Raw genomic sequence first — 72089 nt, forward strand, 5'->3', positions numbered from 1 at the left:
TTGAACAGCTAGTTGGGGGTAAGGTGGAAGGACAGTTCAAGGTGGACGTGCTGTTCCAGGAGTTTTGACTCAAAAGGGAGCACTGATATGTGGTGGTAGCTAGGCAGAGAGGAAGGATTAAGGGATTTTTTTTTGAGGGTGGGTGTGATGGATGCATGTTTGAAGGGCAAAGGAAAGATAGAGGCTCATATCAGTTTTTTGTCAGATTAGTGTGCCATGGTTGCCTATTGGTACATCGAGTCAATATGTATGTTAAAGGAGCATCCAAGACAAATGTGGTATCATAGAAGGTATAAGCCATTGAAGTGGCTGTCACTAGGAGAGACCACTTCCAGCTTCTCTGCAATCCACTCTCTGTCATTAGGTACAGAGCTTCCTTAGTAACAAGGACGCACAAACATTTCCATGGCAACAGGTTGCAGACTGACAGTCTGAAGACTGACATCTTCAGACACTATGATAACGATCTTTGCAGTCTCTGCCTCTCCTGTGGTTATAGTCTATTGTTATGTATCCGTGTACGCACATATTTTAGTGGTTTACTAATGAAGAGAGAGAGAGGGCGAGTATACAAACTCACCTCTGCTACACACAGCCATACACACTTAGCTTTGCTACATGCAACTATACACAATCAGCTCTACTACATGCAAGTATGTCTCCTCCCTTTCCGATTCACCCCATTGCTTCTTGTCTTTCCTTGTGCAGATGAGAATAGGGCTGATCTCTCTGTACTGTGACAACCCTTCAGATATTTGTAGACAGATATTAAGTCTCCTCTCAGCCTTCACTTCTGCAAGCTAAACATTCCCAGATCCTTTAACCGTTCCTCATAGGACATGATTTGCAGACTGCATACCATCTTAGTAACTCTTCTCTGAACTTGCTCCAGTTTTTCTGTTTTTTTTTTTTGTTTTTTTTTAGTGGGGTGCCCAGAACTGGACATAGTGTTCCAGAGGAGGTCTGACTAAGGAAGAGTAGAGACTCTATGCTTCCCTTAATACACCCCAGAATTGTGTTTGCCTTTTTGGCTGCTGCATCATAACCTTACTTTCTCAACCATTTCCTCCCTGTTGGTAAGAATTAGGCCCAAGATAGCAGATCTTCTTGTTTTCTCTTCTCTCTGCCTTTTGGAAGATAAAGTTGTCAACAAGACCAGATAAGAATTTGTTGCTACTTTTACTTGAGAGAGATTCCCAACAAATGTCTGGATAGGTAAAATCTCCCATGATCACTATGTTGTGCTTTTTTTGAGAGCTTGGCCATCTGATGCAGAAAGAGTTCCTCCATATCTCCTGCTCATCCAGGTGGCCTATAGCAAATGCCTACAATGGTGTCCTTTCTGTTGTTCTCTCCTTGTATTCTTACGCAAACAGTTTCTACAGAACTCCCAGCTCTGAAGCTTGAATCTCTGTGGAGATGTATGCTATCCTAACATATAACGCAATACCTCCTGTGCTCCTAGTTCCTTAGTTCCTTCACCTTCTTTCTGAGGTCTTCAAAGTCTCTGCAGATAGTTGCAAGGTCCTTTTTTGCAGTGCCATTTGTCGCTACATGTATCAGCATGAATGACTAGTGGTTTGCAGAATTGAAGAGCCTTCCAAGCCTATCAGGCACATCTTTGATTTGTGTACACGGAAGACAGCACACCTCTTATGAGGTGTCAGGTCTGCAGACAGCGGCCTCTGCTCCCCTCAATAGGGAATCCCTTACAACCAGCACTCTACTTTCTTCTTCACAACAGCACTTCTTTTTCACCATCCAAAAGGACACTGTGCGCTTACTACACAGTTCTCTGTGGGTAGAGTCATTTCTTGCTGTACCTCTTTCTCCTTCTGCTCAGGAACCAGTACGAGGTCCACTGGCATGAGAACCCCATATCGGTTTGGGTCACATGCTTCCATTCCTCGGCTTCTGCAGGTACACTGGACATTTGTTTTCTTTCAACATTTTGCTCTGTGAAGGAAATCCTCATCTTCCCTAATGAGTTACAATGTAGCCATTCTCTCCTGAAGTATCTGCACCTTTTCTTCCTGTAGGCCTTAGTCACAGGGCATTTTTTCCCGCGATTTGCAGATCGCATGACGGATGCGCATCCGCAAATCGCGTGACCGGGGCCAAAAAAATCGCCCGAAAAAACTGCTCCTAGCCGCGTTTCATTAGAAACGGGCCGGAGCTGTCCAGTGCATTGAATTCAATGGAGCCGGCAATACAGCCGGCTCCATTGAAAGCAATGCGCTGCGGGCGAGCGCGGGATGAATTTTCGGGAAGGGCTTAAATATATAAGCCCTTACCTGAAATTCATCCAGAAATGTGTAAAAATAAAAAAATATATATATACTCACCTGGTCCTGGCAGACGGAGTTCAGCTGCGGCCGCCGGCAGTTCTCCTGAACTGCTCTGAGTAGTATTCAGCAGCCGGGGCTTTAAAATCCCCGCCTGCTAAATGAGCTGCCTCTGATTGGTCACAGCCTCACCAATCAGAGGCAGCTCTCACTCACACCCATTCATGAATTCATGAATGGGTGAGTGAGTGCTGCCTCTGATTGGTGAGGCTGTGACCAATCAGGGGCAGCTCTCAGCTGAATGAGCTGCCTCTGATTGGTCACAGCCTCACCAATCAGAGGCAGCTCTCACTCACACCCATTCATACCCATGCCTGACCTTATCACATCTTGTATCCAAGCTAGAGGCAGTACAACAGGGTACTAGAGCCTCCATAAAAACGCATCGCAAGTTGGTGCTTTGCAATTTTGTGCGATGTGGTTTTTAATATTAGAAGTCCCATTGACAATCGCTTGAAAAAAATGCAGCGATGGGGGGCGTGGCCTGACCGAGGACCGAGACTGACGCAGAGGCTTGAGCTCCGCTCCGGACTAACCCTCCAAAGCTATAAAAATTAGCACCAGCGGGACCTCTTACCTAGCGAAAGCCCTCACTGACTCCCTGCCCCGCAGCAATGACCAGATGCAAGCTGGCAAAACCTTCCCCACAGCGAGTTGCCGGCTTCTTTTCAGCTCGCAGCAGCAGAAGAGATCCGACTGCCGCGCTCTCTTCCTCCTCTGCAGCTCCATCCAGCACTACCTCTGGGACTCCAAGGAGACAGAGAATGCTGCCAGACAGCCCAGGAGCCGCTCTGAGAGATGCCTGCTCTTCTTCAGCGCCAGAAGGGGTGAGTGATGCAGCGGCATCCATTACACACAGTAGCCCCCACTCTCCCAAAATGGCATCTAACCTCATGTCAGACACAGAGGACAGACATTCTCCCACAGCCAGCCCAGATAAGAGAAGACCTAGGCTGGAGGTCGCAGCTCACACACTACTATCCCCATCAGGCAGTGCAGAGCTTTTTGACATGTTCCCATCCTCAAATCAGCCCGCCTCGGAGCCTTTATTAAAGAAATGCTGCTGGCATTGAGAAATTCCCTGCGGGAAGACTAACTCACTCTCCTTATCGATTAACTCCTCACTATCCGAAGTAGAAGAAAGAACCACACATATTGAGCACAAGATGGAGGAACTAACTAACTCCCATAATACGAAGACGAATTGGCTTAAATAAAAACCAAGATGGCCGACTTAGAGGACCGTAACAGACGGAACAATGTCAAATTTAGAGGCATCCCAGAAAAAATCAATGAAAAAGCTGCTCCCATCCTCCCCTAGTCAGGAACTTATTATTGATATAGCTCACCATCTACAAAAAACAAAATTCCTTCCTGATAATGTCCCGTGTGATGTCATAGTGAGGATTCATTTTTTTCACATCAAAGAGGCCCTCATGTTTGCCTCTTGCAAGGTGACTGATCTCCTGCCACGATTCGCAAACATTCAGTTGTTTGTTGACCTATCCTCCTCTACAATCCAAGCCAAGAAAGCATATTCGCACATAACGGCCTCACTCAGGAAAGAAAAAATCCCATACAAATGGGCTTATCCAACAAAATTAATATTATGCAAAGAGGGAACTGTATTTATCTTCAACAAACCAGAAGAGGGGGAAAAGACTCTCTTGACCTGGGGTATTTCTATCTCAGGAATCCTACAAGATAAAGCCGCCATCAAACCCCCCCTGGAGTACCTCGTGAGAACTCGCAGTCCCTCCCTCCCTCCCCGCTGATCCATTACTATGCTCTTCAACTAGATTGGAGGTTTTCCTAATGTCAGGCGAACTTTTTCCCCCCCAGAAATATGCAGGTATTTGATCCTGCCAGAAGAGACTCGTTCTTGTCACTTCATTCTAAATCCTTTTGGTCACTCAGATTTGAGCCGACGACAACCCCCTCATGTGATCATAATGTTTGGCGTTTTTGGCCTGTTGTTTTAGTTCCATGTGTATGCATCCCCCTCCCTTCCCCCTGCTCTCCCAAAAGTGGCAAAAATGCTAGGGTTCCTCACTTTTCCTCATCGCAACCCTATTATGTCGATCAAAATATGTTCGCTAAATACTAAAGGGCTAAATTCTCCCTACAAAAGGTCAGCAGTATGGAAAGATGCAATTCAAAATAAAGTAGATATTCTGTGCCTTCAAGAAACGCATTTTGCAAATTCCTCTCAACCTCAGTTTTCCTACAAGAAATCCTCAAATATCTTCCTGTCCTGCTCCCAAAGGAAAAAAGCGGGGGTTATAATCACAATTAAAGATACTATAAACTTCGTCCTTACTGAACAAGCAATTGACACACAAGGAAGATTTATAATCTTAGTTGGTCTCTTTAACAACATCCAAGTAACCCTAGTAAACATATACGCACCAAACTCATCACAAATTACCTTCTTAAATAAGACTCTCAGAAAAATTTGCGGAGATTTTAATATTATTCCCGACAAACAACTGGACTCTACCAGCTCTTCTAACAGGATTTCCCCAATTCTAGCCCCATGGCTCCATAGGGAAGTGCTTTATGACACATTTAGATTTCTCAATGCAACCTCTAGGGAATATACATACTACTCTCCCAGACACAGATCCTTCTCCAGAATCGACCTCTTTCTGGTCGACAGATGGACACTTCCTGGCATATCACACGCCGTAATTGGTGACACGACTTGGTCGGACCACTCTCCGATATTCCTCACTCTAAAAATTGCGAATTTTACTTTAGCACCTAGAAATTGGAAAATCAACACCTCTCTTATGAAAATTCCTCAAAACAACTCACTGATAAAAAAAATCTCTAACCGAGTACTTTTCAATGAATGCAAATGCAGACACTAATATATCTTCTCCACTTGGTGCACGCATAAAGCGTATATACGAGGCATTATAATTAAAATCAACTCACACCACAAGAAGGAAAAACAGCTTCTCATAACTAACACTCTCTCGCAAATATCTAATGTAGAACAAAACATACAAACCTCCCCCTCAATAGCACTCCATAAAGAATTGATGAATCTCTGGCTCACTCTTTCTCGAACGCTAATCGAAGAATATGACTAATCAATTAATTATTCTAAAATGAACTACTATACTTCATTTAATAAACCCTCAAGTCTGATGGCTAAACTAGCGAAAAAGCGTCAGGTGTCAGCTAAAATCCCCTTTCTCATCAAACAAGATGGCTCTGAAACAAAAATATCTCACCCCCAAGATGTAGCGGATGAGTTTAGCCATTTTTACTCTAAACTCTATAATCTAAAAAACGAGCCCTCCACTCCTCAACCCGATATCCACCAAATTAACGCCTTCCTAGGAAAAGTCAATCTCCCAACCATCACAACAACCTAAAATATAAAATACCCCCACTACATCCACGGAAGTCCTAAAAATAATTAAAACATTAAAAGCACACAAGGCTCCAGGTCCAGATGGCTTCTCCAATGAATATTACAAAGATTTTGCTCTGGACCTGGCCCCTTATCTATCAGAAACATTCAACAAAGCCATCTCCTGTGGGAAACTACCAGAGGAAATGCTCAAGGCCACTATAGTCACCATCCCTAAACAAGGTAAAAAATTACACTCTCCAGCAAATTTTAGACCCATCTATTCTAAGTTGTTAGCTGAACGATTATTAAATGTGCTCCCACAAATAATACACAGTGATCAGGTGGGTTTCACTAAAGGCAGACAGGCGTCCGATGGCATCAGGAGAGTCCTTAATCTCATGACAGTGGCGGAGGCGAACCGTATTCCATCCCTACTTCTGGCTTTAGATGCAGGAAAAGCCTTTGACAGGCTTCACTGGGAGTTTGCCTTCGCCACTATGGAAAAATTTGAGGCCATACGGGTGCTATATAGCTCTCCTTCCGCTGGAGTCCTGGTGGATGGTGTCTTCTCCAAAACGTTTCATATAACGAATGGAACACGCCAAGGGTGTCTCTTGTCCCCATTATTGTTCATATTGGTTATGGATCCATTCGCTGAATCTATCAGAGTAAATCCAAATATTAAGGGGATTCATGCAGGCCTCAGGCAACATAAAATAAGTCTATTTGCCGATGATGTTCTGCTTCTCTTAACAGACCCCATAAAGTCATTAAGAGAGGTGCTCGAGACAATTCAACAATTTAGCAAAGCCTCATATTATAGCTTAAACATAGATAAAAGACAGATCTTGGGAATCAATATAGACAAATCCCTAAAAACCGACATACTAAGAGAATTTCCCTTCCAATGGCAGGATAAATCTATTCCATACCTGGGAATTAAATTGTGCTTCCCAATTAGAGATATAATACCCGCCAACTTTTCCCCTTTATTGGGGGAGCTTCAGGAGGAGCTAAAAGCCCTTGCGGTTAAAGAACCCTCTTGGCTTGGTCGAGTAGTTCTTTATAAAATGCTAATTCTCCCCAAGATTCTCTATCTCTTCCGCACCCTCATCCTGCCGATGCCTAGATTAGAGATCTTAAAATTCCAAAAGCAACTTTCGTTCTTCATATGGAAGGGGGGTGGGGGGGGGGGGAGATCGAGAGTAGCTACCCCTATATTATATCTTAATAGAAAACAGAAAGGCTTGGGAGTTCCACATTTATGGTCGTATCACCAGGCAATTCATATTAGCCAAACCAGACAATGGGTGTGAACAACTACAGGTCCTGGATGGCTTTAAATTGAGACTCATCTGATGGATAACAAACCAGCGAGATCCCTCTTCCTGGCCTCTTTGTTTAGCTCTCTCATTCCCTCACTCCCACCAGTCCAGAATCTACACCTAATGTCAATACCTATGCGGGCCTCTCTGCACTCATGGTCATACCTCAATCAAAAGATCAGAGATCACCCAGGGAAAGCTGTTGATAAAATCCCATTAACAACACTGGAATTTTTGATCCCAGATTTACGACTCAGCACATGGGAAGAAAAAGGAATTGTAAACCTGGGGGATTTACTTCAAAGTGATGATCTTCTTCCCTTCCCGACTTTATTAAAACAATTTAATATCCCACCAGAGGACGTGTTTAAATATCTCCTAATCCGCTCCTTATTACAGGTTACTCAGTTCTGGAAGGTAAAAGTTCCATATGAGCTGATAAAGATACTCAACGTTTTTACCCCACTGTCTCGATCCCTTGTGAGAATATGCTACGATGCTCTCTCTGGAGATATGAGAGATACCAAAAGAGCCCACCTTCTCAACTGGGAGAGAGATATGAGAAAGAAACACACACACACTCAATGGCTGTCGGCATTTGAATGGGCCAACAAAGCAACGCTTAAAGCCAATATCCTGGAAGTCCATATCAAAGTCTTGACCAGATGGTACTACACTCCGTCAACGCTGGCCAGAGCCTTCCCCGATTTGGGAGATCGATGCTGGAGACAATGTGGTCACATGGGCAACATCAGCCATATAATCTGGAGCTGCCCTAAATTATCTGGGTTTTGGGATGGAATCTTTCAGTTGCTAAGAAACATCATAGGGCTAGATATTCCTAACGAGAAAGTTGGTTTGCGGCCAAACTTTTGATATCGTGAAAATGGAAGACCATCACGTCCCCCACTATCCCAGAATTGATCCAGACAATGCCTGACCACAATTTATACGAAAAACGTTATGCCCAAAGAAATGATTGCTTTAGAAAGTACTTGAATGAATGGAACCCATGGATACGCCTTTACCCCAATTAGCCACTTATCCCCCCCTCCCTTTCCTTCCTCCTGCTAACCCCTGTCCGTATTTTGCAAAAACATGTTTTATGTTAATGTTTTATCATACATAAATGCAAACATATGCATATTTAAATGAAATACTTTCGAAGCATACAAAATGTTTCTATATGTTACGAAACTACCGTTATTGTAATATTGTACAAAATTAGAGGATTTGTCCCCTCCACAGTTCTTCTCTGATATGCATGATATTGATTATATTTCTTACTTATTGCATATTTTACAAAGATAAAACCAATAAAGAACAAACTATTTTTTAAAAAAATGCAGCGAAATCGCGTGAAAAAAAAAAAAGGGCAAGAAAAACGCAAGTGTGGAGGAGCCCTTGCTCTAATCAAGCAGACGTCTGTTCATGAAGCAATGCCACCCCTGCAATGCTTCTACGCTCATAAAATGTTAGAATTTGCTTTAGTAATGTTTGTAATGTTAAACAAATATTACGGAGGGTCAGGCCAGAGTCCAGCGGGGGGGGGGGGGGGCACTCATTACCGCCTCCAGCTGTTGGACAATGCTATATATTTCACCCTTTCCATGGAGATGGTACTGTGACCCACAGCCAGGGCAGCGATGGCCTCCAGAAGCTGCGGACTAGCGGGGACCGTTGTCATATTACTACTGGTCATCCAAGGTAAGCCGCTGACTCTTAGCTTCTTAAAGTGATTTTCAGATAAAAATATTGATAACAATTTGGGGCACTACTAGCCCCAGCACTCCTTGTAGAGTACATCACGCATGTCGGGCAGCACTTATACACCAGTGAAACTACTTGTTTTCAGTGAATGGTACGTTTCTGTGATTCCATAACTGAAAGAACTATAAGTAGCATCATGCCCGCTGTGGTTGTCATCATACATGGAAGGTAATGAAACTGCAGCTTCGGGTAGCGTGTGGTTAAAGGGGTTGTCCCGCGGCAGCAAGTGGGTCTATACACTTCTGTATGGCCATATTAATGCACTTTGTAATGTACATTGTGCATTAATTATGAGCCATACAGAAGTTATAAGAAGTTTTTCACTTACCTGCTCCGTTGCTAGCGTCCTCGTTCCCATGGAGCCGACTAATTTTCGCCGTCTAATGGCCAAATTAGCCGCGCTTGCGCAGTCCGGGTCTTCTTCTGTTCTCAATGGGGCTCCGTGTAGCTCCGTGTAGCTCCGCCCCGTCACGTGCCGATTCCAGCCAATCTGGAGGCTGGAATCGGCAATGGACCGCACAGAAGCCCTGCGGTCCACAGAGATAGAGGATCCCGGCGGCCATCTTCACCGGTAAGTATAGAAGTCACCGGAGCGCGGGGATTCAGGTAAGCGCTGTGCTGTTTTTTTTTTTAAGTCCCTGCATCAGGGTTGTCTCGCGCCGAATGGGGGGAGGGGGGGGGGGGTTGAAAAAAAAAAACCCGTTTCGGCGCGGGACAACCCCTTTAACACCTCCGGCATGATGTTTATATACTGTGCTGTGATCTCGTCATGTGATGCGGGGATTGTTATATCTGCTTGTAGGGCTGTAGATAATATATTTAGCTATGATGTAACACATGTGAGACGTCCCCACAATGCTGGTGACTGCTTTGTCATGTGACCCCGTAACTCATGTTCAAGTGTCTGTAATTATTTCATTGCGTTTTAACCCTTAGTGACCACCTATACATATTTTCACTTCCCGGGTGTCTGGGCTTTAATCTAGACGCCAGCCCTGTAGACTAAAGCCCCGGGTTTCGGGGGTGTGTGACGGCTTCCTGTTATCAGCTGCTGGAGGTAGCTAAGAGCCTGGAGCTGTCCCCGGGGGCTACGATGTGTGAGATCCCCCCTCCCCAGTCATGTGATCGCTGTTATCCAATGAATAATGACGATCGCATACAATTTAAGAAAAGTTTAATCTCTCCTCGTGGGTCCGACCGATGAGGAGAGGTGAAACAACTCACCTCTGGCCTCCGCGATGTCCAGTGGCGATCTGGTCCTGCAAGGACCTGCAGCCAGCTTCAGCGCATGCATGTCGCCAAAAAAATATCAGGCGCATAAACAGAATGCCCGGAGAGCCCTAATTAAAATAGCTAAGAGCAAGGAGATGTCATCGGGAGCTGCGGTATGCGGTCCGCAGTCATGTGATCGTAGTTATCTAATTGATAAGTTAAAAAATTATTGTTTCATCGTATCCATGAGGGGAGATGAAACTATTTACCTATGGTCCCCAGATCTGTCCCCCAATGGGATCTTTATCCACAGACTGTTCCCAGCTTCAACATATGCGCCCATCGGCAAAATGGTAGACGCATGCACCGAGGATGAGGATTGCCCGGGAAATCTCCATGCTGCTGGCTACGAAAAGTAACCGATAGCATGAAGATTTCACAGGAAACTTGGTTCATGGTCACATGGTTACCGTCATCCAATGTATACGGACAAGCACATGAAAGTTAAAAAAAGTTAAAGTCCCTTTGGCGATGTCCCCTGATGGAATCTTTATCCATGGACCTTTCCCCAGCTTCTGCGCATGTGTCCATCGGCAAAATCACAGACACAAGAGCAGAAGCTGAGGAAGGAAATTTAAAATCTCCTTGCTAATGGCTACTAAAGGAAGCCAAGAGCCTGAAACAGTGACCGAGGGCTGCAGTGAGCGGTTCCCAGTCACATGATTGCCATTATCCAATGGTATAAAAAGGTAGTGATCTACCTTGGGTCGGTCTCACACAACTGAATAGGAATTGCCGATTTCACAAGAGTTTGATCTGTGGCAATATGTGGATCAGACACATATATCGGATTACATAATTCTGCCCACATTAGCGGGTCGGAATTACATAATCCACTTGCAGAAAAGAGAACGCAACAGGTTCTATTTTACTGCGGAAAAACGCAACTCAGAGCCCATTGTGCTCCATGGTCGCAGATATACCAGCAGCCCATACGTAAGTACATTGTGTACGAGCTGAAGAGAACCTGCGTCATCCCTAAGCGACGGCGCAGGAAATATAAACAAACAATTTAAAAAAGGTGTTCTTTCCATTACAAGCCTAGCCGTGTGTCCAGTTAACAGAATGGGGCTACAATGGCTACGTCTTCGTAACCCCGTTATTGATTGGAAGACCTCCGAATTGATACAGTGGGGGGCGGGTTGTGAAGATCATTTAACATCTATCCAACTTCACTCTTTCAGTTGTGAGGTTTCAGGTCTGCCAGAATACCTACAGGAGTTTGCGGATGTGTTTTCCAAATGACTCTCGGAGGTATTACCCCAACATAGGGAATGGGATTGCAAAATTGATCTCATTCCTGGGGTAAGATCCCCAAAGGGGATATCTTTAATGTTACGGTCCCCGTACGGGAAGCCATGAAGGAGTATATAACTGAGAGTTTGGCCAAGGGGCATATATGTCCTTCTGAGTCTCCTGCAGGGGCCGGCCTTTTCCTTTGTGGAAAAGAAGGATGTTGGTCTCTGACCTTGTATTGATTATCGTGCGTTAAACAAAATTACAGTAAAATCAATATTCCCTTCCCCTTATCCCCGAACTCCTCAATTAGGTTGTGGGAGTCAGATGGTTTTCCAAGCTCGATCTCAGGGAAGCTTATAACCCGATTAGAATTAGAGAAGGGGATGAATGGAAAACCGCATTTAATACTCCTTTCGGGCACCTTGAGTGTTTAGTAATGCCGTTTGGATTGTGCAATGCCCTGGCCGTCTTCCAGGGATTTATGAACTCGATTTTTTATGATATTCTGGGTAATTTTGTGGTGTTGTATTTAGACAATATTTTAGCTTTTTTTCCGCCGATTGAGAGACGCATCTAAGTCATTTATGTGGGGTTGTTACAGTATACTACCCTTGATACGCCCGGGTGCCCTAGATCTCACCCACAACCCCTGTCCCTGCCTGCTTGCCTCTACTCCATGCTAACCCAAGGTGGGCAACTGGGCGATGGTCCTTACTCTCACTAGGGACTGAAAAAGGGACGCTGGCGTAACTGGATGAAAAGGGTAGAATACCGACAGAATAGGCAGATGTAAATAACCAACACAAACAATACTAAGCAGAACTGAGGCAGATGGAAAAACCTGGCGGATAATAGCAAAGTATAGCAGATAAGATGACAGAAGGAGGAGACCAACAGAGGCAGACTAGCTAGCACACTGAGGGAAACCAGTAACTAGCAGTGATTGCAAGTCTTTGGCCGACCTTTAAACAAAAGCCTCCGGCCGACCTTTAAACAAGAGCCTCTGCCCAGGGGCAGAGAGATGGAGACAGCCAACTCCCAACAGAACATAATAAAAGGGAGCTCATGCATGGCAGCTGCACTCACAGGTGTGCGCGCTCACGGTGCCGTGGGCCACCAGCACCACGCCGCTGACGCCGGCCAGGCACCCGCGCCCCCGGCAGCCATACAACAAGCTGGGGAGACGTGCCCCGACCATAGGACCCCGCACACAGCCGCCCCAGGAGGACCAGCAACCGCCACATGGTAACAGTGGTGCCCCCACGACTCTGAGAGCATCAATTGTTTGCCAAGCTGGAGAAATGTAAGTTTGGAGTTCTTACCGTAAATTCATTAGGAATTTTTCAAATGTGGCTAAACCTTTGACTGACCTTACCAAGAAGGGGGCTGAGGTAAATGTCTAGTCTACTGAGGCTAAAAAAGCTTTTGCTCAACTCAAGAAGGCGTTTTCCACTGCCCCGGTACTTGTACAACCGAATTTCAACTGTCCATTTGTAGTGAAGGTGGATGCCTCTGAGTATGGGGTGGGTGCTGTCCTATCCCAGGGAACTGCCTCCCTCTCTAATCTGCAGCCCTGTGCCTTCTTCTCTAGGAAGTTTAGTCCAGCAGAACGAAATTATGATATTGGCAATAGAGAAATGCTGGCTATAAAGTGGGCATTTGAGGAGTTGAGGCATTTCCTGGAAGGGGCCAGACACCAAATTACTGTTCTCATGGATCATAAGAATTTGACTTATTTGGAGTCCGCCAAACACCTAAATGCCCGACAAGCCCGGTGGGCTTTATTTTTTCACGCTTTAATTTTATAGTCACATATGTTCCAGGGTATAAGAACGTTAAGGCTGCTGCTTTATCCTGTAGTTTTGGGGTGCCTGAACCTGAGAATTCTCAACCAGAGAACATTTTATCCCCTGGGGTAGTGGTGGCGGCACTGACATCGGGAATCTCCAGCCAGATCCTGGCGGCTCAATCGGAGGCACCGGATGCTCTTCCGGCGGGTAGATGGGTTGTACTCTGTGCTTTATATTTACTTGTCCTGGAGGACGTCCATGCATCAGTTTTGGCTGGTAATCCTGGCATCCGTGGTACGTTGGAGATGTGTAAGGAATTTTTGTTGGATCCGTTTCGGTATGTGCTCGAGGGAAGAATGTTAAGAGATGTCCTGAGGGACCCATTCTGCCACTACCGGTTAAGTCTAGATCTTGGTCGCAACTGTCAATGAATTTTGTCACTGATCTACCTGTCTCACAGGGACATACGGTCATATGGGTAGTGGTAGACCGGTTTTCTAAAATGGCACACTTTGTCCCGTTAAAGAAGCTACCGTTGGCCCCCCAATTAGCTTCCATTTTCATCAAGCAGGTTGTACAGTTACATGGCATTCCTGACAATGTGGTGTTGCACCGAGGGGTTCAGTTTGTTGCCCGGTTTTGGTGTGCATTTTGTAAGAACATCGGGGTTGGGTTGTCTTTATCCACTGCTTTCCACTCTGAATCTAATGGGCAGACAGAGAGCATGAACCAGGAACTGATTCAGCACCTCCGGCTGTATGTCAGCAATCGTCAGGAGCAGTGGGTTGATTTCTTGGCATTGGCCGAGTTTGCCATCAATAATCATTCCAATTCTGCTTCTGGTACTTCACCATTTTTCTGTAATATTGGCTATCATCCCCACTTTTCCTGTTCTGCTTCTCCGGTCTCTGATAATCCTTCTCAAAGGGTTATGCTGAGGAATAATGTGAAGAAGCGCACAGTCTCTGACTCATTTTCTATGGGGCAGCTGGTTTATTTGTTCTCCAAGAATTTGAATTTAATGGTTCCCGCATTAAAATTAGCTCCGTGATTTGTGGGACCTTTTCCAGTTACTAAGATTGTCAACCCAGTGGCTTATGAGTTGGCACTGCCGGATTCTTGGAAGATTCATAGAGTGTTTTATAAGTCTCTGTTATGTCCCTCGTGTATCCGAGCTTGGCCCTGGATCTATGAGTTACTTGCTGCATCTCAAGGTAAGTACTGCGTCTGTTTGCATTTCTAGTTTTGATTTTCTTGTGTCTTCCCTTTCCCACATAGGGTAAACTAGGTGCCAAGGCAGGCATGCAGTCAGGACCGTCCTTATCAGGACAATTCCCTGCTTTTAGACATGGTCCTTCTCTGTGTTTGGTTATATAGGGACAGTGTTTCCCATATTATGGTTTTATTCTTGTTTTGTCATTGTTCATTTGCATTTGTGATATATCTGCGAATGACAGATCCATTGCATCCAGGTTGGATGTGACAGTAGCCAGTTGGATGCTAGCCAGTTGGATGACGGGGAGTCCTCTGGAGCCCAAATGGTCTCCACCCCCACAACACAATTGTGGTATACTGATGAGTTCACATGGCAGTCTGGAGTCTACCGCATATTGTAGTCTATAGGCTCCGCCTATAGCAGAACTACAGTTAAAAATACAATATACTGCAATACGGAATCATTGCAGTTTATTGTCAAAACAATAACCTTAAAAAAAAAACTTTAAACATTTCATAAAATATAAACATATTAAAAAGTTCAAAGCAAATTATTAAATAAAATAAATATAATTGGTATTGCAGCTTTATCCTACATGATGAATGTTGTAAGAAAACAAAAGACATAATGCCAGAAAAGAGCTTTTTCAGGCGCTCCTTCTTTTTCTAAAATTTTTTTTAAAATAAGTTGTTTTTATTGGTACTATTTTTAGGTGCATAAAACTATTTGATTGCAAGTCACACCACAAAAAACGAGCCCTCACTGATGGAAAAATAAAAAATAAGGGTCTCAGAATATGGCAACAAAAGTATATATATATATATATATATATATATATATATATATATATATATATATATATGTTTTTTTATGTTTTTTTTGTTTTTTTTTAAGTAATCTATATATATAAAGCTGAAAGCCCTCACTGACTCACTGACTCACTGACTCACTCACTGACTCACTGACTGACTGACTGACTGACTTCCCGATATCGTAGAAACATGTATTTTGGCACGAGCATAGATTATCTCCAAAATAGGAAAAGAAATTGGGTCCCAACTGGACTATTCAATTCTAGCGCAAAAGAATTGGCGTCGAAATTTTACGTACATAATCTAAATCTCTCACTTCCCAATGTCATAGAAACTTAAAACTTGGCACGGGCATTGATTATGACATAAATAGGAAATGTTAGTAGGTCCCAACTTGATTATTCAATTCTATGCGCAAAAGAATAAGCGTCCAAATTTTACGTACGGAATGTAATTTTCTCACATAGAAACTTAAAATTTGGCACGAGCATTGATTATGTCATAAATAGGAAAAGCTAATGCGTCCCAACTCGATTATTCAATTCTTTGCGCAAAAGAATTAGCGTCAAAATTTTACGTACGGAATGTATTCTTCTCACGTTCCAATGTCATAGAAACGTGAAATTTGGCAAGAGCATTGATTATGTCATAAAGAGGAAAAGCTAATGGGTCCCAAATCAATTATTCAATTCTATGCGCAAAAGAATTAGCGTCAAAATTTTACGTACGGAATGTATTTTTCTCACTTTCCGGTGTCATAGAAACGTGAAATTTGGCAAGAGCATTGATTATGTCATAAAGAGGAAAAGCTAATGGGTCCCAACTCCATTATTCAATTCTATGCGCAAAAGAATTAGCGTCCAAATTTTACGTACGGAATGTAATTTTCTCACATAGAAACTTAAAATTTGGCACGGGCATTGATTATGTCATAAATAGGAAAAGCTAATGAGTCCCAACTCGATTATTCACTTTTATGCGCAAAAGAATCAGCGTCCAAATTTTACGTACGGAATGTAATTTTCTAACTTTCCGGTCTCATAGAAACGTGAAATTTGGCACGAGCATTGATTATGTCATAAATATGAAAAGCTAATGGGTCCAACCTCGATTATTCAATTCTATGCGCAAAAGAATCAGCGTCCAAATTTTGCGTACGGAATGTAATTTTCTAACTTTCCGGTCTCATAGAAACGTGAAATTTGGCACGAGCATTGATTATGTCATAAATAGGAAAAGCTAATGGGTCCCACCTTGATTGTTCAATTCTATGCGCAAAAGAATTAGCGTCCAAATTTTACTTATGGAATCTAATTCTCTCACTTCCTGATGTCATTTTAAATAAAGGAAACGTCGCATGGTTAACTCCACGTGGTGTTTTCTGGGTAACACAGAGAACTATGCAAAATGGTGAACATATGTTTTTCCTCAGTATCTCTAAAGTAACCACGACTTCATAAGATTTCCGTGTGAACACCAGATAAACACCAGTACCAAATTAACTTGGGCGAAGCCGGGTATATCAGCTAGTCTATATATATAAAGACGAAAGCCCTCACTGACTCACTCACTCACTGACTGACTCGCCAAAAGTTCTCCAACTTCCCGATGTCTTAGAAATATGAATTTTGGCAAAAGCATAAATTATCTCCTAAATAGGAAAAGTAATTGGGTCCCAACTCGATTATTCAATTCTAGCGCAAAAGAATTAGCGTCGAAATTTAACGTTTATAATCTAAATCTCTCACTTCCCAATGTCATAGAAACTTAAAATTTGGCACGGGCATTGATTATGTCATAAATAGGAAAAGTTATTAGGTCCCAACTTGATTATTCAATTCTATGCGCCAAAGAATTAGTGTCCAAATTTTACGTACGGAATCTAATTCTCTCACTTCCCGGTGTCATAAAAACGTGAAATTTGGCACGAGCATTGATTATGTCATAAATAGGAAAAGCTAATGGGTCTCGACTCGATTATTCAATTCTATGCGCAAAAGAATTAGCGTCCAAATTTTACGCACGGAATGTAATTTTCTCACTTACCAGTGTCATAGAAATGTGAAATTTGGCACGAGCATTGATTATGTCATAAATAGGAAAAGCTAATGGGTCCCAACTCGATTTTTTAATTCTATGCGCAAAAGAATTAGCGTCCAAATCTTACGTACGGAATCTAATTTTCTCACATAGAAACTTAAAATTTGGCATGGGCATTGAATATGTCATAAATAGGAAAATTTAATGGGTCCCTACTCGATTATTCAATTCTATGCACAAAAGAATTAGCGTCCAAATTTTATGTACGGAATCTAATTCTTTCACTTTCCGGTGTCATAGAAACTCAAAATTTGGCAGGAGCATTGATTATGTCATAAATAGGAAAAACTAATGGGTCCCAACTTGATTATTCAATTCTATGTGCAGAAGAATAAGCATCCAAATTTTACGTACGGAATGTAATTTTCTCACTTTCCGATGTCATAGAAACGTGAAATTTGGCACGAGCATTGATTATGTCATAAATAGGAAAAGCTAATGGGTCCCAAATTGATTATTCAATTCTATGCACAAAAGACTTAGCGTCCAAATTTTATGTACGGAATGTAATTTTCTCACTTTCCGGTGTCATAGAAACGTGAAATTTGGCACGAGCATTGATTATGTCATAAATAAGAAAAGCTAATGGGACCCAACTCGATTATTCAATTCTATGCGCAAAAGAATTGGCGTCGAAATTTTACGTGCGGAATGTAGTTTTCTCACTTTCTGGTGTCATAGAAACGGGAAATTTGGCACGAGCATTGATTATGTCATAAATAGGAAAAGCTAATGGGTCCCAACTCCATTATTCAATTCTATGCGCAAAAGAATTAGCGTCCAAATTTTACGTACATAATCTAAATCTCTCACTTCCCAATGTCATAGAAACATGAAATTTGGCACAAGCATTGATTGTGTCATAAATAGGAAAAGTTAATGGGTCCCAACTCGGTTATTCAATTCTAAGCGCAAAAGAATTAGTGTCAACATTTTATGTACGTAATCTAATTCTCTCACTTCCTGATGTCATTTTATATAAAGGAAACGTCGCATGGTTGCCTCCACGTGGGGTTTCCTGGGTAACGCAGAGAACTATGCAAAATGGTGAACATATGTTTTTCCTCAGTATCTCTAAAGTAACCACGACTTCATAAGATTTTCCATGTGAACACCAGATAAACACCAGTACCAAATTACTCGGGCGACGCCGGGTATATCAGCTAGTTATATAATAAGTTTAAAAAATGTAGTATCACCAAATTTGTACTGATTAGCTGAATAAAGATGATAGTCTATTTTTGCTGCACCATTCACACTGTAAAAATAAAACTAGGGAAAAAAAGCATTTTTTTTTAAATTTCACCCAACTTAAAAATATGTTAAAGTTTTTCAATACATTATGCAGCTTATTAAATAGCACTAAAAATACAGTTTGTTCCATGAAAAAAAAAACCCTCATGTGGCTTTGTCGACAGAAAAATTAAAAAGGTATGGCTTTGAAACAGCAGGGAGGAAAAAATGAAAAATGAAAATGGCAAAACTGTTGATCCTTAAGGGGTTAATAATTATTGTTATCATAAATGAAACTACAGTGCTGTATTTTCCACATGAAATATCTGACTACTGGGCTGCCCGGGCTTCTGCTTGTTCATCTCCAATCACTTGTATACCGAAAGGTTAAGGGGCTCAACGGTCAGAGAACGGGGTGTCTGGTGAGGTATGTTATATACTCCCATGGCACCTAGTTCTTGCCCTATTGGCCCCTGAAGTCTATGCAAGCCAGTAGTTTGACTCTTTTCTGGTCCCTCTGTGCGCAAGCACTCCATAAAGATTAGTGGCCAGAGAGGAGTCACGCTGCTGGCGCGCATTGATTATAGAAAATGCCTGCCCAGACACCATGTTCCCTGACTATTGAGCCCCATTACCTAGTTAATGGGGCGCAATGTTTATAACTGGTTCCCTTTAAGGTGGGACTTTGGGTAACTGGAGGTTCTGTAAACTTTACAACTGAGTTACAATCCACCAAAAAGACAGAGAATACAGAGTGCTTCATTTGTGGTTTAAAACACGAAGTCTGTGCTACTTCGCCAATCACATTCATTGTAGCAGGAAATGCAGATAGAAAAGTTTCTAGATTTTGGATATATATTTTATGGCCGCTAATTTCTCATCATTTTGGTCCACAGAATTTATAATGTATTTTGTTTTGTATTTGTCTCTTAGGAAACTATGGTAAAAGTTTCTTTGGACAGATGTTAAATGATGAAGGAGTGGAACTTCCTCCCAGCAGCATTGCACCGCCCCCTGAAGGTACAATATAACAGCCAGGGCAATGATATGCATGATCATTCAACAACTCCTATTGACTCCAATGTAGGGTAATAGGAGAATACAAGGAAATAATGTGGTATTGTAGAAGAACCTGCCTGCACCTATAGGTGGTAGCTGGAATGACTGAGTAGATCATGCTGACAGAGTCATCAAGAAAAATAGATAGACCAACTAGGCATTGGCTTAACTGGAAAAGCAAAATTTTGAATGGGACCCTGCCTTGAGCATGAACAGTAGCAGCCCTATGTAAAAGTTTAGGTAAAGACACACTTTCCTGTAGAGTCATGTTTAAAAACTTTTTAAAAAAAGTGTGCCCTTAGGAACCGTGTAACAAACAGTTATGTGCTGATATGTTTCCGCACAGCAGACCTCTCTAATATATATTACATGCTGTATATACAAGGTGTGGTGGAGTAATCTCTTTATTTAGGTGATACTCAAGGGGTATCAAAGCCTCATAAGCCAGATGTGCCTAATTGTCAGTGCATCGGAGAAGAACACAACAGGGAGCATATAAGTGTTGTTCCAAAGCTTTTCGGAAGAAGTAGCCCACTCACAGGAGTGTTTTATTGCAAAAAGTAGAACACATAAAGGTATAATAGTCCAATAACAGTGGACATGCCCCAATAGAAAAAGTAACACATCATTACAAAGTTACAGTCTAAAAGCCCATTTATGTGCAATGATTGTTGTTTGAATGAACACACGAACTAACGATTGAATTAACAGCCTTTTTGCTTTGAAATGCTGAGCATTTACACTTACAGGTAAGCGATTGAAATCCTCTCCATTTCCCTCATTAAACACTATATCTGTTGCTTGCTCAGGTGGGCGTGTGTTCATGCCAAGAATCCCAAGCCAGGTTTTTAATTAGTGTGAAAAAAGCCATTGTCTTCTGCTACATGACTATTTACACAGAACAAGTGTCAGTCCCCATGTATGCTCACGCCCGAGCCGTTACACAGGAGCGAGTATCGCTGGATCCCTCACAGCGTAGGCCGTCAGGGAGGCGGGTCAGCTAGAAAAGAGTTCTCTCCCCGCTCTCCGCCCGCCCCTCTCCATTCTCTGTAAGCAGCGGCCCTTCAGTAATGACCATCCGCTGCTTACACTGAACGATCGTCGTTTGAGGTTTTAAGCATGATGAAAACTGATTGACTGGATGATTCTCATTCAGTCTCTGCATGCTTTTACACGGGATGATTAACGCTCAAAACCCCACAGGAGCGCTGGAGCCTGAGCAACCAGAACGATAATCGTCCCATGTAAAAGGGCCTGAAGCAAGTAGTCATTGTGTTTAGCATGGCAAACTATCAGCAATCACCCCTCCTCTCAAGTCGTTTGAAAGACTGAACAACTGAACAAAAGTCATTTAAACCAAATGAAAAGCGAACAAACTAACAACTATATTTATACAGCCTAAAATTAAGAGATAAACGGCCCGTGAATGAACAGCGAGCGATGGCCGCGTATTTACAAGTAACGATTATTGCTCACTCTTTCAAACAAATTTTGAGCGATAATTGTTGCATATAAATGGGCCTTAACACTGGCGGTTGAATACATAATGTGTCGTGTGATGAGCGTGTCTTAAACTGCTAAGAGTACAAGAATAAGGTCTCCAGGAAACACTCAAGCTTCCCACTACACCGGTATGAATAGCTCAGCTGACAGCTTCCGAAACATTACAGGTACAGTAGCTGATGTGACTTCCTCCCTTCGAGGCTCTAACTGCTTGTAATGTTGATCACGGACAGAATATTGTTGTTTTCCATTTAGGAGAAGCTTTGTGGAATGAGAACCTGAAGACGCCATGGTTCAGGTGGACAGTGGAGGATCCCCACTTTACAGGTACACTGGAGGGAGCTGCAAGAAATGTTCTCAATTGCACATTTTTATGGCCCTTTCTGATGTGCGGTATATATCCTGAGTGCTAAGTGATATTCATGAACATGTCTGCTGAGGAGATGAGCTGCTCATGGGTTCACAACATATTCTTACGTCCGAAGCAGGAGTTTTATTTCCACAAATTAAGACCTCGAGGGCCATAAGAGATCAATTTTTGCGCTTTTAGCTTATTAAATTCAGAAAAGCGCTGGTACTCTTAGGGGTAGGACAGTAGGACTGTTATGGGGAATATTGTAAGGTTGGCGTTGTTATGGGCAGCACTGACTGTTGCCACTATGGGGCATTGCATGGCTGGTAGTGTTATGGGGATACTACTGTTTATGGTTGATACTGTTATGGGGTGTACTGTATAGCTGGTACTGCTGTGGGGCACACTGTATGGTAAACTATTATGGAGTGTATTGTATAGCTTGTACTATTATGGGGGACACTGTGTGTAGCACTGCTATGGCGGACACTGCATAACTAGCACTGTTAAGGCAGATTCATGTGGCTGTATTTGTGCACAATTTGCAGAGAATAGAAGCCATTGCTTTCAATGGTTCATTCACATGGTGTTTTGGATGTGCAAAACTCTATTTTTTGCGCATCTGTGCAGTGCAAGAGCCCATGGAAATCAATGTGCTTGTGCAGACGTACCGCAAACACAGGAAACCTCTGTATTCGTAAAGCACATGGGCAGAAATGAATGAGATTTTGTGGCTATATATTTGTCGTGCATTTGTAAGAAAACACTCAAGCGGTTGAAACACACGGATGTTTGCATTTCGGCCACACAAACTCACAGCATTTGGGCACCACAGAAATATACTTCTGCCGTGTGAATCTGGCCTTAATGAGGAGAAATGTCGGGGAGCACGAGGTCTATTTGAAGCCGCTTAAGGGGCAATCCAGGTAAAACAGTTGCTGGGTTATGCCTGGTGCGAACAACCACTCATATGCCCTCTTTGATGCTCTTTACATCCCAGAGTCATTCATTGTACTAAGTAGAACACTAAGCACCAGTTTTACTTAGGAATATCCTCTTAAGCACTCTAAGACCTTTATGGCATATCTGCAGGATCAGAACTCTGAAGAAGAGCTCCCATGTTTCCGTAACTCCCTTCAGCGACAGTGTAGAGAGCCGTGTGCAAGTGTGGCCACCTCTTCCCTAGAGTGTGGAGGGAAAGCCTAGCCTACTGATTGGTGAGAGTCGCAAAGGTGAAACCCCCACATGTCAGACTTATATAGCCTCTACTGCTGAGATGCTCTAAATGTCTCAGATGTGCTGATTGTGGCCCTTGGGTGTAATGGAGTCTGATATTGTGGCCCTCAGACTGGAAAAAGTTGTAAACTCTGGTTGTTAGAACTTCACAATTCTAGTGTATTCTCTGCTTCCTTGGTATTAAGCATGTGAACCTCTATTATAAGTGCGCTGGAAATGAAATACAACAATAAGTATATACATTTTTTGCAGATAACACAAGCGACATTTTGGCAAACATTACATCATTTGCAGGTAAGAGGAATTACACAATTTGAGGCCTCCTTGTGTGCGGTGATTGTAGACATACAAGTAGCAAAGACGCAGGCATAATATACAGTATCCCACATAACCTTCCAGAGTTACTCTCCTAGGCAGGGGTGTAACTAAAGGTTTATGGGCATGGGTGTAAAAGTTTATCTTGGGGCCCCCCGACTTCTCTTAGCCAATTAGGTATTCTCTCTCACTTGGCTGCTGCTATTCTCCCTATTAAGTTGTATGGAGTTGCAGTACTAGTAGAAAAGTGGAAGCACAATGTCTGCGAGGAAAGGTCTGTTCACTCGGTATGACTGTTGGGCGTGTTGGCACCTCACAGCCGTACCAGCAATTATCGCTCTTACGCTTTAACACAGAAGTGATAGTTGTTCAAGTGAATGGAGTTGGAGTGGCTGAGGATTATTATCAGTTAGCAGGAGTTGCTCAAACATTGAGCGGCCCCTGTTTACAAAGCCGACAGTTGAAAGATTTGTTGCTCAGTGCCTTGTCGGTGGCCGCTTGTACACGGGGATAACTATCATCCAAATTCACGTTTTCTAACAATAATTCAGGCAATAATGGTCCCGTTTAACAGTATCTTTACTGTAGTGACCAGCGCCTGTACAGTTTCCATGAAAGGGGACAGAAAATAATGTCAGTAGCAGGAGCAGGAAGTGCTCAGTGGATGTGAAGCCAGCGACTCCACTTTCTCCCCTGTCCACTAATGTCATTTAGCCTACCATACTGGACAGCCGGACAGACGATCAGCTGATGGACTGAGATCCTGAGTGGCGGACCCCCGTCCATCAACTACTGTCCAGAGGATAGGTCATCAGTTGAAATAGACTACAAGGCCCCAATTACTACAGTATCTCCACCTTATACTTTCTACTCCTCACTGTTGGATTGGAGCTTCATCACCTCTGGAAAGGACCCAGAGTGCCACCACTGAGACCTGAGCAAAACCCAATTGGGGAGTAAATAAAAGGAGGGATCTATGGTCTGAACTACACTTTGGGTGTAGCATGGGGCTGAATAAGATGTGCAGTCTGATTTAAGATCTAACATAAATTTGGGATCTGTATTTCTTTTTGGGTCTGGTCTGGGGTCTGAATTAAATCGGGTTTCCAAGACTAAACTATTAAGGGCCTATCCTCAGAATAGAAATGTATATGAGAAATAACTGGCACTACGCAATTCATAGTGATAAGCAGCTGCACACAGGGATTATTCTGACTGCCATTATGGAGTCTGGAAGGCATCCCCCTCATGATGAGGAAAATTGGCTTTTGCTTGTTTTTTTTTTTTTTGCCTTCCTCTAGATCAACAAGGAAAGGGGATGAAAACCGGCTGAACTAAATGGGCATTTGTCGTTTTTCAGCCTAGTATACTATGTTACTAAAACTAAACTACAAAAGCATACAACAAGTAAAGGAGTGAGCAAATATAGCCGACCATAAATAACATGCATAATATAAAAATCCAAAGGAATTTATTAGAAAACCACATATACACTAAAATCACCTAAAAACACATGTATAGCAAGACAATATTGTTATTGGAAAATGTGTAAACGTATTTGGAGGTGTGGCCATAGTGCTCATGGGAACGGCTGAGGGGGAGCATAGCTGTGGAATTTATGTCTTAAAGCAACCCTCTGGTTTCAGCACAATATTCTGTTCTGGGACCAGAATGGAAGAGAGTTGACTGCAGTTCATCTCACATTGCATGAGGGGTTATGGTGGATGTGTGTATTGCATCAAAGCACCAGTGCTTGTTTCTATATATGTGGTTTTAAGTGGTTTTAGTGTATATGCGGTTAAAGATTTTGGGATTTTTATGTGCATGTGATTTGTGGTCAGCTATTTTTGCACACTCCTTTCTGTTTTGTATTCTGTCCTCAGGATAAGTAATCAATAGAAGTAGTGGTGTTCTTAGGTCTGTGATGTCAAATACATCTGTCACATGGTCTAAGCGCAACTCAGTTCATTTAAATGAATATAATATAGCTGCAATACATGGCACAACCACTATACAATGTATGGCGCTGTACCTAGAAAGGGTTGAAATGACAGTGGTGCTCCCCCTAATTCTACGATCACTTCAACCAGCTGATCATTGGGGATCCCAAACAGTGGACCCCCACCGATCAACTATCAATGATCTATCCTGAGGACTTATCACCAATAGTTTAGTCCTGGAAAACACCTTTTAGGCTGGGTTCACATGGAGCAGAAAGCCAGCAGAAATCTTGTAGAATGTCCGCAACGAGACCACATGGAAAGTCTGTGAGATTTCCACAGCTGAAGTCCCGAGAGACATTTGATAGGGGTTTTGAAAACTGCTTATTCTACTGCCGTCATCTCTCCCCATAGAGAGGAGAGAGCCCGCAGCGGAAACAGCGATCAAATTAATATTCTGCGGCTTTGAATTCTGCGTGGCATGTTAGTTTCCGTGCAGCTTGGCCGCAGAGGACTGTCTGCAGCGTGTGGACAAGATTTTTGCAAATCTCATCCACTTTGCTGCTTAGTCTCAAGATTAAGATTGCAGGCAGTATTTCCATGCGGAAAGTCTGCACAGAAATTCCATCTCATATGATTCCAGCCTTAAAGGGGTTCTTCGTTTGTAAACTATTGATGGTCTACTCTCAGCATTGGTCATCAATAGTAGTTTGGAAGGGTCTGTCACCAAGGACCCCCACCGATAAATGTTTTGTGGGCACTGAGCTGACTCCTGCAGGAAGCAGACAGTTCTGTTCTCACAACAGTGGCCAAACTTGGTATTGCAGGCCAAAATTGGCTTGAAATTAGAGATGAGCGGGCACCAAAATGCTTGGATGCTCGTTGCTCGAGTTGAACTTTCGGCAATGCTTGAGAGTTCGTTTCGAGTAACGAACCCCATTGAAGTCAATGGGCGACTTGAGTATTTTTGTATATGACCCATGCTCTGCTAAGGTTTTCATTTGTGAAAATCTGGAAAACCTACGAAAGTGATGGAAACGACACAGAAACGGATAGGGCAGGCGAGGGGCAACATGCTGGGCTGCATCTCAGGTTCCCAGGTCTCAGTATTAAGCCACAATAGTGGCAAGAGTGAGCCCCCCCTAACAATTTTTACTTCAGACAAACCCTCATTAGCAAGGCACACCTTAGCTAAGCACCACACTACCTCCAACAAAGCACAATCACTGCCTGTGGGACACACCGCTGCCTCTTCTCCTGGGTTACATGCTGCCCAACCCCCCGCACGACCCAGCGTACACAGCGCACACAAAAGTGTCCCTGCGCAGCCTTCAGCTGCCCTCATGCCACACGCTGGCTTCATAGCCACACCACCCTCATGTCTATTTATAAGTGCGTCTGCAATGAGGAGGAACCGGAGGCACACACTGCAGAGGGTTGGCAGGGCCAGGTAGCGACCCTCTTTAAAGGGGGGGGGGTGATAGCCCACAATGCTGTAGAGAATCAATGAGAAATTGACGTTCGATCTTCATTCCAATAAAATGCCAACCTCCATCAGGAGCTGCAAACGTGGGCATGAGTTACATAGCTATGGGGAATCTATGTGCCCACACAGTATTCATTCTGTCTAGGTGTCGGATAGCTCAATGACACCGTAAGGGGAAAGCCATCTGCCCCCCACCCAAGTCAGTCAGTGTCTTTGTGCCAGACAGGTCAAACACCGCTATGGGAAGTCTGTGTGCACCAACAGCATAGGTGGGTCCTAGGCAACCCAAGACATGAACAATAAAGAAATCAGAGTGGCCAAACATAGCAGACTTACACTGCGCCGACGACATAGGCCTCAGCCCACAGCTTCAGCAATCGTAGACATGAAGCGGACTTCAATGCTAGTACACCTGTGAAGGTCTCATTAAATTACTTACATTTTCTTTCACCGCTCCAAAGACTGGATTAGCCAGGAAAAAGTTCCACAGGCCCAACCTCGTGCCGTTGCAGTTCCCCTGGGACATAGGCCTCGGCTCACAGCTTCAGCAATCGTAGGCATGAAGCGGGCTCCATCTCATTAATGCAGTTACGCTCCTTTCCTGTGGCCCAAACGAGTTTCTCAGATAACTGTGGTAACACGAGAGAAAATACATGATGCGCAATGCTGACCCCCTGACCCCAAGCAGGAGGAGGAGGTGGCCTCACAAGGCCAAGAAACTATGACCAGGACCCACTGTAGCCTGTGCTGAAAGGATGTGAGCGGGCACTTGGCTAGGCTTGGTCCCAGCAAACACCTTGTGTGGCCCAAGGTGCTGCGAGTGACATAGCAATGGGGAATCTATGTGTTCACACACTACTCATTATGTTTGGGTGTCGGATACCTCATCGACAACGCAAGGGGTAAACCATTTGCACTCTGCACCCTACCCAAGCCTGTCAGTGTTTTGGGGACAGACAGGTAAAACACCTCTATGGGAAGTCAGTGTGCATCCACAGAATGGGTGGGCCCAAGGAACTTAAAGACAGTACACATAAAGAAATCAGAGTGCCCAAACATGGCAGACTTTCACTGCGCTGAGGACATAGGTCTCAGCACAAACCCTCAGCAATTGCGGGCATAGAGCGGACTCCAATGCTAGCATAGCTGTGAACGTCTCATTAGCGCTGTATCGCTCCTCTTGTTTGTCCCAATGCAGTGCCCCGGATAGCTGTGATAATGTGAGAGAAAATACATGTTGGCTTCAGCCCACACTCCATGCCCTGGTCAGTCTGGGTTATTTTCATAGTGCCAGACAGGTACAACTCCGCTATGGGAAGTCTGTGTGCACCCACAGCATGGGTGGCTCCCAGGAACCCACAGACGGTACATAAAGAAATCCCATTGCAGTGCCCCGGGTACTTGAGGTAACGTGAGAGAAAATACATGTTGGCTTCGGCTCACACTCCATGCCCTAATCAGTCTGGGTTATTTTCATAGTGCCAGGCAGGTACAACTCCGCGATGGGAAGTCTGTGTGCACCCACAGCATGGGTGGCTAGGGAAACCCACAGACGGTACATAAAGAAATCCCATTGCAGTGCCCCGGATAGCTGAGGTAACGTGAGAGAAAATACATGTTGGCTTCGGCCCACACTCCATGCCCTAGTTAGTCTGGGTTTTTTTCATAGTGCCAGGCAGGTACAACTCTGCTATGGGAAGTCTGTGTGCACCCACAGCATGGGTGGCTCCCAGGAACCTACACACGGTACATAAAAAAATCCCATTGCAGTGCCCTGGATAGCTGAGGTAACGTGAGAGAAAAGGAGTGAATTTCTTACCGAAAATTCCTTTTTTCCGAGTCATCATGACGGCATACCTGGAGGTTGCACCTTGACCTTGTAGGGACAGGAAGCAAGAGACTTCAAAAGGCTCCTCCTGTCTCCCATTCTCCAGTGTCTTCTAAATTACTTACATGGACATGTCGTGGTTAACCAAGGAAGATATTTTATTTGCTCCAAGACAAAAATAACATGGTTAATTTCATTTGAACATAATTAGGAGGGTAGCTCACCCGAACTTTAACAAAGGATATTATGCAAGAATTATCGCATAAAAAGTCCTATATAGGAGCCTTTGGGCTACATATCCGTACCCGCATAATCGTAGACATATATGTGTGTTTTTTTTATTTGGGAGGGAATAAAGTGCCGTCATGATGACTCGGAAAAAAGGAATTTTCGGTAAGAAATTCACTCCTTTTCCCCAGCATCATCATGATGGCATACCTGGAGTTATACCAGATTATTTTCCTAGGGGGGACTACTGCCTGTAAGACCTTCCTCCCGAACGAGAGGTCGGAGGAGAGGTCCGTATTCAGCCTATAGTGCTTGGTAAACTTATGCAGGTTACACCATGTGGCCGCCCTGCATATTTGATCTGGCGTAGCCATGGCTCTCTCTGCCCAGGAGCAGGATACTGCTCTGGTTGAATGGGCCTTGAGTCCTTCCGTGACTGGTCTATCGCTGGAAGAGTAGGCCTGCTGGATTGTTGTTTTTATCCAGCGGCTAATGGACCTCCTAGAAGCCGCTCTTCCTCTGCCCGGCCCCTGAAATTGAACAAAAAGACGGTCAGCCTTCCTAAAGGATGATGTCTGCTCTAAGTAACATAGGATGGCCCTCTTTACGTCCGAGCTATGGTAATCTCTTTCCTTATCATTTTTGGGATCCTGAAAGAAGGATGGGAGGATAATCTCCTGCTGCCTGTGAAATTTTGAGGCTACCTTCGGTAGAAAGAAGGGGTCCATCTTTAATATGATCCTATCATCCTGAACTAATAGATATGGCGTTTTACATGACAGGGCCTGGAGCTCGCTTACACGCCTCGCTGTTGTGATTGCTACAAGAAATATGGTTTTTAAGGTTAGCCACCTGATTGATATCTGGTCAATGGGCTCAAAAGGGGTTTTACAGAGGTTCTGGAGAACTAAGTTCAGGTCCCAGGGGGGAACCGTACTGCGGCTTACTGGCCTCGTCCTTTCTGCTGCTTTTATGAACCTGCGGATCAGTCTATGTTCTGCTAATGGTTGGTCTAGAATGGCCAAGAGGGCCGAAACCTGTACCTTTAGGGTCCCTGGTCTTAGGTTTTTATCTAGACCCTCCTGGAGGAAGTCCAAGATCTCCGCCACCGAGGTGTCAAGATTGGAGACTTCCAGCCCCCTCCAGTAGGAGAACCTTTTCCATATTTTATTGTAGATGGCTGAAGTAACCGGTTTGCGGGACTGGCGTAGAGTTGCGATAACTCTGTTGGACAGACCTTGCCTCAGTAGCGTCTGTTCCTCAATATCCACACTGCAAGGTTCAGCCTCTCTAAATTGGGGCACAACACTGGGCCCTGCGCTAGGAGGTCCTTCCTGGCTGGAAGGCGGATTGGCTCCGCGATGGCTAGTCTTAGGAGCACTGGAAGCCATGCCTGTTTTTCCCAGTATGGGGCGATTAGGATGAGAGTCATGTGGCTTTGCTGGTCCTTCTGCAAGACCCTTGGGATCAGGGGAATGGGTGGGAAGGCGTAGGCCAGACCGATGTCCCAATTCTGGGAAAAGGCGTCTATCCCCTTGGCCCTGTCCCTCGGATCTAGGGAAAAGTAAACAGGGCATTTTGTATTTCGACTGTTCGCAAATAGGTCCACCTGTGGCCTGCCCCAGGTGTCTATAATGTGTTGAAATTCTCGTAGTTCAGGGACCATTCCCCGGGGTCTAGGCGTCTTCTTCTGAGAAAGTCGGCTGTTAAGTTCTGAGACCCTTTGAGATGGACCACCGTCAGGGACTGTACCGTAGCCTCGGCCCATAGGAAAATCCGGGCTGTCAATTTCAGTAAGTGGAAATTCCTGGTGCATCCCTCGTTGCGAATAAGGGAAACAGCGGTCATATTATCAGAGAAGATCTTAACGTGTTTATTCCTTAGGGTATCCTGAGCTCTGCGTAGTGCCTCCCAGATGGCCCTAAGTTCTCTGAAATTTGAGGTCTGGCTTCTCAACCCTGGACCCCATTCGCCCTGCAGCAGGCGCTGTCCTACTTGCGCTCCCCAGCCAAACTGGCTTGCGTCTGTGACCACACAAACGAAGGGCTCCGCCACCCACGGGGACTCTGCTTCTAAGTTGTGTGTTGACCTCCACCAGCGAAGGTACCATGTGACCGATGGTGACATGGGCACCCTGGTGTCCAGGGAGGTTGTTAGCCCATCCCAGTTGCCCAGGATGGCCCTCTGGAGTGGGCCATCTTGAGTGTGCCTGGGCCCATGGAATAATGTTGATACATGAAGTCATAAGGACCAGGAGTCTCATCGCATCCCTAATTGTTATTCGTCTCTTCTGGCCGCATCTTTGGGCTGTCTGCCTAAGGCTTTCCTGCCTGGGTGGGGGCAAGGATAAGGACTGCGACTCTGAGTTTATTCGCACCCCCAGGAAGGCTTTGCATGTCTCGGGAAGGAGACTAGATTTGGGGAAGTTTATCACCCACCCGAGTCTCTGGAATAGGGAGATGACTCGAGCGGTATCCTCTTTGAGGGTCTTTGGCAAGGATCCTATTACTAGGAAATCGTCCAGATAGGGGATCATGGTAACGCCTGATACATGAAGATGCGCCACCATCTCTGCCACTATTTTGGAAAAAACTCTGGGTGCCGTAGAAATGCCAAATGGTAGACACTGAAACTGGAAGTGGCACACACAACTTCCTATCCTGATCGCAAATTGCAGGTACTTGTGATGTTCCGGCAGGATTGGGACGTGGTAGTACGCATCCTTCAGATCGACCGTGCTCATAAAGTCCCCTCTTCTAATTAGAGTTACTGCTGACCTGACAGTTTCCATTTTAAACCTCTTATAGGTAATGTATTTGTTTAGGCCTTTCAGGTTGAGGATCATCCGGTAGCTGCCATTTGGTTTTTTAATAAGGAAGAGGGGCGAATAGAATCCAGAGCCCTGCTCTACCGTGGGGACCCGGATTACCGCCCCCATTTGTAGCAAATTGGCAATTTCGCTCCTGAAAATATCCTGCAGAGCAGGGGATTGCACGGGGGTAACTCTAAAGTTATTTGGGGGCCGAGTGAAGAACTCTATCCTATACCCCTGGGATATGAGCTGCAGAACCCACGGGCTGCCCGTGATATGTTGCCATTCCTGGGAAAACCTTAATAGTCTACCCCCCACCCGGTAATCCTTTACGGGGGTAGAAGTTCTTTCCGTCTTACCCCTGCCACCTTTGGGGTAGGACCAGCGGCCCGTCTTCCCTTTCCCCCGGTAGGGTCTGAAGGATGGCTGTCGTCTGAGGGGAAGTCCGGTCCTCGTTTGGTCAGGAAAACTGTGCGTCTTGTCAGTTGCCTTTTTGAGGATTTCCTCCAGGTCCGCGCCGAAGATGTGTTGGCCATGGAAAGGAATGTTGCACAGCCTTCCCTTGGATGCCGCATCAGCCTTCCATGTTTTCAGCCACACCGCCCGCCTCGCCACGCCAGCCTCATAGATTCAGCAGAAGCATCTGGCAGGAAACCTATTGCCAACTTCAGCAGGGGTATGCACTCCTGTATTGCGTCTCTGGGAGCTCTCTGTCTGACCTGGTTGTCCAGCTCACCTAGCCAGAGGAACATTGACCTTGCCACGGAGGTAGCCGCAATGTTGGACTCTAAATTATAAGCTGTTGTTTGCCAGGCGCGTTTCATTAAGGCGTCCACTTTATTATCCATAGGGTCTTTGGGATGTGACGAGTCTTCAAATGGAAGGGCTGTCTTCTTGGCCATCCTGGCCACCTGCGCATCCACCTTAGGAACATCTTCATAGATGCGCACATCCTCCTCCACGAAACGGAGTCTCTCTTTATATTCGCGGGGTAGGTAGAGGTGTTTGTCCGCACAAGCCCACTCATCAGCGATCACCTTTTTCAGGGTGGTATTTACCGGGAAGACGATCTGGTTTCTTGGTCTAAGCCCCCCAAAGATATCGTCCTGTACGGACCTTGTTTCGACCACTTTCTCCACTTTCATAGTATTCCTGACCGCTTTAATCAAGTCGTCCAGGTCACTTGATGAGAATTAATATTTTTTGTTCTCATCTTTAGAGTCGGGGGGGGGGGGGGGGGGGTCGAACAATTCCCCCCTCCGAAAGCTCACCCAGTGACTGTTCAGAGCCAGAGCTTGTCAGCAGTACATGATTAGCCCTTTTGGCGGCCCTTCTCTCCCGCTGGGCTGGGGGGAGGCTGGAGATTGACGCCCGGACCTCCTCCCTAACCAGGGACCTTATGTCTTCCCTAAACGCTGACTGCTCGTCCGTAAGGATCTTAGCTGTACAATCAGAGCATAATGGCTTTTTGTACGTCTCATCAAGTTTCTTAAAGCACAGGGCGCATTTCCTATGCTTTTTCTTAGGGTCCGGTTTAGTCTTGGTGGACTCCCTGTCCTGCAATGATATATACATGCACATAAGGGATCACCCCCATACATTTGGGCATAGTGCACCTGCATAAGTAACACTTACGGTTTGCAGGGCTTCCACCTCTGTGTCTCTGGTTGTCATAATGCAGATTAGCGATAACCAGCCTTGCTTGTCAGGATAATCCTTCTCTGAAGGTGTCCTGCCTGTGGAAACTTGTCGGAGGGCTTTCATTTTTAAATCTCCCATTCATTTCCGGGTTTCTGCGGCGCCTGACGTCACCACGTCACGCCGCGTCGTTAGCTCCGCCCCCCAATGTTACACGCGGCCGGCATGCCTGGAGGAGAGGGGATCCTTGAGCCTACGGCCCGCCACTCTCCTCGGCTGTGGTGAAGACATGGGGAGGCCCCCCGGACCGTGAATAGAGGGGACCTAGGGCCTCTGGCCCACCATTCTCCGATGCGCTGCGGTGGTGACACCCAGGCGGTCAGACCTATGGCCCACCGTACTCCTGGACCGCACTGACTAGGTGAGAGGGGAGGCGAGCCTGTGGACCGCACATGCCCGCTGTCAGCCTTGCAGCTCCCTGGAGGGAGCTCCTCTTGCATGTCCCTGTAGGGACAGGAAGCACTGGAGAATGGGAGGCAGGTGGAGCCTTTTGAAGTCTCTTGCTTCCTGTCCCTACAAGGTCAAGGTGCAACCTCCAGGTATGCCGTCATGATGACGCCGGGGAAAATACATGTTGACCTTGGCCCACACTCCATGCCCTAGTCACCGCGATGGGAAAACTTAGTGCACCCATAGTATGCACAGACCCCTGTAATATTCCTGTAGCAAAGGTATAAGCTGACCCCAGTAACAGTCTAGGGAGACCCCAGTAACATTTCTGTAGTAACAGTATAGACAGACCCCAGTAACATTTGATTAGCAGAAATATAGGCAGACCCCTGTAACATTTCTGTTGCTGAAGTATAGGCAGACCCCTGTAACATTTACGAGGCAGAAGTATAGGCAGAGCCCAGTATTAATAACATTTCAGTAGTAACAGTATAAACAGACCCCAGTAACATTTCAGTAGCAGCAGTATAGGCAGAGCCCAGTATTAATAACATTTCTGTAGTAACAGAATAGGCAGACCCCAATAACATTTCTGTAGTAACAGTATAGGCAGACCCCAGTAACATTTATGTAGCAGCAGTATAGGCAGACCCCTATAACATTTCTGCAGCTGAAGTATAGGCAGACCCCTGTAACATTAATGCCGTTATGCTCCTCTCCTTTTGCCCAAACAAGTTACTCAGATAAATGTGGTTACACGAGAGAAAATACATGATGCGCATTGCTGATCCCCTGACCCCAAACAGGAGGAGGAGGTGGCCTTACAAGGCCAAGAAACCATGACCAGGGCCCGCTGTAGCCAGTGTGGGAAGGATGTGAGTGGGCCCTTGGCCAGGCTCGGTCCCAGCAAACACCTTGTGTGACCCAAGGTGCCGCGACTGACATAGCAATGGGAAGCCCATGTGCCCACACAGTATTCATTCTGTCTAGGTGTCGGATAGCTCTATCGACACCGCAAGGGGAAAGCCATCTGCACAATGCACCCTACCCAAGTCAGTCAGTGACTTTGTGCCGAACAGGGAAATCACTGCTATGGGAAGTCTCTGTGCACCCACAGCATAGGCGAGTCGAAGGAACCCAAAGAAAGCATTAAATATGAAGGAATCAGAGTGGCCAAACATGGCAGACTTTCACTGTGCCGAGGACATAGGCCTCTGCACACACCCCCAGCAATCGTGGGCATAGAGCGGACTCCGATGCTAGTACAGCTGTGATGGTTTCATCAATGCAGTAACGCTCCTCTTCTTTGGCCCAAACCAGTGTCTCAGATAACTGTGGTAACACAGGAGAAAATACATCATGCCCAGTGCTGATCCCCTGACCCCAAGCAGGAGGAGGAGGTGGCATTACAAGCCCAAGACACCATGACCAGGACCCGCTATCGTCTGTGTGGGAAGCACGTTAGCGGGCCCAGGGTCAAGCTCGGTTCCAAGCCTCCACCTTTGTGACCCAAGTTGCCCTGAGTTACATAGCAATGGGAAATCCATGTGTCGCAACATAGATAGCTCAAGACTGGAAGGGGCAGTTTTTGAGTTCCTTGGCCTAGCCTATGCTGTAAGTGCACAAAGATGGTATTACACAGGAAGAAATCGGAGTGCCCAACCATGGGGGAGTTTTGCCCCACCAAGCAACTTGGCCTCGGCCAGCAATTCTGACCTAGTCAGTCACTGTATTATTTGTGTCACATAGGTAAAACACCGCGATCGGAAGACTTAGTGCACCCATAGTATAGCCAGACCGCTGTGACATTCCTGTAGCAAAGGTATAAACAGACCCCAGTAACATTTCTGTAGCAGCAGTATAGACAGACCCCTGTAATATTTCTGTAGCAGCAGTATAGGCAGGCCCCTGTAACATTTATGTAGCAGAAGCATATGCAGACCCCAGTACCATTTTTGTAGCAGCAGAATAGGCTGTGGGACAGGAGGAGCAGCAGCCAGAGGATTCAGAGTTTCAGCAGTGGGCTGCGTAGAAGACTGGGTGCCCAATACATTGCTGGATGCATTTTCTGCCATCCACGACAGGACCTGCTCACACTGCTCTGTTTGCAATAAAGGTCTACCACGTGGACCCATAAATTGTGATATGAAGCTGGGGACCCCAGAAACTTGCCTAATCCCGCAGCAGCCGGCTGGGATTCACCAGGACCAGGAACTCGGCCTGTGCCCACACCCTCACTTGGAACTCCGCGTCCTCGCCCGCGTCCGCGTCCTCCTCCAACCCTACCCCTCAGCATGGTGGATTACGAATAGAGCAGACACAGACCGCTGTACATAATTATGGAATTATATGCGTATACTTTCACGCAGAGAGTGGAATTGTAACGCAAACTCCAGGCAGAAAAAAATGGAAGGCCGCAAACAGGCCTAGCAGTGCTATAGTGATGCACTAAAACTCCCACCAGGCACCCAGTAAAATGCAGATGGTCAGAGGTAGCCCAACGAAGGAGCTTTTTATAATGTGTATATCACTTTCCCTTTATAAGTACCTGTGTTGGCCGTACGCTGAGCGTCAAATTCACTGCAGACACAGGCCGGTGTAAATAATCTTGGAATTATGTGCGTACACTTTCTCGCTGAGAGCGGTATAGTAAGCCAAACTCCACACAGAAAAAAATAGTCAGGAAGGCCGCAAACAGGCCTAACTGTGCAATCATGATGGACTAAAACTCCCATCAGACACCCAGTAAAATTTAAACGGTCAGCGGTAGCCCTAAGAAGGAGCTTTTTGTTGTTTAAAAAAAAAAAAAAAAAAAAAGAATACAGGCTGTATAGTGTGTATATCACATTCCCTCTATAAGTGGCTGCGTTGGCCGTACGCTGTGCGTCTCTAATTCACTATGGACACAGACCGGTGTAAATAATTATGGAATTGTTTGCGTAGACTTTCTAGCTGAGAGCGTTATTGTAAAGCAAACTCCTGGGAGAAAAAAAATATATGGAAGGCTGCAAACAGGCCTAGCTGTGCAATAGTGATGCACTACAACTCCCAGCAGAACCCTGTAAAATTGAGATGGTCAGCGGTAGCCCTAAGAAGGAGCTTTTTGGGGTTTTTTGGCAAAAGAATACAGGCTATATAGTGGGTATATCACTTCCCCTCTATCAGTCGCTGTGGCCATACGCTGTGCGTCAAATTCACTGCAGACAGAGGCCAGTGTAAATAATCTTGGAATTATGTGCGTACTCTTGCTCGCTGTGAGAGGAATAGTAAGGCAAACTCCAGGCAGAAAAAAACAGTCAGGAAGGCCGCAAACAGGCCTAACTGTGCAATAGTGATAGACTTAAACTCCCACCAGACACCCAGTGAAATTTAAACGGTCAAAGGTAGCCCAACCGAGGAGCTTTTATTTTTTATTTGTAAAAGAATACAGGCTATATACTGTGTATATCACTTTCTCTCTATCAGTGGCTGTCTCTAATTCACTGCGGACACAGACCGGTGTAAATAATTACGGAATTGTTTGCGTACACTTCGTCAATGAGAGCAGTATTGTAAACCAAACTACAGGGAGAAAAAAAAATTATACGGAATGCTGCAAACAGGCTTAGCTGTGCAATAGTGATGCACTACAACTCCGAGCAGAGCCCTGTAAAATTAAGACGGTCAGCGGTAACCCTAAGAAGGACTGTAGCGGTTCTTGGAGACAGGATCCTACACTACACTACCACTTTCCCTTTCTCAGCAGGATTTTCCCTATGCTCTGTATTACAGACTGCAGCCTGAGAACGCTATAGCTGTAATTGCCTGCACAGCCCGAGATGAAAAAAAAAAAAATTGTGCAAAACTGCTACCAGCAGCCACAACAGTAATGCACATTGTCAGATGTGGCCCTAAGAAGGACCATAGGGGTTCTTGTACACAGGATCCTACACTACCACTGTCCCTATCTCAGCAGCACTATCCCTATACTATGTAGTACAGACTGCAGCCTGAGAACGCTATAGCTGTAATGGCCTGCACGCCCAATATAAAAAAAAAGGGGCAAGCTGAACTCTTCCTTTGCATCAGGACACAAGTGCCTTTAGCTACAGCTCTATGCAAACAGAAAAAGTTTGCTTATGAGCATGGGACCGCTGCTGAAAATGGGGTGCATGTTGCTGGATTTTAATGCTTTTTTATCTTTTCATCTTTTAGTAACACAGGGATCCTTGGGAGGTACATGGAATGATAGAATGAAAACTATTATAGTCAGCATCACTGGCGCTATTCCCCCCATTGGAGGCATACCAATTGGAAAACTTATCAGTTCGCTTTTAAGTGCCTTTTGGCCATCATCTGAAGAAGATATCTGGAGCCTTATAAAAGACCAAGTGGAAGGATTGATAGATCAAAAAATCCTAGAATTTGAACTTCAGGAAAGGAATAATGAGATCCGTGCTCTTCAGAAAACCATGCAGATGTACGCTGAAGCTCAGATCAAAGAGAAGGGTGCATTGATGTCATCGATGATCCACGCGTGCAACGAACTGTTCTACAAGCTTACACAGTCCACAAACTCTGCGCAGTTCATCCCTCTAGTGGTCACTCACAGCACTCAGCACCTATTGATCCTAAAGGAGAGACTTCTACATGGAAAGGAGATGTATGATGAGGACAACACTGCTGTCTGGAGGACAGACCTGGAGAATCAGATTTCTTCATATAAAGATTGTATGAAGGACATGTATTCTAAATGGGTTGTCTGGAGAAATTCCAAAATCATATTAGATGTAGGTGCTCGTACTAGACCTATCCCCACCCCTCCATTTTTTACATATGAGCCATACGGGAATGTTAATGATGAATTGACCAAAGATTCAGGCAGTTATTTTTATAACCCAGCTGTGGGCCCCAATAACAAGGATTTTTTCAGATCTTTATGTGAAGCTGTAAAAAAGAGCATGTTTGGAGCTCGGAATGGTGAATTACTGCAGATATTGGTGCCAACCTTTTACCTGGATAATTTCATCCCCGGGAATGAAGATAACCCCTCAGTGATACCGTCATCCATGTCCATAGCCAGTTTTGGTCCCATTTCGCCACATATCGGGCATGGAACTGAGAAATCTGTTCTTCACAACCCACGTGATGACAACACTAGGGGAGGTGATGTGACCAAAATCAATGTTAGAGAATGGAATATTATTGATGGCTTCCAGGTAATCTACAGCACACACAGTGGTTCATTTGCAGGAAATAGTGGTGGAGGACAGCTCCATGAAATTGCAATTGACGTAAAGAACAAGCGTGCAAGATCTCTGAAGTTTTGTGAAAATAATTGCAATCAGGTTGATGTAACCATAGGATTCTCAAATGGAGACTCCACCGGCCGTCTGGGAAACCGCGGTGGATGGCGAGTGAAATGTTTAAACACTGGAGGGATTGACACTTATGGACTATACAATGTCCGCACGACAGGACGTGGCTGTGCAACCGGACTTTTCCAGATCGGTCTAGATTACAAAGCTTACCCAACCAAACCTTCTCAAATGGATGAACGACAAGCATATTTTGTGAATTTCGACCAAGAAAAGTTTCTATATGCATCAGCAATAGAAGTGGAATAAATTCAGTGATGACAGGAAATCTTCTAAATGAAGAATACTAATAAAATAAAGTATAGCATTTATAATAATCAGCATTGAAGTATTGCATTAGTTAGAATGAAGTGAAATCACTTTCAATTAAACACTACTTGGGCTTGATCTAAAAAGTTGTCAGCTTCATTTTTCAATTAGTTGATTACTTATACAGGAGTGAAAGGTCCTTACAGGGTTCATTCAGGGACCTAATCTGCAAAAACTTCCACAGCTGGCAGTATTAAGAGAACAGATTACATGCTCACCCTTCCACACTCCATCGCTGCTGCCATCTATCAGTTCCCTGCTAAACAGTGCCACAGCTATTCACCAGCTGAAGGGAACCAGTGATTGGCTGCAGTGCTCACATCACCTTTTTGTCAGGGTTGCCATCACCAGCTCTCTGCATCCGGTATTGAAGACTAGCGGGGACTGAAGAGCCAACAAGACAACAGCAATGGGGGAACGTAGAAGGCTGACTATGTAACCTGTTTTTTTCAGAACAGGCTAAGTAAGGTTTTACAGAATATTATATCCCCGGATGACCCCTTTAAAGCAGGCGTTCCAGTTGCAGGACAAAATTTTTTCCCAGGACAGGAGGGTAACTTACCTGCAGTTGTTCCTCTCTGTTGCCCTTCCAATCCATTGGTTTCGGCTATCCAAGATGTCTGCAGCAAATTCTATCTACCTAATGCACATTGTGCACTGTTCTCTGTATAGCCGGTGCTGATCACATGAGCAGCTCTGGCCAATCAGAGAGCAGGTGTAGAACATTAGAGGTCTAACACTAGCAAAGCACTTTGGGGATTAGGTAGTCTAAAGATTGCATCTGCCATCATGGACAGTTGAATACAGGACCCAGAAACCAGCAGATCGGAGGGACGGCAGAGAACCACTGCAGGCACCTCTCCCTCTCCAGTCCCAGAACACAGTTTTGTCCTGAAGCTAGAGGGTTGCTTTAAAACATAAATTCCAAAGTTATGCTCCTCCTTAGCCTTGCCCATGAGCACTCTAGCCACACCTCCAAATACCTTGATGAATTTTCCAATAGCAACACTGTCAGTGTGAACCCATTATGCCACTGACTGCTTTGGTTGTCCCCTGGTTTTTACCCTCTAAGTACTTTTTGAGGGATCTGGTCTTAGCTGCAAGGTCTCCTAGGTTGTTATGCCAAGTATAGTGTTAGTGCAACTGCCACAGATAGGTCAGAGGTACTACAGGGACAGGCAGAGATGTCGTTTATACAACAGTGCAAAGTCAGGACAGGAGGGGTGTTTGCACAATGAAGATACAAACAGAGGGTCAGGGCAGGACCCTGCAGAACCTTGCAGAATCTAATGCTCAGGTTGGGTGTTTCAGAACTTTAAAGTATGGATCTGCCAATTTCTGATGCAGCGCGGCATTGTTTGAAAGAAACAAGATCCCTTTTGAAAATTTGACATTTGCAGATCACGTTCACTTCAGATCTACACAAAAAAATTAAACCAATCAGACTACTACTATGAACTTTAGGTCACATACAAAAAAACAAAATAAACTTTGATATAATAAAAGTATTGTTAGTCTAAAAATAGATAAAATAAGAAAAGACAAAGACCTATTCACACCCTCTTATAAACATTAGAAAGCTTGGTTTTTAAAGGGGTGCTCTGGGCTTTTTGGACCACTGTCAATCAGCTACTGTTGGCCTATCCAGAGGATATCATCAGTAGCTGATCGACATGGGTCCACTGCTCAGGACTCCCATCCATCAGATGATTGACCGGCCAGCTGTCCAGTGTTGTCATCAGTGGATAGGGGAGGAAGTGTGAGCTCTGGCTTCACTCCCATCGAAATCAACGGGAGTGTCATGTTGCTACTCCACTTCCTGCCTCTGTTACTATCATCCTGTCCTGGACTGGAAGTGTAATAATAGGACTGCACACCTTTTGATTTCAGTGGGAGTGAAGCCGGTGCTCCTGCTTTCTCCCGTCCACTGATGACAACCTGTCAAAATAAAAAATCCCAGCGCTGCATAGTGCAGTTAACTTGGTGGCTCAGTGCGTGGCACAATCTGCTTGTAAGCCAATTAGACAACAGCAGTACTTCCTCCAAACCAGAACGGCAAGGAGCCTCTGTTAGCTAATGTAGCATTAGCTACGAGAAGAGGTATTGGACTTGCTATGACTGAAGATCCAGGATAGTAGAAAAGTTCATTCTAGCAACGCATTCCAACACCATTCTGACGTCTTCATTTAGCCCACAACAAATTACAAAATATAGAGGATGTTCAGGTAAGGGTGCGGGTGGCGTCGCAGAATGTTGGACCTTTGACTTGTTCAATCTATTACGTACGGACTGAGTGGTCCGGTCTACGAGTTGGAAGCTGCCATAGCATTCCAACATGTAAATGTAGTAGTTGGATTCTTAGTTAAGAAGCATAGAAATGGAAAAGGATTGAGAAGATGCCACAGACACAAGAGATCCATCACTGTGAAAGTCTAAGGCAACACAGGTATCGGGCGTTACCGCATCTGAAGGACCCAACCAATGACGGTAATAGTGAAATGGATTGCTGCAGGCATTTACACAAATGACTGGCAGACAGAATGTTGTGCAGGGAATTGGCTCTGCTGAATGTATCAAGTGGGGTTTTAGACAACTTTCCGGCAAGTCAGGAGTCACTGAGCAGTATCGGCCAGTACCAGTGAAGGGCTTATCTAATGGCACCATGTCCGATACTAAAAGTTCTAACAAAGTTTTTGTTAAAATTGTATGTGGTAGCGGTATGAGCTGCATTCTGTAAACATTCGGACTGGGTAAGGGCTCATGCCCACGAGCTTTGCGGAATTCTGCCGCAGATTTACACTGCGGGAGAAATGCATTTAAAAACGCCAGTGCCTGTGAGTGATCGCGGAATTCCGCTACAGATTTCTGCGATATCCATTGATGCTATATTAATGGAGACCTCCCACTGCTGAAATCCGAAATATAACATGTCGCAATTTTTCTTCCGCAGCAGAATTATGCATATGAGCACTGGCAGCAGGAACCAAATAGCTGCGGAATTCCGCTGGGAGAAATCCGTCTGTGGGCATTAGCCCTTAGGCCTCATGTCCACGGGCCGCACAATTTTCCCGTGCAGAATCCTGCAGCGGATTCTACCCAGCCCACAGACATGAGGCCAGAAAATACATAATACTCACCTGTCCGGACACTGCGGGTCTCTTCTCTGTGCAAGCCGGATCTTTTTTCTTCTCAGGATGCCAGCAGTATGCTGCACGCATGCGGCGTTTTTTTTTTTAACTCCTGCTCCTGCTTTCCCACAGTCCACCCAGTGACAGCTGCATCTGTGCCGCGGGCCCAGACAGCTTCCATTGGCTTCAACGGAAGCCGCAGAAGCTGTCCGTGCTGAAAAACCGCACAAAAATGTAGCATGCTGTGGGTGTTTTCCTGCGAGTGTGATCCACGTGCCAGGGAAAAATAACATGCACAGGTATTTAATTACCTACGGGTGCCCAATGATTCCCAAAGGGCATGGATCCCATGCACAGGAGACCTGCGTGGATCTTGTACATTTATTTTCCCCGTGGACATTGGGCCTAAGTCTGACTAGTTTTTATTTTTTTACATTGTAATTCTCCTGCTCTCCCTTACATTCATAAGAAGTGGTACTTATAAGGGGGTGGGTTTGGGTGACATAAAGTGCCACCGACCATCCTTTAGCATAGAACTAGTGTTGCTTTCTACATTCATAAAAATACTAATACTAATAGTAAGGAGGGGGGGGGGGGGGCTTGGGAGACGTCACACGCTGTCTACCATCTGCAAGTGCAGTGAGCTAAACCGAGTGCAGACCAACGATAAGGGTAAAGCAGGGAATCAGATGGTTGTCAACAGTGGCTCTGCTGCTCCCCTGAGGGCTTCTATCCACTAGGATTTTTTTTAATGCTATGATATTGCTGCATTTTTTCAATGGGACTTCCTAATTTTAAAATCGCATCACACAAAAATCGCAGGTTTGTGCTTTTGCGATTTCAGTGTGATGCAATTTTAAAATTAGGAAGTCCCATCGACAAAATGCAGCAATATCATAGCATTAAAAAAACGCTAGTGGGTAGAAGCCCTAAAACGTGTAGAATAGTGATCTGAGCCAGTAAGAAACATGCAGTGGTAAAAACAAATAAAATTAAAAAGGCAGTTATTATAGCCTGCTACCCGCAGAGCCGGATAGGGGAAGATGTTAGTTGTCATGACATCAGTCCGGACAAAAATAACCAAAAATAAAAATAAATGAACAATAATAGTCAGAGCAGTCCTTGTTCCTGAAGCGTTAGTGTGATATCTCAGTGCAGTATGTTGATGACTGGAAGAGACTCCACAGACTTTAGATGAAAACCAATTTAACTCTTTATTTGACAGTTAAAGGAGAATACTTGACGTTCCAATAAATTGCATTAAATTCACTTGAGTAGATGACACTTTAAGGCACATACGATAGATGATGATTAGTCCTTTACTTTCCTCAGCGATCTGACGGTAAAGGCATTGCATTTGGGACTTTCCAGCTTTTATCTCTCTGGCTGACTTGCTCTCGTCTTCTCACTTTTATAAACTCATAGACAAGTAGATTTGAAAGGGACCTCCAGGGTCATCGGGTCCAACCCTCAGCCCAATGCAGGATTCACTAAATCATCCCAGACAGATATTTGTCCAGCCTTTGTTTGAACACTTCCATTGAAGGAGAACTCCCCACCTCCCGTGGTGACTTGTTCCACTTATTGATCACCCTCACTGTCAGAAAGTTTTTTTCTAAATCTAATCTGTGTCTCCTCCCTTTCAGTTTCATCCCATTGCTTCTAGCCTTTCTTTGTGCAAATGAGAATAGGACTGATACCTCTGCACTGTGACAACCCTCCAGATATTTGTAAACAGCTATTAAGTCTCCTCTCAGCCTTCTTTTTGCAAGCTAAGCATTCCCAGATCCTTTAACCGTTTCTCTAGGACATGATTTACACTCTTCTCTGAACTTGCTCCAGTTTGTCTATGTCTTTTTAAAGTGGGGTGCCAAGAACTGGACACAGTATTTCGATAGAGGTCTGACTAAGGAACAGTAGAGGAGGATAATTACCTCACGTGATCTAGACTCTATGCATCTCTTAATACATCCCAGAATTGTGTTTGCCTTTTTGGCTGCTGCATCACATTGTTGACTCATGTTCAGTCTATGATCTATTAGTATACCCAAGTCTTTTTCACATGTGCTGCTGCTTAGCCCAATTCCCCCTATTCTGCATATACTTTTTTTCATTTTTCTTGCCCAGATGTAGAACTTTGCATTTCTCCTTGTTAAAGACCATTCTGTTAGTCGCTGCCCACTGTGCAAGCCTTTCTAGATTTTTTTGAATACTCTCTTCCTTAGTGTTAGCTATCCCTCCTAGCTTTGTGCCTTCGACAAATTTGATCAATTTCACTTGAATTACCTCCTCCAGATCATTAATAAAAATGTTGAACAACAGTGGACCTAGGACAGAGCCTTGTGGTACCCCACTTGATACATTGTTTCACTTGGATGTGCAGCCATTTATGATTACTCTTTGAGTACGATTACACAGCCAGTTGTGAATCTACCTAACAGTTGCCTCGCCAATCCCATATTTTGTCATTTTTTCAATAAGTATAGGATGTAAAATGCTTTACTAAAGTCAAGATATACTATATCGACCACATTTCCCTGACCAACCCAGTCAGTGATTGTGTCATAGAAGGAAATTAGATTAGTCTTGCATGATTTGTATGTTGCAAACTTATGCTGGCTCTGCTTAATTACTCCATTTTTATCCAACTACTTGCATACATGCTGTTTAATAATTTGGTCAAAGATATTTCCCTGTATAAAAGTCAGGCTCACAGGCCTGTAGTTTCCTGGATCCACCTTCTTCCCTTTTTTGAAGATAAGGACAACATTTGCCCTTCTCCAATCTTCTGGGACTTCTCCTGTTCTCCAGGAATTTTCAAATATTATGGCGAGTGGTTCAGCAATTACCTCCCCTTCTTCCTTTAGTATCCTAGGATGTAATTCATCTGGACCTTGAGACTTGAATTCATTTAAGTTAGCTAAGTGTTCCCTCACCATAACTCTGTTTACAGATAGCCTGCATTTTTTTTATTCCCACAATAGCACAGGGAAGATGAGTTGATGTTCCATCTACATTCTGAGAGAAAACAGCCTTCTCAACAGCATTCTTAACCAACTGTCTTGTAAGTATTCAATAGCATCTTTGACTTTCCGTTTGCTTTTGACATACCCCCCAAATCCTTTTTTCTTGCTTTTGGCCTATGTTGCAAGCCTCACTTCATTTTTTCTTTAGCTTTCCTGACACTTGCCCTATAGTTTCTGCAGACACCATTATATTCTTCTTTAGATACCCCCCCCCCTCTTTTCATTTGATGAACATATTTTTCCTTGTTTTTAACATGTGTGCAAGTTCTGTGTTCATCAATTCATCCATCCTGGTTTCTTTAAATGCTTCCCAGTCTTTCTTTTTTTAGGAATTGTTAATGATTGTGCTTTGAGAATCCTCATTTCACAATTTTCCCCAAACTTTCTGTCCTTAAGAACATCCAGCCATTCAATTTTTCTTACCATCTTTCTCAGTTTATTGAAATCTGCCTTTCTGAAATCCAACCTTGAGGTCTGAGTCCCCCCCCCCCCCTTTTTATTCAAAATTCAACTATATCATGATCACTGCCTCTTAAGGTCCCAGCCACCCTTATTCCTCAACCAATTCCTCCCTGTTGGTAAGAATTAGGTCCAAGATAGCAGATCCCCTTGTTCTATCTTCCACCTTTTGGTAGATAAAGCTGTCAGTAAGAGCGGATAATAATATGTTGGATCCATTACTTTTACCTGAGAGAGATTCCCAACAAGTATCTGCATTAGAGATAAGCAAGCACCCAAATACTTGGGTCCTCGTTATTCGAGTTGAGCTTTTCATTAAAGTCGAGAGCTCTACTCGAGTAATGAAACCCATTGACCACAATGGGAGACTTAAGCATTTTTGTATGTGGGACGCCGGGTGTCAAGCTTTTTTTTTTTGTTTGTGTGTTCTCTCTCTCAAGCTCGGAAGACTACGTTCGCTCAACTCTAGTCTGGATAGTTAAAATCTCCCATAATATCTATGTCATGCTTTTTTGAGAGCTTGGCCTTCTGATGTAGAAAGAGTTCATCCATAGCTTTTGCTTGCCCAGGTGGCCTATAGTAAAAGCCTACAATGGTGTCCTTTCTGTTTTTCTCTCCTTGTATTCTTACCCAAGCAGTTTCTACAGAACTCCTATGCTCTGAAGCTTGAATCTCTGTGGCGATTAATGTTTTCCTAACATACAACACAACACCTCCTCCCCTTTTTTTAGGTCTGTTTCTTATAAATAAGTTGTATCCTTCAAGCCTTGTATTCAAATCATGTGTATCATCCTACCATGTTATCATGATGCCTATGACATCATATTTCTCTTCCTGTGTTAGAAGCTCCAATTCTTCTTGTTCATGTTCCATGCTCTGTGCATTTGTGTATAAACATTTTAGGTTGTGATTGGTGTCTCATGCTCCTTTACTTGTCTTCTGAATTTTTTGTCGCTGTTCTGTCTTTCCACTTCTAATAGCAAGATTCTCAAATGTACTAATTGGCAGTATATTTTTACCTGGCCTTTCACTTCCCTTCCACTATTGTACTAGTTTAAAGCTCTCTATCTCTTTCTCATATCTTCTGTTCTTTCTAGCATTTTTGGCTGAGTTAGTACTCACACATCTGATGTTACTTCCCACCACACTGGCTGTTAGGAAAAATAGTCTCCTTGATCCTTTGCAGTCTGTATCTCTTGGCCTCTTTGCTAGGCAACCTCCAGGGCTAGACTGACTAACCTCACCCACTCTCTACCCTTTATATCTTTCTAACCAACCAATCCGAATCTAGGAAAAACCTCTCTATCCAATCCCAGACCAGTTAGAGGTGACTGACAGGTGTGAGAGCAGTTTAGGGTGCATTCTGCAGTCATACTGTGTTAGTTGGTAGGGACACTAAAGGTTAACCCATTATGGACAAATTAAAGTGATATACACATAAGTTAGCCTGCTGTCCAGGCAATAGACCAGATGATCAGCTGATGGACGGTCATCCTGAATGATGTCCCCCTGTCCACCAACTACTGATGATCTATCCTCAGACTAGGTCATCAGCTGAAAAGGGCCTAGAATAACCCTTTAACAATCTTCATTAGGATGAATAGATGCTGAGAGAGACTCCTAGTATGTACAAAGGTTACATATTGAAACCTCTGATTTAAGAGCATCTTGATACTACAGTATCTGAAAAAGTTAATGTTGATGGTTACATATTTATCTGCACCATTCCCTGAACGATGTTTGAGGGTACCGTAAGGCCCCTGCGATGGGATCCTAGGGAGCCGCGTGGGTGCCATGGTAGCCAGGGGCCTTCTGGAAGGCTCCAGGACGGTCCTAGCAGAATGCCCATTAAGCGTCCCTGTGGGGTGGCTTGATGGACTGCCTGCCCAATTGCAGTATGATGTAATGCTATGGCATTACATGAAACTGCCGGAGCGATCAAAGCATTGCTAGTTGTTGTTCCCACTGGGGACTAAAAAGAAAGTAAAAACAAGATCTATAAAGTTTTACTAATTATAAAAATAAAGTAATATTTTTTAAAACTAAAATTATATATTTATAATAAAAGAATCAAAATTAGAAAACAAAAATACATATTTGGTATCGCCGCCTCCATAAAAGTCTGATATATCAAAGTAATGCATTATTTACCCCGCAGTAAGAACGCCAGAAATGCAGTTTTTTTGTCACTCTGTCTCCAAAAAAATGCAATAAAAAGTGATCAAAATGTTGTGTTTATTTCAAAATGGTACTAATGCAAACTACAGGACTTCCCGCAAAAAAATGAGCCTTTGTACAACTATGTCGACAGAAAATAAAAAAAGGTATTGCATGCAGAAAATAATTAAGAAAAAATAAATGTCTTTGAAAAAAAAATATATGTTTGGTATCATAGTAATCGCACTGACCCATAGAATAAAGCTATCAGGTCATTTTTGTGGCAGTTTGTGTGCTATAGAAACAAGACGCACTGAAAGATGGCGGAATTTTTTTTCCTTTTTTATTTTACTCCACTTATATTTTTTTTAAGTTTTTTAGTAGATCATATATTAAATAGTGCCATTGAAAATACAGCTTGTCCTGCAAAAAACAAGCCCTCATAGAGCTACATCGATGGATAAAAAAAAAAGAGTTATGATTTTTTATAAGGGAGAGGAAAAAACGAAAATGGAAAAAAAACAGGGCTGCATCATTAGGGGTTAAAAATGGAAAAGGCAAATCTCAGTCACAACGAACAATAATTGTAGTAATACACTGGAACTATTCTGCGCTGTAATATAGTAGTTAAAGGGGCATTCATTATGTAGCTATCTCCCTCTAACCTCTTTTTATTCAGATGGTCATGTGATCTCATTTCTGACCAGCTGAGATCTGCTTGGAGTTATGATGCCTGAAATCTGTGTTAAGATATTACATGGACCCTATCAGAAAAACTAGCTTACAGTAGAACACAGGTACTCCTATCACAGTTACTGATGATGATCACACAGCTCCTGTCACACGTGTATGAGGCCTTAGTCAGACGGGCGTTTTTTTCGCGCGATTTGCGCATGCGCATGCGTCCGGTGATTTATTAAAACCATTGCTTTGCAATGGTATCGGACACATGAGCGCTTTTTATGCGCTCGTCCGATAAATTATAGAACAGGAATCGCAGATCGCACCTATCTGCGATCTGCGATTCCTGTTCTCTTCTCTATATGCACTCAATGGGGCCGGCGGCAGCAGCGCCGACCCCATTGAGAACATATAGAAGACAAATCATTCTTCTCTGCCACAGCTGTAACAGCTGTGGCAGAGAAGAACGATGTTTGCCCATTGAATTAAATGGAGCCGGCAATACAGCCGGCTCCATTGAAAGCAATAGGCTGCCGGACAGCGCTGGATGAATTGTCGGGAAGGGCTTAAATATATAAGCCCTTCCTTGCAATTCATCCAGAAAAGTGTTAAAATAAAAAAAATATATATACTCACCTGCTCCCGGCAGCCGGAGATCCGCGCGGCCGGCCTGCAGTGGGTGTGAAGGGGGTGTGACTCAGACTTGCCCCTCATTTGCTCAGCCTGAGCCAATCAGAGGCAGGTCTCAGTCACACCCATTCATGAATTCATGAATTCATGAATGGGTGTGACTGAGACCTGCCTCTGATTGGCTCAGCACTGAGCCAATCAGGGGCAAGTCTGAGTCACACCCCCTTCACACCCACTGCAGGCCGGCCGCGCGGATCTCCGGCTGCTGGGAGCAGGTGAGTATATATATTTTTTTTATTTTAACACTTTTCTGGATGAATTGCAAGGAAGGGCTTATATATTTAAGCCCTTCCCGACAATTCATCCCACACTCGCCCGCAGCGCATTGCTTTCAATGGAGCCGGCTGTATTGCCGGCTCCATTGAATGCAATGTGCTGGACAGCTTCGGCCCGTTTCTAATGAAACGCGGCTAGGAGCAGATTTTCGGGCGATTTTCGGGCACCGGTCACGCGATTTGCGGATGCGCATCCGTCATGCGATCCGCAAATCGCGTGAAAAAACGCCCGTCTGACTAAGGCCTAATAGAGAAGATCACAGCTCATCATTTTGGCTGTATACTTATGGGCTGTAGTTTATTTAGGTGCACATAGAAGACTAGTAGATAGCCAGTTCTAAAACAGTGACTATAATAGAAAATGCATCCACTTAAGGGCAAATTTCTTTTCCCAAGATGGTGACTTTAATCTATTTATATCCATGCTGATGAAAATTGCTTAATAGAATTAGGAATAATAGTTGCAATGCAAAGGCATCAGCTATTATGAATAAACAAAATACCCAAAGCAAACCAACATGGAGGTTGCTTCACATGTTACCCCACTGGCTTACTTTCATAGACACTGGCAGAACTTTTCCTAAGCCTTCATAGGTTTTTCTTTTATTAGTAGTGCATGTGCAATTGAATGACACGTCCTTCTTCTCCACCCTTCTTTACCAGAGTTTCGATATATGAGCTGAATGGCCCTTTATGTTCACCTCATTAGGAAGTTACATTTGTAAAAGGCTTCCTTTATGTCTTTATTTCTCAGACTATATACAATGGGATTAATGCAGGAAATAACCACAGTATACAGCAGAGACAGAACTTTGCTGGCATTTAATGATTGCCCTCGTGTTGGGACAAGATATGTGCAGAGAAGGGTTCCATAATACATGGACACCAGTGTCAGGTGGGAGCTGCAGGTGGAGAAAGCCTTCTGTCTACCAACGACCGATGGGATTCTTAAGATGGTAAAAATGATATATGAATATGAGACAATGACTAAAAGGAATTGAAAGAGAGCCATGGGGATAACCAGTAAGGTGACTTCTACCTCCACAATAAACGTGTCCGAACAAGAAAGCTCGAGCAGAGGAGAAAGATCACAGAAGTAATGATCAATGACACTGGGTCCACAGAACTCTAAGTTGCAGACTGCCAGGACATGATTTAATATCACCGAAAAGCTGAACCCCCAGGAAAATACTATAAATTTCATACAAAATAAATAGTCCATTATAATGTTATAATGCAGCGGGTTACAGATGGCTACATATCTGTCATAGGACATGCCAGTAAGAAAGAGGGACTCCAATGCCAGGGAGGCACTAAAGAAATAAAACTGGGTCAGGCAGCCCGTAAAGGTGATGGTGGCATCGCTACCCATAACCACATACAGCGTATTGGGTATTATACTAGTGGCCATCAGTGAGTCAGATAAGGAAAGCTGTGTGAGGAACAAGTACATAGGACTTTGAAGGCTCCGGCTGCGAGTTACCAGGAGGATTATGATCATGTTCCCACTAATTGTTAGCCAGTATATCAGCAAAAATGAAATAAAGAGCAAAAGACTGAATGGCCAGAGGGTCTGAAATCCCAAAAGATGGATCTCAGCGATCACAGACCAATTCCTGACTGGTAGCATCCGGGGATAAAACAGGAGTTATAAGTAGTATAGCAGAATGGAAAAAAAAATATTTCATCAAATAGATGCAAATTTAGCACCTCCAGCACATAAAAGACTAAAAAGAGCCACAACAAATTAATAAATCTTCTGTATATGCATATACACTGAGTGGCCCCTTGATAAGAGACCCAGGGACCATTCACAACTGGCGATTCCCTGGATGGAAATTCTCCCCGTCAGCCCGGAGTGTAGCATAAATTCACGTGAAAAGTTTTCTGTGGATCAGTTTTAGTGTGAATCCAGATTACATGGGAAAATCCAGCGATCTGAGCAATTTTCAAAAAGGCTTGGTCATCGGTGCTAGACGAGCCGGGCCAGGATTTTACTGCCTACCATGTGGGGTTTTCTCATGTAATGTTGTAGAGAATGGCGTGTTCAAAGAAGAACATCCAATGATCATATGAACAGAAACAACTTGTCACTAAAAGAGGTAAGAGGAGGATGTCAGGAATCATTCCGACCAACTGCTGCTGCACAGTCATGAGCTGCCGAACACAACGCTGGTGCCCCAACTAATGTATGTGAATGTGCAACTTGACATTCCTTAGCACAAATGGGCTGTAACAGAGCATTACCAGTCCCAGCAGCATTGCATCTAAAAGACACAAAAAAACAAAACTCCAAGGGGCAAACAAAAACTTGTATCACTGAGCAGTGGAAAAACATCGACTGGTGAGATGGATTCAGATTTCTGTTGATGGAAAGTCATAATTTGGTAAAAACAGCATGAATCGATGACCACTTCCTGTCAGCTGGTCAGAACATGTCAGCACCTCCATATAATCTGCAGCAACTACAAGAAGCATCCTGTCCTCCGGGGCCAATATTCCTGCAGAACTATTTCATCACCGAGTGGAATCTACACCCCAATGAGTTCTTGCAGTTCTGAAGACCAAAGGAGGTCCAACCCGCTACTAAATGGAGTTTGTATTGTATATATAAAGTGTACCTGCCACATATGAAGAGTCCACTGGTTGGTTATTTTGCTAATGTTAGCAATGATACATCATGTTTATGCAATCGTAGATACAGTGCTCCTTCATGCCCCCCTTCCTTATATAGATGACCATATAGGAACTTCAGGAACATTTTCCATGTGCTTTTAAACATGAGAATTTCTATAACTGAGTTTCAAGGATTATTCATCATCAAATCATTCTTCACATGAGTGAGGGGTCAGTAGATGGCTGCTTTTATACATTGACATTCACTGTATAGAGATCTGGCAAGTCCATGAGGAATAATTAATGCATAATAAGATTAAACACAGGAGAATGTTCAGATCCCACTTGTAGTTATTCATTGAAGTAATTACAACTAGAATGAACAGCCAAAGGTTTGGACTTTTTAGGATAAAAGGACACAATGTGGTTTGGCTATTTGTGACCTATGTCTTAAAGCAACTCTTCAGTTTTGGCACAACATTCTCTCATAGAGCCAAAGGATGCAGCGGTATCTTACCTGTACTTCATCTTCTCTTCCTGGCCCTTTATTTTGCTGGTTCCAGTTCCATCTGTCTACAAACTCCCTTTATCATAGAAAAAAAAACATTACATATTGCCGCATTCGTTAGAATCCGTACTATAAAAATATTATGTCCACTATCCCACACAGTAAATAGTGTTTGAAACAAAACAAAAAACAGTACAGAAATCAGTATTATTTATTCATCTGCCTCCAAAAAAACGCAACAAAAAGTGATCAAGAAGTTGCATGTACCGCAAAATGATATGAAAGGAAACTACTAGAGATGAGCGAGCACCAAAATCCTCGGGTGCTCGTTACTCGAGCTGAGCTTTTTGTAATGCTCGAGAGCTCGTTTCGAGTAACGAACCCCATTGAAGTCAATGAGAGACTCGAGCATTTTTCAGGGTGACCAATGCTCCGGAAGGAGCGTGAGTTGTTTTCAATGGAGCCGCGGCTACTGCTGGCGACTCCATTAAAAACAATGGTCTGCCAGCACCCTTGAATTGTTTTTTATGGCAGGGCATTACATATAAGCCGTTTCCTGAAAAACAATAATTTTAGTGTAAAAAAATAAATAAATAAATAAACTTACCTGTCCGCCGCTGCCGTGTCCCCCGCGGGGATGAAAAACACATCTGCCGCATGCATCTTTCTTTCATCCCCGCTAGTAAAAAGCATTCCCTGCTGGTGCACCTGCCACATCTACTCAGCCAATCACAGGCAGCTCTCGCCCGTCATTCATTCGGCAAGAGCTGCCTGTGATTGACTGAGCACCTCAGACAATCACAATCAGCTCTTTTAGCAGGTGGGGATTTTAAATCCCTGCCTGCTCCAAGAACAGGACCACAGAGCTGGGGACAGTGCAGAGAAGACACTGCTGAGCCCCGGCAGCTGAAGGAAGGTGAGTATTTATTTTTTTAAACAGCTTTTACTGTTTTTTCAGAGAAGGGCTTATGTTTAAAGCCCTTCCCTGAAAACCAATAACGAGGTGCCGGCAGCAGGATCCTCTACAGCAGCTTTTTTTACACTAAAATTATTTTTTTTTACAGGAAGGGCTCATATGTTAAGCTCTTCCATGAAAAACAATTCAGGGGTGCCGTCAGACCATTGCTGTCAAAGGAGCCGCCAGGAGCAGCCGCGGCTCCATTAAACACATGTCGGGTGGAGAGAGTAAAGTTTTCTCGAGCCCCTCGTGGTGCTTCCTCGAGTAACGAGTACTCTTGAGTATGCTAATTCTCGAAAGAGCATCAAGCTCAGACGAGCATGCTCGCTCATCTCTAGAAACTACATCTCGTCTCCCAAAAAGCCCCCCCTCGCTGTATTTTATTTGGTGAAAAAAGAAAAAATAAATCCTGGAACGTAGTGATGCAAATACATTTTTTTTTAATAAAAGGGGCTTTTATTGTCACAATGAAATAATAAAAATATTTATATTAATTTGGTATTTCCAGAATTGTTTTGACCCAAAGAATAAACTAAGCATATTATTTATACCGCACAATAAGCATAATTGTACTGACCAGGAGAATAAAAGTAACATTTCAGTTACTCTATGCAGTGAACCCTGTAACAGAAAACCAAAACAATGGTAGAATGTCTGTTTTTTTTTCCCTCCTCTCCAAAAAAAAAAAAAAAAAAAAAAAAATTATATATATATATATATATATATATATATATATATATATATATATATAATGTAGTTAAACAAGGTAAATAGTACATTATAAGTACCCCAAAGTGGTACTACTGGAAAATACAACTCACCGTGCAAGGAACAAGGCCTTATATGGCTATGTCAGTAAAAAAATAACAAGGTTATGATTATTGGAACGTAACTATGCAAAAATGAAAACTGCCTGGTTATTAGGTGCAAAATAGGCCGGTCACTAAGAGGTTAAGGCTATCGGATTATGTGGGTACGGACTGATCCCTGTAATTATATGAACATTATAAAATTGTTCACGATGTTTATAAATGTTTTTTTGTGTAAATTATCTTTTTATTGAAAGAATAGTATAATAGTATAACATACATTCTGCAATTATTTCAGATACTATTACAGATCATATAATGCAATTTTGCATGTACCGTTCAAGGAAACTGCTTAAAACATTTTAATTTTACACAGAGGGAAGGAGGAAGGGCGACAAAGGTATGGTGCAGGGAAAACGAAGGGAAAGGGGGGAGGGGAGGCATGAGGAAAAGGGGTAGACCTTTAAGCAAATTTCACGAATTTCATAAAAGATGACTAGAGATGAGCGAGCGTACTCGTCCGAGCTTGATGCTCGTTTGAGTATTAGGGTGTTCGAGATGCTCGTTACTCGAGACGAGCACCACACGGTGCTCGACTCCATTACATTTCGTTCACTGAGAAATTTGTGCGCTTTTCTGGCAGATAGAAACACAGGGAAGGCATTACAACTTCCTCCTGTGACGTTCCAGCCCTATCCCACCCCCCTGCAGTGAGTGGCTGGGGAGATCAAGTGACACCCGAGTATTTAAATCTGCCCCACCCGCGGCTCACCACAGATGCATTCTGACATAGATCAGGGAAAGTGCTGTCTTGCTGTAGCTGCTATAGGGAGAGTGTTAGGTGTTATATTCGTCTTCAAGAACCCCAACGGTCCTTCTTAGGGCCACATCTGACCATGTGCAGTACTGTTGAGGCTGCTTTTAGCAGTGTTGCACAATTTTTTTTGTATATCGGGCGTGCAGACCATAGCGTCCTCAGACTGCAGTCATTTTACAGAGTATAGGGGCAGTACTGGTGAGGCAGGGAAAGAGGTATATAGGCAGTGGGCTTTTTGCCAAAAAGTAAAAAAAAAATACTATATTTGGCCTGCCTGTCACTGTCTTCAGTTTACTGTGTCTCTGCTGGGGGGAGTAGTCGGTCATTAATAACCAGCCTTGCGCATAATTCTTTCCTGAGTCTGCTGTGCGTTCCGTACGCGAAGTCAGCCTCCAACAGGGAAATCGAAATACAGTGTATATCACAGGCAGTGTGGTTTTTCCTAAAAAGTTTAAAAAAATACGTTATTTGGCCTGCCTGTCACTGTCTTCAGTTTACTGCGTCTCAGCTGGGGGTAGTAGTTGGTGAATTATTACCCAGCCTTGCGCATAATTCTTTCCTGGCTCTGCTGTGCGTTCCGTACGCGAAGTCAGCCTCCAACAGGGGAATCGAAATACAGTGTATATCACAGGCAGTGTGGTTTTTCCTAAAAAGTTAAAAAAAATACGTTATTCGGCCTGCCTGTCACTCTCTTCAGTTTACTGCGTCTCTGCTGGGGGGAGTAGTTGGTGATTAATACCCAGCCTTGCGCATAATTCTTTCCTGGCTCTGCTGTGTGTTCCGTACACGAAGTCAGCCTCCAACCACAGGCCAATAAGCGGCACATTTAATTACAGCGTTCTGTTTCTGCTCTACTCGTAATACACCATGCTGAGGGGTAGGGGTAGGCCTAGAAGACGTGGACGCGGGCGAGGATGCGGAGGCCCAAGTCAGGGTGTGGGCACTGGCCAAGCTCCTGGTCCAGGTGTATTGCAGAGAGGCAAGTTTCCGGGGTCCCCAGATTCATCTCACAATTAATGGGTCCTAGCGGTAGACCTTTATTAGAAAATGAGCAGTGTGAGCAGGTCCTGTCGTGGATGGCAGAAAGTGCATCCAGTAATCTATCGACCACACAGTCTTCTACGCCGTCCACAGATGCAACTCTGAATCCTCTGGCTGCTGCTCCTCCTTCCTCCCAGCCTCCTCACTCCATGAAAAGGACACATTCTGAGGAGCAGGCAGACTCCCAGGAACTGTTCTCGCGCCCCTGCCGAGATTGGGCAGCAATGGTTCCTCTCCCACCAGAGGAGTTTGTCGAGACCGATGCCCAACCTTTGGAAAGTTCCCGGGGTCCAGGGGATGAGTCTGGGGACTTCCGGCAACTGTCTCAAGAGCTTTCAGTGGGTGAGGAGGACGATGACGATGAGACACAGTTGTCTGTCAGTGAGGTAGTAGTAAGGGCAGCAAGTCCGAGGGAGGAGCGCACAGAGGATTCGGAGGAAGAGCAGCAGGACGATGAGGTGACTGACCCCACCTGGTTTGCTAAGCCTACTGAAGACAGGTCTTCAGAGGGGGAGGCAAGTGCAGCAGCAGGGCAGGTTGGAAGAGGCAGTGCTGTGGCCAGGGGTAGAGGCAGGGCCAGACCGAATAATCCACCAACTTTTTCCCAAAGCGCCCCCTCGCGCCATGCCACCCTGCAGAGACCGAGGTGCTCAAAAATGTGGCAGTTTTTCACTGAGAGTGCAGACGACCGACGAACTGTGGTGTGCAAGGTTTGTCGCGCCAAGATCAGCCGGGGAGCCACCACCACCAGCCTCACCCCCACAAGCATGCGCAGGCATATGATGGCCAAGCACCCCACAAGGTGGGACGAAGGCCGTTCACCGCCTCCGGTTTGCACCACTGCCTCTCCCCCTGTGCCCCAACCTGCCACTGAGATCCAACCCCCCTGTCAGGACACATGCATGACCGTCTCCCGGCCTGCACCCACACACTCACCTCCGCTGTCTTCGGCCCCATCCAGCAATGTCTCTCAGCGCAGCGTCCAGCCATCGCTAGCGCAACTGTTGGAGCGCAAGCGCAAGTACGCCGCCACGCACCCGCACGCTCAAGCGTTAAACGTGCACATAGCCAAATTGATCAGCCTGGAGATGCTGCCGTATAGGCTTGTAGAAACGGAGGCTTTCAAAAACATGATGGCGGCGGCGGCCCCGCGCTACTCGGTTCCCAGTCGCCCCTGCTTTTCCCGATGTGCCGTCCCAGCCCTGCACAACCACGTCTCCCGCAACATTATGCGCGCCCTCACCAATACGGTTACTGCCAAGGACCACTTAACAACAGACACGTGGACAAGCTCAGGTGGGCAGGGCCACTATATCTCCCTGACGGCACATTGGGTTAATTTAGTGGAGGCTGGGACCGAGTCAGAGCCTGGGACCGCTCACGTCCTACCCACCCCCAGAATTGCGGGCCCCAGCTCAGTGCTGGTATCTGCAGCGGTGTATGCTTCCTCCACTAAACCAACCTCCTCCTCCTACGCAACCTCTGTCTCGCAATCAAGATGTGTCAGCAGCAGCAGCACGTCGCCAACAGTCGGTGTCGCGCGGCGTGGCAGCACAGCGGTGGCCAAGCGTCAGCAGGCCGTGCTGAAGCTACTCAGCTTAGGAGAGAAGAGGCACACGGCCCACGAACTGCTGCAGGGTCTGACAGAGCAGACCGACCGCTGGCTTTCGCCGCTGAGCCTCCAACCGGGCATGGTCGTGTGTGACAACGGCCATAACCTGGTGGCGGCTCGGCAGCTTGGCAGCCTCATGCATGTTCCATGCCTGGCCCACGTCTTTAATTTGGTGGTTCAGCGGTTTCTGAAAAGCTACCCACGCTTGTCAGACTTGCTCGGAAAGGTGCGCCGAGTCAGCGCACATTTCCGCAAGTCCAACACGGACGCTGCCACCCTGCGCACCCTGCAACATCACTTTAAGCTGCCAGTGCACCGACTGCTGTGCGACGTGCCCACACGGTGGAACTCTATGCTCCACATGTTGGCCAGGCTCTATGAACAGCGTAGAGCTATAGTCGAATACCAACTCCAACATGGGCGGCGCAGTGGGAGTCAGCCTCCTCAATTCCTTTCAGAAGAGTGGGCCTGGTTGGCAGACATCTGCCATGTCCTTGGTAATTTTGAGGAGTCTACCCAGGTGGTGAGCGGCGATGCTACAATCATTAGCGTCACCATTCCTCTGCTATGCATCTTGAGAAATTCCCTGCAAAGCATAAAGGCAGCTGCTTTGCGCTCGGAAACGGGGGCGGGGGAAGACAGTATGCCGCTGGATAGTCAGGGCACCCTCCTGTCTATTTCTCAGCGCGTACAGGAGGAGGAGGAGGAGCATGAGGAGGATGAGGAGGAGGGGGAAGAGACAGCTTGGCCCGCTGCTGACGGTACACCGGCTGATTGCCTGTCATCCTTTCAGCGTGTATGGCCTGAGGAGGAGGAGGAGGATCCTGAAAGTGATCTTCCTAGTGAAGACAGCCATGTGTTGCGTACTGGTACCCTGGCACACATGGCTGACTTCATGTTAGGATGCCTTTCTCGTGACCCTCGCGTTGCACGCATTCTGGCCACAACGGATTACTGGGTGTACACACTGCTCGACCCACGCTATAAGGAGAACCTGCCCACTCTCATTCCCGAAGAGGAAAGGGGTTCGAGAGTGTTGCTATACCACAGGACCCTTGCGGACAAGCTGATGGTAAAATTCCCAGCCGACAGCGCTAGTGGCAGAAGGCGCAGTACCGAGGGCAAGGTAGCAGGGGAGGTGCGGAGATCGAGCAGCATGTACATCCCAGGCAGTGCAACAGTCTTTAAGGGCCTGGACAGCTTTATGGCTCCCCACCAAGACTGTGTCACCGCTCCCCAGTCAAGGCTGAGTCGGCGGGAGCACTGTAAAAGGATGGTGAGGGAGTACGTAGCCGATCGCACGACCGTCCTCCGTGACGCCTCTGCCACCTACAACTACTGGGTGTCGAAGCTGGACACATGGCCTGAACTAGCGCTGTATGCCCTGGAGGTGCTTGCTTGTCCTGCGGCTAGCGTCTTGTCGGAGAGGGTGTTTAGTGCGGCTGGGGGAATCATCACAGATAAGCGTACCCGCCTGTCAACCGACAGTGCCGACAGGCTAACACTCATCAAGATGAACAAAGGCTGGATTTCGCCAGACTTCTCTTCTCCACCAGCGGACAGCAGCGATACGTAAGCAATACGTAGGCTGCACCCGCGGATGGAAGCTACGTTCTCTCTCACCATCCAAAACGGGGACATTTCTGCTTCATCAATCTGTGTCTAATATTCCTCCTCCTCCTCCTCCTGCTACTCCTCCTGAAACCTCACGTAATCACGCTGAACGGGCAATTTTTCTTAGGGCCACAAGGCTCACTCAAATAATTTTTCTAAACAATTTTTAAAAGTTTCAATGCGCTTAAAAGCGTTGGAACTGTAACTTGAACCAATTTTTCGTTACACTGGGCTGCCTCCAGGCCTAGTTACCACTTAAGCCACATTAACCAAAACGATTAATGGGTTTCACCTGCCCTCTTGGCTGGCCATGGCCAATTTTTGGGATGTACATTAGTACTGTTGATACAGCAATTTTTGTGGGCCCTCGCCTACAGTGTAATCAAATTAATTTTTAGCCCACCTGCATTCCAGCTGACGTTACCTCAGCTGTGTTGGGCAATGCAATGGGATATATTTATGTACCGCCGGTGGCTTCCTGGCACCCACCCATGCTGTGGGTCCACAGGGAGTTTAACCTACATGTGTCCACTTCTAAAGAACCCCAGTCTGACTGGGGCATGCAGTGTGGGCCGAAGCCCACCTGTATTACGCACGACATTACTACCTCAGCTGTGTTGGGCAATGCAATGGGATATTTTTGTGTACCGCCGGTGGGTTCCAGGGAGCCACCCATGCTGTCGGTCGACAGGGACTTCACAATAGGGAGTTGTACCTGCCTGTGTCTATGAATTAAAAAGCCCGGTCTAACTGGGGCATGCAGACACCTTGACAGAATGAATAGTGTGTGGCACATAGGTTCCCCATTGCTATGCCCACGTGTGCAGCTCCTGATGGCGGTGGCACAGGATTATATTTCTCATTGCTTCTGTACAGCATTGTGGGCTAGCGCCCCGCCCCTTTTAAAGAGGGTCGCTGCCTAGCCATGCCAACCTCTGCAGTGTGTGCCTGTGGTTCCTCCTCATGGCAGACGCACTTCTAAATAGACATGAGGGTGGTGTGGCATGAGGGCAGCTGAAGGCTGCGCAGGGACACTTTGGTGTGCGCTGTGGGGGGGAGGGGGGGGCGGTTGGGCAGCATGTAACCCAGTAGAAGTGGCAGTGGAGTGTCATGCAGGCGGTGATTGTGCTTTGTTGGAGGTAGTGTGGTGCTTAGCAAAGGTATGCCATGCTAATGAGGGCTTTTCAGAAGTAAAAGTTGTTGGGAGGGGGGGGGGCCACTCTTGCCGCTATTGTGGCTTAATAGTGGGACCTGTGAACTTGAGATGCAGCCCAACATGTAGCCCCTCGCCTGCCCTATCCGTTGCTGTGTCGTTCCCATCACTTTCTTGAATTGCCCAGATTTTCACACATGAAAACCTTAGAGTGCATCGGCGAAATACAAAAATGTTCTGGTCGCCCATTGACTTCAATGGGGTTCGTTATTCGAAACGAACCCTCGAACATCGCGGGAAGTTCGTTTCGAATAACGAACACCCGAACATTTTGGTGTTCGCTCATCTCTAATCAAAACCCTTTTTCTCACCTAGTATATCAAGCATCACCATCCAATTCTACAGGAACATGACCAAGTCCTTCAACTTCAACCCTATCATCAAATGCTTTTACTTCATGTACCCCATCGAACTCTGTACTAGCTTCCCAGTATTATTGCCAACTTCGAGATAAAGACTACCAGCATTGCCCACTGTCCTCAGAAGATCTACTAGATCCAAACATGGTCAACCACCTCCAAGACTTCTTGAATAAACTTTGGCATAATAACGTAATCTTATCAATCCCATGGTTTCTGAGTGCTACAGTATTTATTGCAACATTTGCCGCAACCAAGCTCAGTGAGTGAATACTCAGTGTGTCCTAAAGTTCCCAAGATATAGGTTTTGCAATGTTTAAGTCATGCGTCTCAAGAGACTACATGAAGTTTGCTACCAGTTAATGTTATTGTTTATATGCTCATATTTACCCTCTTTTCAGAGACGCTTGTATTAGTGCATAGCACTATTGCATTGTGGACTTCTTATGTTTTCCATGGACTCTTGCACATCCTCGTGGCCATTCTGCCACCAACAGGTTTGCCAAGAATTAAGCTGATGTTACTACTGCGTGTTTTCTTCCAGGGTACACATGCAAAACTTTTCTTAGGACTCTAAAGTTATGTTGTGTTGTGCTTGTTGCCCAAGCACATATATTCCCTTCATTGCAGGTGAACTACCATACAGTACGTTTCTTTCATGTCTTTATTGCATTACATTTTTATGCATATTCTATTTGCCTTTGGGGAGGAGAACTATGTAGGTGCCCCATAGCTTTCTGGGAGCTATGATTCCATCCTAACTCAACGAGACTACTAAAAAAAAAATCACATGCAAGTGTACAAAAACTCCAAAATTATGTACTGTCACACCTACCTGGTAGGCACACGTTTTTGCCTCTTGCAGCTCAGTACAGCTGAGGGCAGCTGTGTTTTTAAGCAGGGGGGAGTGTAGTGGCCCTGTGGGTCCTACAGAACTCTCACACCAACACTTTCTCTGTCTCACCTGTCTATGTGCCGTCCATGGACATAGAAGGTGCCGTCTGTGGGAGAGACCCTGTTTCTCCAGTTCTCTCTCCACTAAGCCTAGAGCTCAGCTCTGATGTCAGCTGGTGTCCTATCGGCTGATAGTCAGCTTCAATCTCACTGGTGCAGAGTCCAAGGGTGGGAAAACAACAACACAAGTCTCTATGCAAGAGTGTGAGGAGTTGAGAAAGTGCAGGAAAGAAAGAGAGGTGATAAAAGGAGGAGTCGATGAGTAGTTAGAGAGATGCAGCCAGGAGTGAGAGAGTAAAGGTTGTAGTCAGGTCGTGTCGGAGGAGGAGTTATGTGTACAAGAAAGAGCAGACAGTAGCAGAACATTTCTTCTTAGGGTCGAGCGAGGTCTCATTCTGCTCCCTTGGTGATCCATGGCAGAGAGAAAGAGAACCTTTCCAAGGTTGGTCTTCTACTAAACAGTGAGTCATAGCTACCCAGTAAACTCAAAGCCAGAATTAGTCTAACGGACACTTTACACTCTGCTTCATCTACACTTTACTAAACCTGAATCAACCATTCAGTTAGAACAACTAGTAGGGAAATTATCATCCCAATCAGTTCAGAAAAAGGAAAGGAGAGTGTGTTGTAGTCAGTTCTTAATCAAGTCAATATTGCTGTATTCTACATCATATTAAATTCACTGCATATTGCTGTATTTGATTGTACCATTTCAAAGCAGCATTGTGGAGATTGTATTTTCTACTGTTACAAAAATCAGGCTAGTAAATCTGCATACTTCCAGATTACTATCACAAGCTACTGGACGTGTTTCAGATATTTCATCGGTATTCCATTCTGAGGGTCCAGTTGGAGTACTGGTGTCACGAATGACAAAACAGGCCTTCCTGTTAAGCATATCACAGTCTTTAGGTCACTGCACAACCCCTGAGCAGAGCATTCATAGCGTCACTGTCTGGAGAGACCACAGAGCCACCTGTGACAACCCTTCTACAACCCTCGTGGTCTCCCTCACTATGATGCGCTAGACTCAGCCGTTGCATATAGATTACATTTGGGGGAATCATGATATTGGGCCCGTTATGTATGGAGGGGACAGGTTTTATATAGATTATATGTGGGGGGTATCATGATATCAAGTCCGAGATGTATGAAGGGGACAGGTTGTATATAGATTACATGTGAGGGGATCAGGATATTAGGTCAGAGATATATGGGGGTAAAGGTTGTATATAGATTACATGTGGTGGGTATTGCGAGCGAAATTTAGATTGGTTTAAAGAAATGGTTCATTCTGATGATCCCTTTAAGGCATTCAGAGAGGTTATCATGCCGCGTTCATGAACCATGAAACACTTAGTAATCTTGTACTTTCCCAGAGTGTTGGAGACACAATTATTTGCCAATTTATCTCAGAAATGGTACCAGGATGCACCGAGAAGTGCTGAGTGTGGAGGGATTATCCTTTAATTGTTCTGTTTGCATGACATCAGCAAATACCAATGTGTTTATACCATAAATTATATTTTAGCTTGGAAAGATCATCTTGTAGCCAAAAATATATTTATCAATATATCTTGCATAGGTGACATTTGTATAATCCATCCCATATCTATATCCTATTTCCTTTTAATAAAATTATGGCGTTGGGTGGTTTAGAACCAGAACCCCATTACCATTGACTGAATTCAGATCTCTTCTCTGAGTTTTGTTAACATCACAGTCACTTGTGACATATACTTATTAATATTACCTGAGTTAGGTGTACTTTAAAAAATTCTTTCACAGTTTGGAGGCCCCAGCGAGATGCTGTTCCTTTACACTTATTACTGAACGGAGAGCAGCGGCCTTCTTCTCTTGGACAAAGCAGTACCCCAGGGCAAGAGATTTTCTCTTGACTTCTCCCAAGAGAGGGGGTTGTCTGCAGTGTCAGTGTCAGGTGTACAGCTTCAGCATTATTGAACTTGCTTCCTATCAGGTAAAATTACCTTATTGTTTGTATCTTCTTTGTGTCTGGTTTGTGTTTCCTTTTTTTTGTTCTTTTATTTGTTTCATTATTTTCTTGTCCTACTACAAGCAGTGCGGTGAAGCCTCAGCTACATATCATTTCCAGCCTTGTGTTCATGCTTTAACGCTTTCCTTTCCCATTGCTGCCTCAAATTCCTGTGTCGTTTTTCAGCTCTGCTGCATTGCTTATTCACCAAAGGCTGTTCTCTTGTTTTCTGTACAATTGATGAGCTTGAATGTACAAATAAATGTTACGCTTCGGAAGGGGATTCTGGTATTGACGCGTAGGTTTTGAATTGTTTCGCATTTCTTTTTTTTAAATTCACGCTTGCCTTACCGAGTGCTTCACTTCAACTGTACAGTTTGGGTTACTGATAGAGTGTAGATAAATGTAACTGGGCTGTGGGATAGCCGCCTACTGAGAGTTGCAAGACAAAATTGCAATGGGGTGATGCTTACCAAACTCAACAGGATGTCAAAGTGTAAGCCAACAATTGTTTATTTGGGGAGAATCACATTTGGGAAGGCTGCTGTGAAGAATACCGATACCATATTGCAGAAGGCCAAATTGCCAAAAACTGGCAGTTTTGATCTTAGAGCCTGGTGCCAATTTTCAACGACTGCAGAATAATTTCATCCAGCTTCCTAAGAGTGAAACCTATGAATATGTCCTAGTGTGTGTCGGTATGGAATACCAAAGGTGATTGAGAGTGACAGAGATATACACTTCACTTCTGAAGTATGTCAAGAGGTGACAAAGGCCTTCGGAATAGAGCGGACATTCTATACTGCATATTACCCACAGAGTAGTGGTAAGGTGGAGCGGATAAATGGATGTACTTAGTGATGTTCACGAGGGGGGGGGGGTAGAGAATGCTATATGACATGCCCATAGGAGTTTTGTTGTTAACACTAGTAAAATATTAGTATGTTACACTATGGAAGGTTGAATTGAAACAACATGTTTTATTAATGTGCAATTAAGTAAGTTATGCAAAAAGAGAATGCAAGAACGCTGTCTGATGGTTCAGTTGCCTTTATGTATAGGAGTATGACATATGATGGATCATGACTAGATTTAATTTTCTGCTGTGAATAGTTTGCTATTTGTGTGTTTGCACTGCGATTGTGGGGGTACATAGCTGATAGTCTGTTGGTTCTGTGCCAAGTGCATAGCAAATATTTCATCATGCAATCTCCTCTTTAACTGTCTTTAGTTATTTATGGTAATATATTTTAATTGGATAATATACGGTGGTTATTCACTGCATAACCTTTTTATGTTTAGAACTGTATGTTTGCATTCTCTTACTACTCTAAAAGGAATTTTACTTGTGTGCTGATTGATGTTTGGATGTTACTTTCACCTGTATAAGTATGAGTACAGTATTGCAATGTGAGCTTTGGGTGAATGTGTTGTGGTTTGTGTCTATATAAATCAGTAGCATGGGTTTTTCACTGGCCATGTAATTAAAATTTTCACGAGAGTGGTCTGTTACGGACTGATGTATATATAGCAATTATATTAAAGATAAGTGAAAATCATACTGACCTGAATCACAGGGGCTGTGATACATTCATATCCCGTTCATAGCCAAAAAGGGACTTTATTGCTGTGGAGGGAGGGGTTACATGAAGGGAAGCTGCCAATCACACAGAAAGCAGGCATAGGTGCAGATGTTTGGCTACAATGCTCCCTCCCTAGCCGTCAGATCGATAATATGTAAACAAGGACATATGTTCTAGTTTAATTGGACCTGATAAGGAGTAAGAGTTGATAGATCCTGCTTGCTATAACAGACAAAACCTTTACAAAATCAATTAGTGGATACTGATGACATTTTTAACCAGGTGTTGGTCTTTGAGAAACTGTCCTGTAAATTTGATTGGTACAAATATGTGAAGTTCTATTAATTCAATTATAATGGGATATTGAGGTGTGCTCTGATCATCCTTATTTTTGCATTTGAGGTTTAATGGTCTAAACAACTGGCTGGACTCAAAGGGGTGGAGTTGGATGATGTGGAGAAAGGGAGTGTGCATTGGGTCCCTCCCCCAAAGAGGAGGGTGTGAGGGAAAAAAACTCTGAAAAAGCTAGACTGGCAAAGTATGAAAGTTGCTTATTATAAATGTATGGATGATAATGATAAATATTAAGGTGGTGTTGTAAACTTGATTAACTTGATTTGTATTGTTTGAATAATATCAAAGAATTATTACTGTTTGTTCAAAAGACTAATACATGAGTTGTTTAAAGTATATAGAAGTTGTTCATGCTGTTATAGAGATAGATGTATTAGGAATATTAGAAATATTTGTTTGCTGCAGCAGAAAGCTAATAAGGTCACTCTGGGCAGAGATTGATAAAATTGATATATAAAAACTTCTTTCATCTATTTTTATGGAAGGATGAAGAAGAGTACCACAAGACCCAGGACTGCGATTTTGTTTTTGTTTTGTTTAAAATTATTATTGACTGAATTATTTGTGAACAAGGTTATTTTGGACTGAGTAAATTCATGAACTGAGTTATACTTGGTAGATTAGAACTTTGCAAGTGTGATTTTAACTTTTATCTTCTTTAAGTGCAAGCTGTATCTCTCCATACGTTGTGATGATTCAACCGAGCCTGAAGAACTGACAAGTGCTTATAACAGTGCACAACTGCCAGCTGGTGACTAGTCAAAGGAAGGCTAAGCTTTATAACTCCTCCGTGGAGACCTGAGGTGACCAATGGCATACAAAGGGCAACTGGAAGAGTGGAATCTATGAAGAATATGGGGGCTCTATAGTCACCTGTGAATACCTTACATCCATAGATATGAAGAATGGAGGAGACTGACTGACACCAGACTAACCAGGGAAAGTAATAAGGGCACAATAATCTCTCTGCTTCACTGTATCATAAACCCTGTATATTTGTGATCTAAAGAAGAACAAGAGAAGGAAGAGTTCATGAAAAAGACACATTTGTATTCCACATATGACGGTTTTGTTATATATATATATATATATATATATATATATATATATTATATATAATCTTTTTTTTTCTCGAGCCCAGATTTTGTTTTGTGTTGCTAGCAAATGAAAATATGGAACAGTTGAGAGAAACATTTAGAAGTTACTAACCATTCATTAACAGAATTATAAAATGTACAAACTTCAATTTCAGATCTATCATCATTGCAAAGTACTCATAATCTGCAACCAGAGGATTGAAGGCCTTTATTATTGACTACTTCTATAAAGGTGCTAGGGAAAGAAACAAAAATAAATATTTTATTTTCCTTCCTGTATTATTTGTAACATTTCAATTGTGTCTAGTGAGCGTGCATTAGATAAAGAATGCGGTAACAAAGTCATTATGTATCATGAGATCATATCTAGAGTGAGAAATCTGTTAGAATGTTGGGTGTGCTCTCATGCCCCTTTGTTAGCTAAAGCTTATTATGAAAAATGTATTAATGTTGAAGCGTATTCTTCATGTTTTTTTCCTAATACTGTGTTTATTCATGGGATACAGATGAAGCTTCCAGGTGGCATCTATGCAGTATGTGGCAGTAATGCATATAGACGTGTACTTTAGCCAAATTGGAACCAGCGACTTGGGTTTGGAAAAATGATAAATTTCCCTATCAGCATATCCCTTCACATTTGCTATATAAACGTGATACATCTGACAAGAAGGTACACTTTGCTCATACTCACTGGGCCTGGAAGGTAGGAGCAGTTCAAGATGGACCCATAGGTATGAGGCTTAATTAATTGAGAAGCATGCACATGATAGAAACATTGGGAGATGCCTTTGACTATATTACTTAAATCCCTCAGGAACATTACAGATTATGCATGACCTGGAGCAAGTCAGAAAGGTGAAAGAACTATTCCGCAAAGCTATATCCGATGACGAGAGTAAGTGGTCAGAGTGGCTATCCTACTTAAACCCAGTAAATTGGTTCAAGAAATTGGGTGGTATGATTTCAGGGGTTGTAAACATGTTTTACAACCCCTGAGGAGTATTATTGATCCTGGTGATTGTTATAGTCATTAAGATTGTTATTATGATATCCAAGAAAATTATGAGTACTAATTGTAGATATTTTTCAGGACAATCTCCTAAGGAGCCTTTGGACTCACAAAACCCTGAAATACACATTATGACTGTTTTGACAACTGACAAATTGCCTTGAACCCTGTGTGGAAAACATATGCTGCAGAAATTTGACAACTGCATGTATTGTGGATATGAGATCGTACCCTAAAGAGTTCTGTGACTGTTGAAAGAACTAAAGGACTACAATATGCATACAATGGACCATTTAATATAATGAACTATTATTGAACTCATTTATTCATGCATATACAAACTAATTTCTCGTGAATTGTCTTGGAAGTATATAGCCCCTCTCTTGCTACTTGTCTGAGGTATCCTCCTTAGGGAAGATACAGTGAACCAGTTGGGGGATGGGACAGAGGAGTAGGAGGAAGATCTCCTGATTTTCCTGGGGGAAGGTCTCTTCAGGCAGGGTTAGTGACCATAGCAAGGATAGAAGGTCTACTTTGTTTTAAGTTTACTAGCATAGTATAGCATCCTTGAAAGCCTTTTCTGAGATAAAAAGGAGGGAGTTGTGAGCAAAATTTAGATTGGTTCAAAGAAATGGTTCATTCTGATGATCCCTTTAAGGCATTCAGAGAGGTTATCATGCCGGGTTCATGAACCATGAAACACTTAGTAATCTTGTACTTTCCCAGAGTGTTGGAGACACAATTATTTGCCAATTTATCTCAGAAATGGCATCAGGATGCACCTAGAAGTGCTGAGTGTGGAGGGGTTATCCTTTAATTGTTCTGTTTGCATGACATCAGCAAATACCAATGTGGTTACACCATAAATGATATTTTAGCTTGGGAAAATCATCTTGTAGTCAAAAATGTATTTATGAATATATCTTGCATATGTGACATTTGTATAATCCATCCCATATCTATATGATTGTTATGCCTTTCCTTTTAATAAAATTACGGTGTTGGGTGGTTTAGAACCAGAACCCCATAACCGTTGACTGAATTCAGATCTATTCTCTGATTTTTTTGTTAACGGCACAATCACTTGTGACATATACTTATTAATTTTACCTGAGTTAGGTGTACTTCTTTATAAATTTCTTTCACAGTATCAAGATATTAGGTCAGTGATGTATGGTGGGGACAGGTTGTATATAGATTACATGTGTGTGTGTGTGTGTGGGGGGGGGTATCAGGATATTAGGTCAGAGATGTATAGGGGGACAGGTTGTATATAGATTACATGTGGGGGAATTAGGATATTAGGTGAGAGATGTATGGGGCACAGGTTGTATATAGATTACATGTGGGGGTATCAGGATATTAGGTCAGAGATGTATGGGGGAGCAGGCTGTATATAGATTACATGTGGGGGGTACCAGGATACAGTATTAGGTCAGAGATGTATGGAGGAGACAGATTGTATATAGAATGCGTGTAGGGGTATCAGGATATTAGGTCAGAGATGTATGGAGGAGACAGATTGTATATAGAATGCGTGTAGGGGTATCAGGATATTAGGTCAGAGATGTATGGACGGACAGGTTGTATATAGATTACATGTGGGAGGTATCAAGATATTAGGTCCAAGATGTATGAAGGGGACAGGTTGTATATAGATTACATTTGGGGTATCAGGATATTAGGTCAGAGATGTATGAAGGGGACAGGTTGTATACAGATTGCATGTGGGAAGTATCATGATATTAGGTCAGAGATGTTTGGGAGGGCAGGTTGTATATAGATTGCATGTGGGGATATCAGGATATTGCATCAGAGATATACGGAGGGATAGGTTGAATATAGATTACATGTGGGGGTATCAGGATATTAGGTCAGAGATGTATAGAGGGGACAGGTTGTATATAGATTACATGTGGGGGGTTTCAGGATATTAGGTCAAAGATGTATGTGGTGGACAGGTTGTATATAGATTGCATGTGGCGGTGTCAGGATATTAGGTCAGAAATGTATGGAGGGGGCAGGTTGTGGACTGAAAGTTGTATGTGGGGAGTTATTGGGATATTAGGTTATATATGTATTTAGGGAATACATTGTGGAAGGATTTTGTCATTGTTAGTATATTGAATTGGCAGAATTGAAGATATTGGATGCGTGCAAGAGTGTTGGACGGGAGGCCAGAAAGTGTAATGTAGTGGTAGTCTATACAAGACATGATGGGTGTATGCACTTTTTATATTGACTGGAAGTTCAGAAATGAGCAGATTTTGGGGGGCTGTATCTAATTGGCTGAAAGCTTAGCCAATCATAGACAGTGCACAGCTATTCATTGAATGACAGCTGATCACTGCTTGTGATTGGTCACAGCGCTCAGCCAATCATAGGCAGAGCTCAGTCATTTATGGAATGATAGCTGAGCATTGCCTGTGATTGGTCACAGCACTCAAACAATCAGAGGCAGCGCTCAGCCATTCATTGAATTCAATCAATGGTTGAGTGCTGCCTGTGATTGGCTAAGCACTCATCCAATCAGATACAGCCATTTCCAGAGGTGGATATTTTTAAATCCCTGGCTGCTGAAAGAGCTTCAGAACAATGCCGGGGAGACAAGCGGTAAGACGTGCCAGCTGCGGTGAGGTGAGTATGTATATTTTTTTTATTTTTTACACAATCTAGGCATGATTTTTCAGGGAAGGGCTTATATTTAAAGCCTTTCCCCGAAAATCACTGCAGAGGTTGCCTATTGAAAGCAATGAGAGTACATTGCGTTCCCATTGTGACAGCTGTCACAGCTGTGGCAAGGGATTCTTTTTCCCCCCAGCAGGGAGTGCCATCATCACTGAACACTGACAATGTTGTCACAGTGTTCAGTGATGAGGGGACTCCTCTTAGGGAATATTTATCTACAGCATGGACCTTACCGGTGCACAGATGTCCTATCTTTTGCAGGTGTGCAAATTTGCACACCTGTAAAACATGGACATCTGAACACACCATTGGAAAACAATGCTTCTAATAGACTCGTGGTTTTGTGCGCACATACGCCCACAGAAATACACACTCTTCTGACTAAGCCCTTAGAGTATATTTAACTAATACTGTAGATGTGTCTTGCTTTGGTGACCATAGCCAAATCTTAATAAGACTTGAAGTTTATGAAAAGCTTCTTTAAAGTCTTTGTTTCTCAGAGTGTATATAATAGGATTAAGCAGTGGGGTCAGCACAGTGTACATCAGAGACAAGACCTTGCTCAGGATTGGTGATTGTCCTTTTGTTGGAAACAAATAAACAGTGATTAATGTCCCATAAAATAAGGAAACCACAATGAGGTGGGAGCTGCAGGTGGAGAAGGCTTTATGTCTTCCAGTACTGGATGGGATCTTCAGAATGGTAATGGCAATATACACATAGGATGTAACAATTATTATAAAAGGTATCATAACAAACATACTTGCTATGATAAGAATCAGTTTATGAATTATGGATGTGTCTGAGCAGGAGAGCTGCAGTAAAGGTTCCAAGTCACAGTAGAAATGGTTAATGATGTGCGGGCCACAGAAATGGAAACTAGGTATAGAAATTGCATCGATCAACATCACCATAAATCCCATCAACCAAACTACAATTACTGATGTCACACAAAATCTATGACTCATCATAGAACTATAACGAAGAGGGTTACAGATGGCCAGATAACGGTCATAAGACATCACCGACAGTAGAAGACATTCTGAGGACTCAGAGTTGACAAAGATACAAACCTGGATGATGCAGCCGCTGAGAGTCACGGTGCATCTCCCATACAGCACAGTGAGAAGAAGGGTGGGTAATATATCCATAGTCACCACAATATCACATAGTGAAAGGTGGGTAATGAAGAAGTACATGGGAGACTGAAGGGCTTTGCTCGTGAAATACAAGACCATAAAAAGGAGGTTTCCTGAAATGCACACACAGTATATAATAACCAGCAGAGAGAAGAACAAAAATGTGACATTTTCTAGATCTGAAAATCCAAGAAGGACGATGGAGGAGATGTTATTTCTTAATACCTCCTAAAAGAAAGATATGGATAAGATTGAACTTACCGAAGTGTAAAGCTGATTATATGAAATGTAAACATCTATTTGTACTGCCAGAAGAAAGTTTAACTG

The 72089-nt window shown here is 44.0% G+C and overlaps 3 protein-coding genes across 3 annotated transcripts in view; 1 reads left to right on the forward strand and 2 right to left on the reverse strand.

Annotated features, from left to right (window-relative positions):
- The first annotated feature begins 8651 nt into the window (after positions 1-8651).
- LOC136610916 (uncharacterized) lies at positions 8652-39046 on the forward strand. The gene is made up of 5 exons (XM_066590108.1): positions 8652-8744; positions 19403-19489; positions 21287-21358; positions 22872-22913; positions 37511-39046. Exons 1-5 carry the CDS (start codon positions 8684-8686, stop codon positions 38920-38922), a joined length of 1674 nt encoding a protein of 557 aa, XP_066446205.1. The 5' UTR covers positions 8652-8683; the 3' UTR covers positions 38923-39046.
- An 11049-nt stretch (positions 39047-50095) lies between these two features.
- On the reverse strand, positions 50096-51028 carry LOC136610401 (olfactory receptor 11L1-like). The gene has a single exon (XM_066589633.1). It carries the CDS (start codon positions 51026-51028, stop codon positions 50096-50098), a length of 933 nt encoding a protein of 310 aa, XP_066445730.1.
- Positions 51029-71027: 19999 nt separating this feature from the next.
- The window catches only part of LOC136610402 (olfactory receptor 10C1-like), an 8879-nt gene continuing 7817 nt past the window's right edge, over positions 71028-72089 (reverse strand). The window contains exon 4 of the mRNA XM_066589634.1: positions 71028-71990. Coding sequence (XP_066445731.1) covers positions 71028-71990 — 963 coding nt within the window. The remainder of the gene's footprint in view (positions 71991-72089) is intronic.

Source organism: Eleutherodactylus coqui, chromosome 2 (assembly GCF_035609145.1).
Source record: "Eleutherodactylus coqui strain aEleCoq1 chromosome 2, aEleCoq1.hap1, whole genome shotgun sequence".
Classification (NCBI taxonomy): domain Eukaryota; kingdom Metazoa; phylum Chordata; class Amphibia; order Anura; family Eleutherodactylidae; genus Eleutherodactylus; species Eleutherodactylus coqui.

Bases quoted from the DNA above. Each gene is read 5' to 3' on its own strand.
- LOC136610916 (XM_066590108.1), top strand. From the start codon at position 8,684: ATGGCCTCCAGAAGCTGCGGACTAGCGGGGACCGTTGTCATATTACTA. The intron at 19,490-21,286 runs GTACAATATAAC...TTTTCCATTTAG, and splicing joins CATTGCACCGCCCCCTGAAG to GAGAAGCTTTGTGGAATGAG. The intron at 22,914-37,510 runs GTAAGAGGAATT...TTCATCTTTTAG, and splicing joins AAACATTACATCATTTGCAG to TAACACAGGGATCCTTGGGA.
- LOC136610401 (XM_066589633.1), bottom strand. From the start codon at position 51,028: ATGCTACCAGTCAGGAATTGGTCTGTGATCGCTGAGATCCATCTTTTG.